At 45.6% G+C, this 72,089-nt stretch overlaps 1 protein-coding gene across 1 annotated transcript; it reads right to left on the bottom strand.

The window, feature by feature from the left end:
* Positions 1-28,752: 28,752 nt before the first annotated feature.
* On the bottom strand, positions 28,753-47,248 carry TLX1 (T cell leukemia homeobox 1). Its single transcript, XM_066622255.1, has 3 exons — positions 46,744-47,248; positions 40,531-40,732; positions 28,753-28,975 (listed from the first exon to the last, which is right to left on the bottom strand). Exons 1-3 carry the CDS (start codon positions 47,246-47,248, stop codon positions 28,753-28,755), a joined length of 930 nt encoding a protein of 309 aa, XP_066478352.1.
* Between the last annotated feature and the right edge of the window lie 24,841 nt (positions 47,249-72,089).

The raw sequence follows: 72,089 nt of genomic DNA, 5'->3' as shown, positions 1-72,089 counted from the left end.
TTAGGTTTTGCTGGTATTAAAATTTGCTATTTTAATAATTTTTGTAGATCACTCTGGTGACCCAGTTAGGGTTGAAGGGTAGAGTTGAATTCTTCAAAATAAATAAAAAACTGATGCCCATTGACTATCCCCTGATAAATACCATTCAATTATCTTGGTTTTAAATGGTATTTTTATGTGTTTTAAACCTGCTTCCTGCCTTCCAAACTGAAGTCAGAAACAAGCTATAATATTTACTCAAAGAAATATCAGTTTGTGATTAAACAGAATATTAAGAAAATATTTATTTACTTGAACCTCGTTTGTCACCTCTTACAGAAAACAGGATGGCAAAGTGGAATTGCCACGTCAGGCTCCCGTAAGGCAGTTCTATAAAGACAGGAAATGTCATAAATGTTGTAAACAGCTGACAGTCCCATTTTTCCTTACATCTTTCAGTGGGTTTTATGTTCCAATAACCTCTTACCTTGATAGCGCTCTTCTTTCCCCATGTCATTGCGCACCTGTTCTTAATTTAACGGTAATTGTTTCTATTCTATTTCCTTATCTTCTCAACTCCATTATTGTAGGAAGAACAGAAATCACAGCAACTGAGACTGTGAAACGCTTTTTGTAGTTGATCAATTCCATAAGGCTCTTTGTACCTCTTTGTACCTTCAATTCCATAAGGCTACCTAGAAGGAACGTCAAGGCTGCATCAACATTCCAGTTTCTTGATTTTCAATGTTTGATTTGAAGCGAGTAGCACCTGTTGAGAGTGTCTGTTGAGAGTGTCCTAACACCAATAGACCAGAAATAGAAAAAGTGAATTATTCTGATATTTATCATCCTAGTACAGAATGAAAATTATCACATTTCCCATAAATTTCTGACTTATTTTCTATCCCATACTGTTATGAAATACATAATGTTGATTTTGCATTCGTGCAACTTTCAGCCCAATTCTATCATTAGGCAGCACTGGTTTCCCCCAAACATAAAGCACATTGTGGCAGCCGAGAGAGGAATGGTGCCAGTGGTGAGGTCAGTGTCAGTTGGCAGTTCAGTCCCAGGTGGGGACAGGGGTAGCAACAGAGGCTGCTGCCAAATCCTATCCCCCCTCCGGGGCCTCAGAATCCTACACGGGTCTCCTTGGTTCTGCACCAGCTAAATAGCTGGCACACATCTGAGTAGACCCACAGGGTCTGCTGGAGCCTGACATGGGGCAAGGGAACCAATGTTCCCTTACCCCAAGGAGACTGCATGTTGGCTCTTTGGCCCCTGGGATACAGCAGCAGCCATTTTGACACTGTTGTGCCACAGGCCAGCAGCAACCATAGGATTGGGCTGTAAAGGTCTAACTTTTCCCTATTGGCCACAATAAACTATTTAGCTTAGTATTAATTCAAAGTATGGTTTCTGAGTTTTTTAATCATAATCTTATATGGTTCTAACTGAAGTCCTTCTGTGTTCAATTCACCTTACTCCCAGGAAAGGCTTGTGCCTAAGTAACTAGGCCTGTAGGCTTATAGCGATAAGCAAAAAGATTTTTGCTCTATAAGACTTTAAAACAGGTGAATGAGTGAGGGGTGCCATATATGCCGCGGGGGATGGGAGGGTGGGTCCATGGAATGGATATCCTGCAGATACAGGGGCATGCCTATATGTAAATATATGTGTAATGTGTAATGTGTAATGTATAATAATAATAATAATAATAATAATAATAATAATAATAATAATAATAATATTTTGGGGGGGTAAAAAATTTTTTGATCCATGAAGGTGAACCAGGCCTGGAGAACAGGATTTGGCATGCACTGCCCCAACCGGATCTGCCCACTCCTGGGCCTGACCCACCCTTCTTCCTGTCCTCATCACTACCCTGTTCCACCCCTGACCTGTTCAATCCCCTGTCCCCACTTACTTGCACTGATGAGTATCCTCCACTTGCGATTGCAGCCAGGCCCTTTGCATTAACCCAGTCACATTTGTGATGGTTGTAAAGTCATTTACGCCGGCAGAACACACATTTTGCCAAAGTAAACAGCTGGTAGGATTTGGCCAACAATGTAAAAAAAGACATAGAAGAGACCCCAATAAATAGACAGTGGAAAAGATGCTCTGTTGTGCTGAACAGGAATAGTTGCTCTTTCCCTTCTGAATATAAAAGAACCACCACCTAAACCAGGGCTGTCAAACATAAGGCCCACGGAAGCTTTTTATCCGGCCCTCAGGCTCTCATCTGCTGAGCAGTGCTGTGGTGTTACTGCTGTAAGGTAGCCCACTTGAAAATTGAGATCTTTCATATCTTGAAATATGATCACGATTTGTGTATTTTCTCTTCTGTTGTTTGCAGTTAATCAGTTCCTAAGAAAGAAAAAAGTGCTTATTTTTTTATTATGACCTGTTTAATGACATCAGTTCCTGCCTAATGACATCACTTCTGGCCCTCAGCAGGCATCATGAATGCTATTTGGCCCTTGGTATGAAACAAGTTTGACACCCTTGACCTAAACTGTTCCTTGTAGTCCAGTTAGCATGAAGCCACTCACAGGGGAAAAGATTTCAAAACTCAGATTTGCCAACACTATAATACAGTGTCAGTACTTGGTTTCAGACATCAAGGAAGACTGGGAATAGCTGTAGTACCCATCAAACAAGAGGACAATTGTAAGGTATTAGGAGCCAAAAACTGGGAAGGAACTATGGCATGCATGAGGGCTGGAGGTTCAGAAGGATAGTCTGATCACTTGGAGATTTATATTAGGCAGTGGCATGAAATGGTCTCTCTACTATCGCCTGTTCCCACGTCCAGGAGAACCCTGTGCTTCTGAGATGTCTCTGTTTGGACTGCCTGTAGTTTCCTTCCCTACTCTGTTGGTGCTGGAAAGTCCCAGTGCTTCACTTGTGTGGTTCCTTGTTTGCATGGCTCCACACTGACTGGGGTCAGCACCAGAAGTACAAAGGAAGTTACCCCTAGGTGTGTGAACTGTGGGCAATAGCAGCAGGGTTATAAGGCAGCCAATAGTACCTACTTCCAGGTTGTGGCTGCTGTTGTTCCAGCATCTACCCTTGGCATCAATGATGAATGTCCCCTGACTTGCCTGAGTTTGAACCTGTCTGCTGAGTAATTTCATGATGTATGACACTCTTACAAACAAACTTCACCTTATTCATTCTTTTTTTAAAGCATACTTGTTCTTCTTTGGCTGCCTCTGGAAGCCTTCACTTCTGCAAACATATTTCTTCCAAATGAAGTTTGTCTAAGTGCACAGTTCTACCTTCAAATCAAATATGGACAAGTCTAGCCTTAAGTTCTTTTATTATTATGGATTCACTTTCCAAAATAGGTACAATCTATCAAAACCTTGAATAGGCACCAGACCTAGTTGACTGTCTTGCTGGGAGTGGACAAACCCTTGCAGTTCTCCCCAGGAGGTTCTACTTGGCTTCCATCTGGCTGTAGGGTCACACAGTGGCATAGCTAGAGGGGGTGCAAAGCACTAAGCCTTGCAGGGAGCCCCACCGCTGGCGGTGGGAGCAATGTGAAGGCGTATAGATGTATAACCTAAACTAAGCTGAGAGTTTTCAGGGTTTTGCTGACACTCTCGCTCCATTTTCACATTAGCTACATTGTTCCAGAACTTTGCTAGTTCAACTAGTTAGCTGCTGCAATTTCCCCTCCCTTTCCTGGGAGTACTGATAGTCTAATTTTGCCGAACCCATTATTAGGGAATTAAGTGAAATGAATTAAGCCTAATTCAATTGTTATTTTAAGGCTTCTCCTTATCACAGTTTTCTGAAGAGTTTCATTCCCAAACTTGCTACAGACTGGCAATAACAAGCACACCCCTGCTGAGCTGCTATCGCAAATCCCTACCCTACCCTGGTGGAAGTTTTACTTAATGCTAAAGGGTGTATTTGGTTGGTGCAGCTTAGGATGAATATTCTTTCTTTCAAGCAGAAGGGATGATGAGCTGACACGGCACTGATGATGGGGGTTCTTTAGAATTACAAGAGACAGGGACCCACCTGTTATCTAAAGTTTAAATGGATATTTAGGGCACCTGGCCAAAACATTCCCTAGTGTAGCTGGCAGCTTCTGCTCCAGAAATCTAAAAGGTGGGATCAGCTGACAGTGCTTTGGGCCTGAGGGTCATAAACAGACCTGGGTGGGTGTCCCAGACTGGAAAAGCATGAAAGACAGGTGGTTGGAAATGGGATACCAGGAGCCTGATAAGGGAATCAGTATGGGAAAGAGGGTTGGAATTGTGGCATCCACAGAGCACAGCAAAAGGGCTTGGGTCAGAAGTGACTGAATGAATGTCTGATTGTGTGTGTGAGAGAGTGAGCATTCAGAACTGCAAATAAAGGGGACCAGATGGTACAGTACTTAGTTTCTGAATGGAGGAACTGTGCCTTTCTGGAAGTTCCCTACTCCCAGATGTATGGCTAAAAGCAAAAACGAATGGCAGAGTGCAGGGAGTTTCTATGGAAAGAGTACGGGGCTTTTTTATTGCTCATCACCTGGCTTCTTTCCACAGCATGCAAGCTCTATTATTCCCATCCGCCCACCTCCCCCCCCCCCCACACATATCACATTCTTTCCTGTTTTAGACCAAGAACTGCAGCAGGCTAGGGAGAGTCCCATCAGGCCCTAGCAATTGGTGGTGGGCTATGCAGAGATAGGCAGGCAGGGTAACAGAAATGTGGATAGGTAAGCAGGTGGCCTTGAACACTGAACTGCTCTTGATGGGTCACAACTCACAAAATGGGTTGTATTTGAACCTAAAATGAGTTACACACTAGTGGCATCACCACTGTTTCCTTTTTGTCTAGGTTTCGTGTGTGTGTGTGTGTGTGTGTGTGTGTGTGTGTGTGTGTGAGAGAGAGAGAGAGAGAGAGAGAGAGAGAGAGAGAGAGAGAGCGCAGCTGCAAAGAAGGACAAAGTTGCTTTGTCTTTAATAGTGGTGCAAAAGGAAATTAAGTCAAAAGGAGCAGCTTTTACAGTCCTGCAAAATTCCCTCTTCTTTATTCTAAAGAAGTGGTTCCCAACCTTTAGAAGTCCACTGACCACTGAGGCAAAAATTATGGGCCACGTGCAACCCCTCACCCACCTGCACACAAATTTGGTAGTCCATGGGAGAGTGCTCAGTGACACACTAGAAGTGGCGGCGGTTTGCTGGGGGCAGTTTGTTCTCCACCCTCTGGTGGTCCATGCAGAAGCATCTCCCAAGAAAGCATTCCTCAAAGACTACCAGAGAGGGCAGAGAACAGACTGCCCACAGCAGCAGCTGACACTTTAGTGGTCCATGGGGGAGTGCTCACTTGGTGAGATGCTGAAAGTGATAGAAGCCAATCATCTACTTCTCAGGGTCTCACAGACCACAGGTTGGGAACCACTGTCCTAAAGAAAGGCAGGAGATAGAAGTCCATGATTTTTTTTTTAAAGTAGAAGTGGGTCCTCTGTTACAGTTTGGGATTAAATGAGAGTTCTGCATCTGAAAAGGTTAAGGAACATCTTGGTCCAGTACTGCTCAGAAGCCCACATGCTGTTGTTGCAAATACTGCTGCAGGAAGATATATAGTCCAGGCCTTACCACCCTAGAGAAGAGCAGTCCTGTCTAAAGGAATGGTGCAACTGAAGAATATTCTTCCATGACCTTCTGTGCGAGAAAGACTATGGGCGCAATCCTAACTCCTAATGTCAGTGCTTTCCAGCACTGACATAAGAGCAGTGCAGCTCTGAGGTATGGGAACAAACATTCCTTTACTTTGAGGAGGCCTCTATGAGTGACACCCAACTGCAGGATGCAGCACATGTTCCATTGCCAATGCTGGAAAGCACTGACATAAGGGGTTAGGATTGCACACTAATATGGATCAAGGTTGCTGTTGTTTAATGGATTAATTCCAACTCTACCTTGTCCAACGCAATTGCCACTACCAGCTCTAAGTGACAATAATACTTATGTGACAATACTTTTGAAAACTCTACACTAAGGCTGGAAGTCTTATGGAAGAGATTAGACTCTGATCAGGGCTGTTGAGAACAGCCAGCCTAACTCTATGGAGTGAATCTTCTGGCTGTCTCCTCTTTTCTGCCCCTTAGCCTTAACCTGCAGCAATGGTTAATGGTTCAGTTATGGCTCCCCTGCAGGCTTCCTTCCTTATTGTATTAGCAAAGGTGTGTAATGGAGCAACTGAGCACTTCAATTTTAAAGCTCTCTGAAAAGCAAATAAAGACATAAGGACCCCTTGGAAAGAAAAAGTACAATATGGTAATGCCATCTAGTGGGTTTAACATAGAACAACAGCTATGAAAACCTTGTGCCTGTGCTCCTAACTGCAAAGAAAGAAAGAAGGAAAAGAAACCTGACTCCTAGTCAGTAATGAGACACAGAATGAAAGCCCCATTGCGTGAATATGGACAGTGGCATAGTCAGAGGGGGTCAAAATAATAAGTTTTGCAGAGAGCCTCACTGCAGTGTACAAGGGCCCCACCCCTTCCCCTTTAGAGCCTTCAGAGGCATATGTCTTCGTTTTGCTCCCAGCATCTGGAATCGCTGCGAAGGGAGGCTCCCTGCAAAACTTGGTGCTTTGCATCCCCTCTAGCTATGCCACTGAATGTGAATATTATTGACCTTAAATCCTAAATCAAGAATGACACTTTAGTCAAATTAAAAACCTTTGGATATAGTGGAAAGCAACCCTGAAGTGAAATCTATCCTTGTGCATTTGGGTGGTAATGAACTAAATTACCATCCTCCTTATTCAGCAAAACAGGTTCATGATCAGTGACAGGCACACTGGGATCCAGGACATGCTTTCTGGGGCGGGATCAAATGCTGCACAAGTTCATCCTGATTATTTCAGCTGGTTTTTAAAATATGCTTGTGTGAGATACTGTCCTGTAGCATTGTGGCCATGGCATATACCTAGTAATACATTTTAAACCAGCTCTGATTTAAAGGCCGTTGGCATGGATGACTCGACCTCCTGAGCTGGAACCACTGGAGTCAGGACTGTGGCCTTGGCTGGATCTGCAGCTTTGGCATCATTTAACTGTATTGCTCCCTGCTGCCTCAGGCTATTCATGAAGTAAGAGCCACTCTCTGTTAGAGGGAATTCCTGAGTTAATGAACTCACCCCATAATAGCCTAATTGTCACCCTCAGCAGGGATCCCAATGAGATTATTGTCATCACCATAGTGGTGCTGGTGTGTGTATTTGTATGTAGTGCGGGGAGTCACTATAGCTTGGCAGGGTCTGGCACTTCACATTGGCACTGCTTCCCTGCTCTGGTGATATCACTTCCCCCCATTCCATCTGAATTTTTTGTTGCTGTTCAAAAGATGTGTTGTGCCCTTTGGAGGCCACATGTGTACAGTATTGCCTCAAAGGAGGAATTTGAACCCACATCTCCTGTTTCTCACTGCATTGATTTTTCTCATTGAACTAAACCTGCTCCTTGGCTGGGGATGGCTGTTCTAACTTCTGTTCTTCCTTATGAGTGTAGCCCCCACCCTTCTCCTGTGTCAAATTGTACAGAGACAGCAGTGCAAATATTTAATAGAACTGGTCCTCATAACAGGGCTCAGAACCGTTCTCATGCGATGAGTCTGTGTTGTAGATTCCAACTTTAAACCACAGGTGTTGTCACTTCTTTCTGGCACCTGCTAGTACATTGTTATAGGGTCATTCATGCAATTGATTGGTGCCTTCCACGCATGGCTAATGTGGGGCTATTGTTGGTTCACAGCACTGCGATCACTAAATGGAGGTGGAGGTGAAATTGCCAGGGAATGCTGTTGGAGTGTCTGATGAGTGCTCTTCTCATGATTTCTTCCATAACCGACCCACTTCCTCTCCTTGAACTTAAGTCAGCAGAATAGCTGGCATTGGTCTGAGGAGACCCATTGTTTACTAATTGGCCTACCCAGAGATAAATTAAAAATATTTTTACTTCCTTCTTTACTTATTTATTTGAAGAATTTATATCTCACTTTTCTCCCACATTCACGGGCACTCAAGGTGGCTACCTCTTGCTGGTCATCTGGTCATGTACCCCCACCATTGCGTGCAGCATGCACTCCGTCAGCATGGCTGCATGGTGGGGAAAAGGATTGGGCCATAGATAATATTCATCTCTCTCATGTATTTTACATTAAATTTGCATGCCACCTTACACTATTGGTGTCAGTTATGTCCATTTAGGGCCCAATCCTGAACAGTGCATGCCAGCTCACCGCTGCCACACACTGTCACAAACATGCCATAAGGCATGCATGTGGGAGCTCGCGCTGGTCCAGTGCCAGAGCAGGTTTGCTGTGAGCCTGTGCTGGGCCAGTGCCTGTCGGTGGCTGGTGGAGCACCGGGTGGCGGAGAGGTAAATTGGTGGGGGGGGGGAGGCAGGAGGGAGGTGTTCCGGGGTGGGTGTGGGTGGGGGAAGGTGCAGTGGGGAGAGGAAGCAGGGCAGGAGGGGATGGGACCAGTAGAGCTAAGCTCTGCCAGATCCAAGCCCTGCGTTGGGCCTCCTGACCCTACACGGAATTCCTTTTCTCTGTGCTGGCTAAATAGCCAGCACAGAGTCAAGTAGCCCTATTGTGGGGATACTTTCCTTAGTGGGGGGAAGGGGATGAATGCCCCTCTCCCTCAAGGAGCCACTTTGGGACCAAAGCAGCCCTGCACTGGGCTGTTAATCATTTACCTTTATCTTGTAATGCAATTAAGCAACTGCTTTTTTTAATTATTATTTTACCCCCTGGGCAATGAGGACGAAGACAGCATTGCAAAAGTGGGAAGGCATAAGGAACCAAGAGCCAAGGTATAATTTCCAATGTGAATGTTTGCCAGTCTATGGCAGGAGCTGGGTGGCTTTTCAAAAAGAATACACTGGTCTTGTGAGTGCTGTCAGTTGGCTGTATATTTCTTCACTTGCAGATGTGAAACATAATGCACCATTCAAAGGCAATGTTGAATATATATCAGTGGTGGTCTGTTGGCCCTGCTAGATAGTGTGTTCATTAGGGAAATTTAGTGGTGATCCTTGGGTTCTCTTTGGAAATCACAGTTTTGTCCCTTTTCTTTGATGCACAGGTCTTAAGGTTCGACATTCTGGGGCAAATCCTAGGATACTACAGGATTTTACATGCTGTAAAATGTAAAATTTTACCCCAGTGCACCGGTTTCTGAGAACACTTCCATGTGCATATGGGATCTGCTCAAGCTATTACAGCTGATGGGTGCTGTTGAATTTATTTGATCCTTTTGCACCCATTTAAATCAAATGGTGGAGCTTGCGGAAAATGAATAATAAGATGTTTTCTAGCATGGGCAAGTCAATCACATCCAAGCTCTCTAGCTCCGAATAGGTCTCAATAGCCTTGAATCACCGTTCAGGAGTAATGAAATAGGAGTTCACTACTAACATTTGAACCACTCCAGCACCATGTCCAGATGCTGATAGCATTACACTGTAATTTATTGCCAGAGAAGCGGCTGGGCAGCCCTGGCTAAAAGATTGCTTGCAATAGTTCTAGAGTTTATACCTACTTCTCTGCTTCAGGAAGGATTTGCAGCTATGATTTGTTCTCTGTGTAGCTCTATAAATACTGATCCCAGCCTGTTATATACGATGACAGCTCTACACCTCTCTTGGTGATATATCCCCCGCCTGTGCACTTGTCTGCAAATACTTTTGCTTTGAGCTGCACTGTGCTGTTGAGGACAAGGAAGAGATAAAACAGAAGAGTGAACCAAAAGCCAGACAGCAGCAAAGGCCATAGCTAAGGCTCGTGGCAAACCTCATTTGTTGTGGGACAAGCAGTACAATCTCAAGGCAAAATGTGCTGTCATGTGCTTCCCTAGATGACCACATAAGAAACTCTCTCAGACTTCCATTAGGTAAGCCTCATGAACCCACTCAGGGCACAGTCCTATGCATGTCTACTCAGAGGTAAATCCCACTCACAGGAGCTTTCTCCTTGTAAAATGTGAATAGAACTGCAACCTTAAACATATATCCCACAAACATCCCATGCTAATTTTTTAGAACCAAAATGAATGTGATATTAAATACAGGCATTGTCTAATTGGGAAAGTATTTTCACTTTCAAAGAGCTGTTGCACAGGGGCCCAGTCTGGATTGGGAGTTGGGACCACAGTCAGAGGTTAAACCCTGTAATTCTGCACCATTTCCCAACTTAAAATTGTCCCCTGATGCTGCAATGGACCCGCAAAGTCTCAATTTGCTGCAATAGCACTTTCAGGGAACTGTAACAGTTTCAGGGGCTTCTGACAGGAAAACAGCATGGGATGAACTCTGAACACCCTGTACCTCCACGTAAGTGGTCACATCAGTGGTCAGCAGGGACAAGCACAGTCTAAAGCCCCATTTCCATCAGTCTGCCTGGCCACATTATGACCAATACATTTTGAAACTATTTTTCTTAATCACCTATATACCACATGACCGATAATGTGGACATGACCCTAAGATCCAGTTCAAGCTAGAAGTTCCATCTTGAGCTCAGCCTTGAAACAGGGCCAATGGAAGCAGTCTTCTGGAATACATAACTCCAAATGCTGGTTTTGTCCTACAAAGTCCAAATGCTTTGGCTTCTCATATCTTTGAGTCTACCTGTTCCCTTGTCACCTTTGAGAGCAGCCAAGAGTGCCATCTCAGCTGGGCCATCTGTGTGCCATGTTTTAACCATAAATATACAAAGAGAAGCATTTCTTGTAGTTGCTGAACTGCTATAGGATTCTATAGGACTGCTATAGAACTAATATAGGATCTCTTTTCCTAGAGATACTCCAGTGGCTCCGCCTCACCATTTTTGCAAAATGTTGCAAGATATGCAAGTGCCCAGGTCTGGGATGGTTGTAAAACATCTTGTGTATTTTAGAGTGAATGGTTATCTTAATGTTACCTACGTGCAGTGGCGTAGCTATGAACATGTAGCCCAGTGCAGAGCTCAAAATGATGCCCCAGAAGTGATGTCACTACTGGAAGTGATGTCACACTCGGGCTTTTTAAAAAGTGCAAATTGGGGGAAACCTGCCTCCTCCCCCCAGCAGTTCACCACACACTTGATCTGCCACCTCTCCCCAACCAGTGGCATAGCTAAAACATCTATATGCTACCTGTAATCAAAGATCTTGTAGCCCACTCCATGACAAAATCAAATTTAATTAAGTAAATAAATAAAAAGTGTGCCCCTTATTGGTTAGAGACACTGTGTTGGGGTGAAGAAGGATGGTTATTCTCCCCCTGCAAAATATAAGAGGAGCACCACTTGAAAAAGTGCCTCTTTACCAATTAGCAGGAGTAGCTGTGTTATGATACATGGAAATGAGAGCTGACTCATTAACACCTTAGTGGCTCCATGCTGTATCATAACAACATTTCATTGGCACTCAAAACAGTCAGTCTCATGGGTCAGTTTTGAGTCAAGAAAATCCACTTTTTGTTCCATAAGGCAGTTGCATTTTTGTTTTCTGGTTAATTGGCCATAGCTTTTGATGGAATACAGATATTCAAATGGGGTTTGTTTCATTGCATTCTGCTTTAAATTACCTTTCCAAAGATATATAACATGATGCTATTATTCGTACATGCCAAATTTTTTCACAATTTTGGCCACTGGTGTCAAGCTCAGCTTGTTGCCCCCCTAAAGCTTGTTGCCCGGTGGTAGGTGGTGGGCGGCACCAGGGGCAGGTGGGCAGGGAGCAGGAGGCAGAATTGGGATCTAGCAGTTATACTGGATCCCAACCCCCATTCCCAGGGAGAACAGAGTGGCTCCAATCCACTCCGCTTTCCTCAGACTTGCACCCCCTCAAGAGACCCATAGGGGCCAGTGGCCCTTACCCAGGGGTAAGGGGAAAAGTTTCTCCTTGCCTCTGGCTGAGCTGCTTATGGCCATTATCCTGCACTGGACACAGCACAAGCCTCCTGGCTTGCCCGTTCCAGCACAGGATAGGATTGCACCCTATGTGAAGTACGGCTGCAAGTACCAGTACTACTGATTGAAAACACTGTCGTAAACCCTCATGTATGTTCCTGGAGCCCGAATAGCTCATCACTTACTCCCTCCAGTGACCTCCTCCAATGAATTCACCATCAACCTCTTAATATAACCTGCTTCCTTTACTGCACCATCTCCATTAAACTGGTTAAACCAGGGAAACACAAATGACAGTAAAACTCTCTCTAGACGCCTGGTAAGTGTCAATCTTGCACTGGGAAGATGCATGAACACAGGGACTCATGTCCACACTAATCAAACACTCTGCACATGAGCGCTGCTGGCCAACCAACCGTGCCCTTTCCCTTCTTTGCAGCCCAGGAAAACAGCAAGCAGGAAATCAAATAATGACTGGCTACAGGTGCTGAGGCCAGGAGGTGCTGGAGCTCTGTTTGAAAGGTAAATGAATGATGTCCAGGAATAGAATTAGGAAGTGTCTGTTCACTGCAAGGTGGAACTCAGTAACTAACTCACTAACTCAGAACTGTAACATTCTCTTTTAAAATCAGTTCCCTTCCACTTTTTGTCCAATATAAACAATACAAATTGTTTTGCCAAGCTCCTGTTCTAAACTTGGCCTAGAGAATTTATGCTCACTTTAAGCTAATTGGTCCCCCTGGCTCAAGCACAGCTAACTCTAGTGGTATATAAACCTACTGCTGAACCTCAGCACCAATGAGAAGATAACTAGTGGGTAGCTTACCAGTGGGGCCATAAGGTCTCTCCTCCCAGTTCTCAAAGCAGAGCTCTTCCCAGTGCAGCCGTGCCCCCTCATCTCTCCACCACTCAGCAATCTCTTGTTCAGCTAGTTTGCCAGGCAGGCAGTTAATCCATTAGCCAGTTCATTAGGCCATTAGCTAGTCCATGAGTCAGTCCACCAGTTCGCTGTTCATCCATCAGTTTGTCCATCTGCCAGTTCATTGGTTCATCAATCAGTTGGTTTAGTTTGGTCCTCTCTCCTTCCTTCCTCCAAGCTTTCCTCCTTCTACTACCCACAAACCCTCCCTGCTCCAGGTGCTGCTTATATCCTGTAATCAGCTGGCTGCCTCTAGTGGCTATAGCTGTTCACATCCACTGCTAAAAGCCTAGATTTTAACCCTATATTCCCTGGCAAGGGGCAAGTAACTGTTTGTGTTGTATCCTTGTTTGACAAGGGGACCCTAGAACCTGAGGGGCCACATAACCCAGAAAAGGTTGGGAATGGCTGGATGTCTGAGAAGCAGAGGCTGGCACGTCACCAGGTGGGGAGAGAAGCATTTCTCATCAAATGCTGTGTCGGGCATCAGGAGGTCTTGGCTCTTTCAGCCCTGACTGAAAGGTATTCTCAGCCCTGCTTTTCACTGGAGTGGTAAACATTTGTCTGGAGTCATACCACTTCAGGTTCATGTGATGAAATACAAAACAAATCCCTTTACATAGAAAACTAGGGTGTCAGGGGAAATCATTCTAGCCCAGCTTTCTCTCTGACTTGCTAGTTTTATATGTGTAGAATTTTTTTTCTTAGTCGAATATTCATCATAATACACATACAAAGCTGCAGTCTGCAGGACTGTGGGTTATAAACTAGTGCAGTGTTCCTCAACTGTAGGTCAGGACCCACTTGGTGGGCTGTGACCCAATTTCTGGTGGGTCCCACAGAGCCTCCAATGAAAACACAGGCATCCCCCAGTCTCTAAAGAGGAAGTGTTGGCCCTTATTGGCCAACTAAAGAGTGGCAAAGCTGCTGGGCCTGATTATAATCCATCGAATATGATCAAGGCAGCGCCTCAGTGGTGGGCTTGCCATTTAGTCAAATTATTCCATTGGATTGATAAAATGGGCCTTATGCCATCCAAATGGACACAGTCACTGATTGTGCCAATTTTCAAAAAAGGGAATAGGAATTCACCCTCAGATTATTGCCCTATAAGCCTCCTTTCCCTACCTGGGAAACTATATGGTTCTCTTTTATTGAATAGATTGACCTCTTGGATGACAGATAATGACATCCTTGGGGATGAGCAAGCAGGCTTTCGAGTCGGTAAATCTGGGTTTGACCATTGTTTAGTCCTAGCCCACTTAGCTGAAAAATATCTGGACAAAGCACATTCCAAATTGTACATAGCCTTCTTAGATCTAAAGGCGGCTTTTGAGTCTATTAAAAGAGACCTGTTGTGGTCCAAACTTGATAAATTAAACATTGACCCCTGGTTACTCTTCTTAAGTAGGAAGCTTTATTCAAACACCTCATGCCAGATCAGGGTGAACTCTGAGGGTGATCTAACAGATCCTTTTCCAGCTAATAAGGGGGTTAAGCAAGGCTGCGTCCTTGCCCCCTCTTTATTTAATCTATTTATCAATGACCTTGCCCCTTTCTTGTCAAAGACAGACTTCCACTGTCCAAGACTCAATCAACGCCCCATTTTCCTTTTACTTTATGCTGATGATATGGTGTTACTCTTGCGTACTCAAGTTGGGCTAAGGCGTTTGATCTCTAGGTGTATCCAATATCTCTCAGACAATGCTCTACAGCTAAGCTACTCAAAATCTAAAATTGTAGTCTTTGAAAAGCGATGGAAACAGCGCTCTTGGGTCTTCAATGGCAAGGCTATTCAACAGGTCTAAACCTTTAAATATTTGGGCTTGACCTTCCATCATAGTTTATCCTGGGTTCCGCAGCGCATAGTCACTCTCAAATCTGCTAGGTTATCCCTACAGGGTATCTTAAGTTTTTTCTATGCAAGGGGAAATTCCTATATTCCTGCAGCTCTGTGTATCTTCAAAGCCAAAGTCGTGGCCCAATTATTTTATGGGATACCAATCTGGATTGCCGCTTTTAATAAGGAAATGGGAAGAGTACTCTCAATTTTTCTTTATAAGATTTTTGGTTTACCCCTTTGTGTCCCTTACACCACACTTAGTAGCTGCTTAGAAGCAGGACTACAAAGACTTGAATGTATAGCCTGGTGCAGATTCATTAGTTTTTGGTTAAGTATCTGTTTTAACAGGGGGAATAACTCTCTGATTCAGGACTTGCTATCTGATTCTTGGACTTACTTGGGCTATATTCACCTTTTTAGTAAGCTACGATCAATTGGTATACCGGTGGACCTGGTGGGTAATGATTCCTTGATGTGGGCTAGAAAGACCATTATTTCTAGATTGAGAGATATTGAATACCAGGGACTCCTTGCTGAGGCAAACAAAACCCACTCACCTTTGTTTTTTTTTTCCAGATTTTTCCCCCTCCTGGCCAGTGTTCTAGATTTTTATATATTTTAGATAATCCTTTACTTTGTCTTGTTTTCATGCTCTCCAGATGTAATGTGTTCCTTTCTTGGGAACTGGATCTGAAATTTAATAAAACCACGCAACAGCAATTGACATGTCCCTGTGAGCTGGGATACAGGGAATCTCTGACCCACACAGTGCTCCATTGCCCACTTTACAAGAAGTCTAGATCTATGCATTTGGACCTGTTTTTTGCCAATCACTCTGACTGTCATGATGAATTGAAACTACAGATACTACTTACAGATGGAAAAATGGTCAAACCAATGGCGGATTTTTTATATGAGATTTTAACCAAACGTAAAATGGAGGGAAATCCTATATAACCTACATTTATTTCTGTTATGATGACCTGCTTAAATGCAACTTCTTGTGTAAGCTGCTCAGGCAACTGTTAAGTTTTATGCCTAATAAAGGTCGATTGTGATTGAAAACACAGGCAATGGAAAGATCAGATCACTAAGAGCACAATCCTAAGTTTCTGCTGGGCCAGAGTAAGTCCTTTGCACCAACCTTGGGAGTATTGCAAGTGTGCAGTAAGGCATGTCTGTGCTGACTCAGGAGTTTGCTGCACCAGCAGAAGGATGCAGACTGGCCTGCTCCCTCAAGATCCAGTGATGAAGGGGTAAGGAAGCACCTGCCTGGAGGGCATTTCAAGGCAGGGGGAGTGTGGGCAGGAAGCAGGCCAGGGGGTGGGACTGGCCTTTGGCACTGAGGCCAGATCCTAACTCCCCCTCCCAGGCAGTTACACCTGGCTGCTTGGATTTGTACCAGCAATTTTGCTGGCGCAGATTTGAGTAGCTCCACTGAGGTGGCTACGTACAACATGGGGTAAGGAGAAATAAATTCCTTTACTCCAAGTTGCTTGGGATCCACTTCAAATCTTGTGCTGGAAACAGCACAGGCCAGCCTGCCTGCTCCAGCACAGGTTAGGATTGGGCTGTAATTACCTCAAGTTCTGAGGCTATTAAAAATCAGATGACAGCTAACTGCCCTGCAAACAGCTGAGCTCATGCAGTTTGCAAGCTTAAAGGGAGATAAGTGTTTGAGTGTCTTTTCTCTGATGTGTTTTTTTCCCTGTCAATGACAGGTAGTAGTTGGCAACCTTCAGTCTCGAGAGACTATGGTATCGCGCTCTGAAAGGTGGTTCTGGAACAGCGTCTAGTGTGCCTGAAAAGGCCAATTCGGGAGTGACAATCCCTTCCACACTGGGAGCAAGTGCAGTCTGTCCCTGGTCTGTCTCCCTGGCTATGGGCCTTCCTTCTTTGCCTCTTAGCCTCAGACTGTTGGCAAAGTGTCTCTTCAAACTGGGAAAGGCCATGCTGCACAGCCTGCCTCCAAGCGGGCCGCTCAGAGGCCAGGGTTTCCCACTTGTTGAGGTCCACTCCTAAGGCCTTCAGATCCCTCTTGCAGATGTCCTTGTATCGCAGCTGTGGTCTACCTGTAGGGCGCTTTCCTTGCACGAGTTCTCCATAGAGGAGATCCTTTGGGATCCGGCCATCATCCATTCTCACGACATGACCGAGCCAACGCAGACGTCTCTGTTTCAGTAGTGCATACATGCTAGGGATTCCAGCACGTTCCAGGACTGTGTTGTTTGGAACTTTGTCCTGCCAGGTGATGCCGAGAATACGTCGGAGGCAGCGCATGTGGAAAGCATTCAGTTTCCTCTCCTGTTGTGAGTGAAGAGTCCATGACTCGCTGCAGTACAGAAGTGTACTCAGGGCGCAAGCTCTGTAGACCTGGATCTTGGTATGTTCCGTCAGCTTCTTGTTGGACCAGACTCTCTTTGTGAGTCTGGAAAACGTGGTAACTGCTTTACCGATGCGTTTGTTTAGCTCGGTATCGAGAGAAAGAGTGTCGGAGATCATTGAGCCAAGGTACACAAAGTCATGGACAACCTCCAGTTCATGTGCAGAGATTGTAATGCAGGGAGGTGAGTGGGGGTAATGACAGGTAATGACAGGTAATGACAGGTAGTGGGGGTAGGTGAAGGTTGGGTCACATAACTGTGACCTAGCCTTCACCTGGAAGTGAAAAGGTGGAATGGAACCTTTTGAACCTCCACTTCACCTGGAAATGGAAAAGGTGCAAAAGAGAGCAACTAAGATGATTACTGGGCTGGGGCACCTTCCTTATGAGGAAAGGCTACGGCGTTTGGGCCTCTTCAGCCTAGAAAAGAGACGCCTGAGGGGGAACATGATTGAGACATACAAAATTATGCAGGGGATGGACAGAGTGGATAGGGAGATGCTCTTTACACTCTCACATAACACCAGAACCAGGGGACAGACACTAAAATTGAGTGTTGGGAGAGTTAGAACAGACAAAAGAAAATATTTCTTTACTCAGCATGTGGTTGGTCTGTGGAACTCTTTGCCACAGGATGTGGTGCTGGCGTCTAGCCTAGATGCCTTTAAAAAGGGACTGGACAAGTTTCTGGAGGAAAAATCCATTACGGGGTACAAGCCATGATGTGCATATACAACCTCCTGATTTTAGAAATGGGTTATGTCAGAATGCCAGATGCAAGGGAAGGCACCAGGATGCAGGTCTCTTGTTATCTGGTGTGCTCCTTGGGGCATTTGGTGGGCCGCTGTGAGATACAGGAAGCTGGACTAGATGGGCCTATGGCCTGATCCAGTGGGGCTGTTCTTATGTTCTTATGTTAACTGAGGGCCCAACCCTATCCAACATTCCAGCCCCAGTGCAACTGTAATACAGCCCTGAGGTAGGGGAACAAGTGTTTTCATACCTTGAAGAGGCCTCTGTGGCTGCATACCCAACACAGGAAGCAGTGCATACCCCATAGACACAGCAGTACCGGCACTGGAAAATTGCATAGGATTGGGCCCTAAGCCCCTCAAGCCTTGAGGCTATTAATTAGTGCTGCCTCATTATGAGAAATGGATTGAGTTTTTTTGCAAAGAAATAAATAAAATATTACTTGTAAATAAACAAACAAATAAAATATTTCTTTCTAGATCATCTTTTTTTTTATGTCTCAATAAGTGGATCCCAATACAGTGATTTTAAGAAGTGGGTCCCAGGGCTAAAAAGTTTGAGAACCATTGAGCAAGTGCAATTCTTGTTGGTAAAAGCAATGGATTTGATTTATTTTTGCTATATCTAGCAGGCTCTGTTTCACTGAAATTGGTTGTAATTGCATAGCGATTAATATGATGGTGAGACTAAGAATTACATATAGCCACCAGAGGGAGCCATAAGCCTATGTGTTATTGAAAGTTTTGCTCTGCACACCAACTTCATAAAAGTAAGTCTCTATAAAAAGAAAGAGATTCCCTCCACCCTTGTGTAAATAAACCATAAATGCAGATTCAGGGTCATTAAAAAGACATCTGCTTTTGTTGACTGAATAATTTCATCTACGCCAACATCTTCACTTGAAACACTCAATTAGATATACCTTTAATGACTCAGAACATGTCTTGTTGAACTTTGTTCTAGCTTGTCTCCTAGTGAAGAACTATTTGTGCTTCTCTAAAAGCAATTAAAAAATTACATAAAGTTTACACTTGCCTCAGGTCTGAAAAAGAGTGCCTGCATTTTCCGCTGCTAGATCTTCCACTACTAATTGGGCAAAAAGTCACCTTTTAAGTGGTGGTTCTTTTATATTTAGCAGCATGAGAACAAATGCCTCTGTTCACCCAGCATAGCATCTTTTCCAGGGGCTGTTTACTGGTGTCTCCCTTGTGCCTTTTTAAAAAGATGATTTTTAGATTGTGAGCCCCTTTTGGAGAAGGAACCATCTTTTCATTTATTCTGCTATGCAAACCACTTCTGAGAACGTTTTCTTTATTGAAAAGCAATCTATAAAATATTTTTAAAGCAACAAATGATGCTGCAATTTATTGTAATTCTAAAGGCTTTCAAGAGTCCCATGGGAAACATCAGAACATTCTGGCACTTATACATAAATAAAAAACAAAACATCCACTGCCTTTAGCAAATTATGAAGTATCACCCTCATTTTCATCATTTGACAATATCTGCCATGGCCTGGATGTCAATGTCATTTATTAGATGTGGACAGGAACCACCAAACTATTGACTGACTGCGAAATTGAGATTCTGATTCCTGAGGAGATGCACTTCCGGGTAGATGTGCTTAAAGGGATGATCCCAAGAAGTTGCTTGGGGTGATTATTTTTCCACTCCTTTTTAGCCTTTATATACATCTATTGGAAGATAGCCACTGTTTCTTGGCTGTTTCAGCTAATCAAACCAAAATGTTGCTTTTGGTTTTCATCATTCAGCAATTTCCACCTTTGTAGGCTTGAGGCAGATTGGGATTCCTCTTATTAAAATTAGTAATAAGCATTATTATTTCTACTCGTTTTTAATCACCACTTTCTTGAACCAAGTGAATGGAAGTAAACTGAAGCCAAAGTATTGGTAAGTGGAAGTACCCAGAATCCAACAAAGAGAAGCTCTTTAGTAATTAACAGAATAGCTTCTTAGTAAACCAGATATGTTATTTAGCCTGAATATTATTTTGTTCCAGCATTGACTTAGATGCATCTCCTGAACAATAACTAAGAATGTACTTTTATAACAGCATTTCGTGCAAAGGCTCTATCCATTGTGGGAGGTTAAGGACCTAGCAATGATCATTCATATTCATACATTTTAGAACTGATTACACTGAGATGTTCAGCAGTGGCTGGCTCTTGAAAAAATCTATGGAACCTTGTACCTCAAGTTTCTTCATTAGGGTAGAATACCATTTGTTGAAAAATCTGCATTCGTTTCCTTTTAATTTCTGACCTATTACAAGTGGTTGATTTTCATTTACAAAGGCCTCAGTTGTCTGGACCTTAGGAAATGTCACTCCCCATATGTTCCCTCCTGCCCACAGAGAACTGATCAGGACGCATTGTTCCACCTGTCACTGAACAATTAGAACCTGAGTTGGGTCCTCTAACATGATCCCATTCTAGTGGAATGTCCTTCCAAGGAAAGCCCCACAAAGTCCATTACTTTTCTTCTTCAGAAGTTGAAAGACTTTTCACCTAGTAAGCCTCTAAAGGTACCTAAAGACACCTAGAAAAGGACTATGGAAATATTATGAACAGTTTTAATTAATTTGTTCCAGCTGTTTTAATTTGTTTCTCTGTGTTGTTGTTGTTAATTTGTATGCTGTCTTTTTACCATGAAAGAAAGGGCCTTCCGAACTTACGCCTGGCTCAGATACCTTCCACCTTCACTCCCACTTCCCTAACTTGCTCTTTCAGCTTCCACCTCTGGACTGACCCTCCACATATTGCCACAGGCCAATTTCTCAATCTTACCCCAATATTGCTTGACCTTTGACTTCTTCACATAACCCCCCCACCACCACCACCACAGGTTGCCTCTTGCTCCTTCTCTGGCTTGTAGTCTATCAGTGCTGAGGCTTTCTGGGAAGCATTGGCCGCTCTCGTTTCCTGCCACACTGCAGATTCCTCAGATTCCAGCATTTCCACTTTTATCTAGCCCTGATCCTCGTCTTTTAGAATAAAAGTCTACCTTTGCTTGTAGTTGCTGAAGTGAATGGCAGTTTCTCTCATTTCCAGAACTTTGTTTTTGCCTAGAGCTTTAAACCTAGACATTACAGAGAGGTTGCCAAAGCTCCTTACTCCCCAAAAGCCAAAAATATATGTTTCAGACTTGAGAGAGAGAGAGAGAGAGAGAGATATGCTGCTGTCCACAGAACTTTAGGGCAGTGTTTCTCAAACTGAGGGTCAGGATCCACTAGGTGGCTCACAACCCAATTTCAGGTGGGTCCCTATTCATTTCAATGTGTGGTTTATTTTTAATCTATTAGACTTGATGCTCCCATGGTATGTGACTGCATTTGGGGAAATGTTACTGATCTCTACTTTTAACAGGCTACTATGTATATACTTTTAACAATGACAGTCAATGGGGCTTACTGGTGTAGATAGGATTTCAGTCTTTGAGATGTTTGGGCAATTTTTTTTAAACAGATCAGCAACTGCTTGGAAGGATTAGGAGGGTTCCTTATTTTAAATAAATGTTTAAACTTATATTTATTGTAAACATTTAATTTACTTACTTAATTGATTTGATTTTGTCATATTTTGTTAAAAATTTTCCTGCTTCATAGTGTCACTTCTTGGCACAGGGGAAACATCTGAGAGAAGCCATCACTTGCTATGTGGTTGCATGTCAGGCTGCTGTTAAGATACAGGAGCAGGTCTAGTGCCACAGAACCAAGTGACACAGATCCCCTGTACAACTGCCAGCCATGGGCAGGAGGTATAGTCTGGCACTGGCATTCCTGGAGGGGAGGGAAACACTTAAGTTTCTTCAGCACTTGGCTGCTGGTGTAAAGTGTCCCCTCCTCCTTGCCTTCAGAGCCAGTTGTGACTGCAAAAGCTTTTGCCCCATTCTCCAGGAACGCCAGTGCAGACTGGAGATGGAGCTGCCGCCTTGCCTGGAGAAGTTAAGCAGGATCAGCTGCTTGGAAGAGAGATCAAGAGATGATGAAAGAGACTGTGAGAGGCCACTGGTGTATCTCTGTGGAGGGGTGTGGAGGAGTCAGCTGGCAAAAAATGGATAACATCTTGAGAAAGCTTGGGTGCAGCTGCCTGCAAAGGGCACAAGAGCTGGAAGCCAGGATAATGACTGCACTATGAAGGGAAAGATCTAGAGTAGGGGTCTCTAAACTTTCGGCTGAAGGGCCGCATCAAATATCTGGCACAGTGTCGAGGGCTGGGGAAAAAATTAAATATAAAATTTAAATAAATACATTAGAGATGGAACTTAGAGGAGTGAATAAATGAATGGACTCAAATGTCAAGGATTTCTCCAAGTGCCAACATAGCCCAAGAAATAAAGCACACACTTAAATGAAGTCCCCTTCCCCCACCCCACAAGCACAACTCTGGTTGTGTTTGGTCAACTGGGCCAGAGGCTCTCAGGAGATCAGAGGCTGGCCATGGGCTGGATAGAGGATCAACATGGGCCACATCTAGCCCCCAGGCCGGGGTTGGAGACCCCTGATCTAGAGAAACGGAGGTTCTAATGGAGATTTTCTCATTGTATTATTCAACCTCAATGAAAAAATGTTCAGCCTGCCTATGTAAACTGCCTTGAGTCTACAAAAAAGGTGGAATATAAATACTGTAACAAAATGAATGAATGAATGTCCATTCAACCTGAAGCATGAGAACAGCCCCAATGAGCTGAATGGAACTGTCTGTGTGCATAAGCACTTTGCTGAATCAGAACGGAGCACTCAACATTTTAAAGGGTTAGATTCTTTGGCATCATTAAATCCTGTCAGTTTCGGTGACAAGCATGATCTGCTTCCTGAAAGCCTTTGTAAAAAGTTCGATATTTCTACTATGTAAAAAACGAGGCAAAGCTAAAGGTGGATATTAAAAAGCTACCAATAAGTATGATACTTATAAAGGCTCTACTTTTTAAAACAAAAACCTCTCAGAATTGTTTTTCCTGAGGATATTGCCACCTTCTCCATATTTTGACGAATGTCTCACTTTGACATTCTCTTATCAGCCTGTGTTTTTACATCTCTATTCTCTCCCCGGCTCAGCCTTTGAAATCTCTTGGTTTTTATTATTTTCCATCTGGATCAGCCTCCGAGAGACAGATGGAGATAGCAGAAACCCCGCTCAAGTGACAAGGGATTGGCACATTCTTGAGAAGGCCAGTTAGAGCAAGCTGACTCCAGCCGGAGCTGTCACCGGTGCAAACCTGAAGCAGTGTGAAGGCCTGGAGACAGAGCCACTCCATGTTGTCGTCGCTTCCTGATCGTCTGAGCATTTCTCAAGAAGGCGTGAAGCTGCTCACACTCAGTCACATCCTCCGAATTGGGGAGAAGGATAACTGTTGCAGAAAGTAAGTGGAAGGACTATGACAAAGAATGGTGTAGAAAGCAAAGAGGAAACTGACACAGTGGCGTCACTAGGATTCGCGTCACCTGGTGCGGGAGGCCTGCAGGTCACCCCATGCAGTGGGCGGGGCAACACCCCAGATGGTGGGCGTGGTGACGTACCATTGCCCTGCCCCCCACTGGTTTTCTGGCAGTACCTTTTGATAGAACACAGATACGCGTATTTCAATGTGGTTTGTTTCGTTGCATTCTGCATGAAATTACGCATTGATTGATATATAACATGATGGTATTATTCCTCCAAATTCTGATTTTAGTGATTTTGAAAACTTGTGGAGTCACACACAGACACACACACACACACACACACACACACACACACACACACACCAAGTCAACTTACTAACACCTTACTGCAGCAGTTCTCATACTTTTAGCACTGGAACCCACTTTTTAGAATGAGAATCTGTCCAGGACCCACTGGAAGTGATGTCATGGCCAGAAGTGACATCATCAAGCAAATTAAAATAAATAATTATAAATAGTTAAATTAAAATAAAAGAAATAATTAAATAAGGGGGAGCCAGTCCTGTTCCACCAAGTGAGTTTTCTCTGTAGTCTGCCTGCAATAACAGCCCCCAAAAAGAATCAGTGAGATTTTCAGCCCTCCCTAGTGCCCAGTTTAAAGTCCTTCTATTTCAAGCCCATCAATACAAAGACCCACCTGGTTTTACAAGTCTGAGAGCCCAATCCCATGCCTGTCTACTCATAGCTTATAAAGCTCATAAAGGCGCGATTTTAGCGCGTCCCCCCTGGGCATGTCACCCGGTGCGACACACACCCCCCGCACCCCCTAGCGACGCCACTGGGTAAAGTACCCTGGTTAGGCACCCTGGCCCCAATGTATCTCCTCGGACCTGCGCCATCTCCTGAAACAAACCACATTGAAATAGCTCTATTCTATCAAAAGTTATAGCTAAAAAACCAGTGGAGGCAGGATGATGATCAGTTGCTACGATCACCCATTGCCACACCCATTGCATGGGAGGTGGTCCATGATGGGGGTGACACAAACCCTAGTGACAACACTGAAAACATTGCATACAAAATTGTTGTACACCAGCAGCCCCGTGTCTTCGGAATCAAACACAATTTTCTCGAATGAAATGCTATTATTTCTAAATATTTTTCCATTCTGGAAACTTCTGTCCTCCAGACAGTTTTCATTGTACTATGTCTTGCATTTCAAATTTCCCATTTCAGTGTCTTTCAACGCCAAAAACATGAACTCTACAACTTTGTTTATACGCAAGTGTACTGATATCCATAGACTTGTTGGAAGTACAGTACAAATCCCAGCATTCTCATAGTTTGTTGCTGCTCATAGCTATATACTATTAGAACAATATAACCTGTACAATGTTTCTAATTAAATAAGGATGGAAAAAACTAAAATAGAATGCTATTGTGAGTGTTTACAACCTTTAGGGCACAATCCAGAAGCATCCATGGGCTGCTGGCCCAGGAGGTTAACAAAAGTCCCATAGGGTGTACTGACATGGAGGTGCACTGGCACATGGAGGCTGAATCCATAGAGGCTTCAAGTCACCCCGCTTCAGGAAGTGGCGCAAGTCCAAGGAGACCCATAGAGGTCAGTATGCTTTACTGGGAGGTAAGGGGAAAAGTTTCCCCTTGCCTCTGGCTGAGCCACTTTGGGCCCCTATCCTGTGCTGGATACAGTGCAGTGCAAGCCTCTTGGCTTGCCTGTTCCAGCGCATGGTGGGTTTGTGCCCTTAATTAATTAAAAACATTGTCCATTATTGCCTTGCCAGGCCTTCGCTAATTCTCTGTTAAAACTGCTTACACTCGGGAGACCTCATTTACTGGTTACAAAAAGTATCATTGCCTGCAACACTTTGCACAAAATCAATTTTGAATCAAGTCAGCAAAAGAAAAAAAAAAATCAAGATGACAGCTGTAAAAAGAAATGTTTTGAACAAACCAATATGCTTTGGGCTTATGGGCAATGAAGGTATACACACATTAGGAATTTGCCATGCTAAGTTCAATGATAAACATTTCTTTTCTAACAAAGGGCGCAATCCTAACCCCTTATGTCAGTGCTTTCCAGCAGGGGCATAGCTGTACCAATGGGACATGTGCTGCATCCTGCAGTTGGGTGCCACTCACAGAGGCCTCCTCAAAATAAGAAAAGTTTGTTCCCTTACCTCGGAGCTTCATTGCCCTTATGTCAGTGCTGGAAAGCACTGACATAAGGGGTTAGGATTGCACCCAAAATCAAGTAAGGTTGTGGTTCAAAACCTCTTGAGATCAGTGATGTTTTTCAAGAATTTCATGTTGCCACAGTTGAAACCCTACTGCAGCACAGGGAGGCCCCAAAAGTAATGAAAGCATTCAGATCAAAGTTTGGCCTTTCACTACCTGGTATTGGGTAAATATGACACCTGAATGTAAAGGCATTATTGATTTGGGTGCGTGAACAATTATTTTGCAACTTCTATAGTAGAAAAACCATTTGTGTATTGCTTTGAACAGTATTCAACACTGTGTTCCCATTTTCCTCTCTAGGGCCTGAAATATTCAAGAATCTTGAATGATAGTTCAAAGGCTAACAGAACATGACTGTGCTCATCATACTCCTTTATGCTGACTCACTCAAATATCCTACCACCCTGAAAGAATGAAATGAGTAATTAGTGTACCAAATAAGATTACAAACTCAGCTTCCCTATGTCACTCTTGCAGTACAGTCTGTACATTTTAAAATATCATAAAAATTAGTTATCCATTTTGTTAGGGGCACCAAGAAGTGGGGGTCTTGGACCCCACCAGGATCTCACCAGGGTCCTCACCCATATTGGACCACACCTGATATGGACCTCCAGGTCCACATCCACCTGAACTGTCCCCTTGGGACTGTCTTCCTTTTCCTGGGCCTCAGGGCAGAGATGGGGCTTACAGCGCCCTACTCAACCATAGGGCTCTCACAGGATTCTGGAGTTCCCATCCAGCTAGTCTCCAGCCCTTAGTCAGCCCTTTCTAATCCCTGGCCCTCTTCTTATATTCCCTGGCCCTGCCACCCCCCGCCTACCCAGACTACCCCACTTTTGGGGTCCTAAGGCTCCTCTCCTGGGGGGAAGTCTCCTGTGGACACTTGCCATGCTTTGCTGCTCCTCAGTCATTCCAGCATGTGCAGCCATACTCCGCTCAATGGTTCGATGACTTGCATCCTACCCTTCGAAGGCCTTTCTGGCCTCTCTTCATCTGTACTAGGCCCTGTGCCAGTCTGGTAGGCCTCTCCCTGGGTTGGGTAAGTCCATCCCTGGACAATCTAAACAAAACACCACCACAAACTGTTTTCTAATGGGGCGCCATGTAAGGAAAACAAATTGAAATGCAACTGTGATGAATGCTCAAAATCCAGAAGGTAATCAGAAGATTCTTCCTAGGCCAACAAGCATTCTCTGGACCTGCAGGGTCCAACGTATGCAGTGACAGTATTTTCATACACTGCGCTTAAATTCTGTCCCCAAAGATTCTTGAGTTAGTTTATGTCTGATGGGGGGGGGGGAGCATTGAGGAGAGGCGATTGCAAGGGGAATGAGCGTTCTGGCAAGTGGCAGTTTTCACCACAAACCTGATGGATTCCAGAGCCATTTAAAACTGCATGTGAAAAGAACACCATAACATATTGCTCTAGCTCAGGGATGTCATACGTATGGCCTGTGGGCCAAATGCAGCCCCGAGAAGCCATTTATTTGGACTCCGTTATAATTGGGCTCTCCCAGCTTGATAATTGGGTTCTCTCATATCTTGAAAATATGATTTGCACATGTTCTCTTCTGTCACTTGCAGCTAATGAGTTTCTATGTGAAAACAAAGTGCTTATTTCCAGCCATCATCTGCTTTACTGATGTCACTTCTGGCCCTCAGCAGGCTCCAAGGCTGCTGACTTTGGCCCTCTATATAAAATGAGTTTGACATCCCTGCTCTAGCTGCTGCCTATTAATTGCAATTCTCCCATTTAAATACATAATCTACACATGTGCTTAAATTCACAGTTTACATGCTTGAAATTAAATGTATTCTTAAGTGCCTGGCTGTCAAGGAGTGTAACTGCATGGAAGCTGCAAAATCAGAGTTAAAAATTACAGGTACTGCATATTCCTAGATGCTACTGAGCTTGCAATATATTTGTCTCCATTTATACTTCATAGTAAATCTTGTGAACAATTGCTGTATGATTTCCAAGGTCATGTCCTCTAGAGAAACCAGCACAAAAACCACAGAGCAGTTTTTTATACCTATCCAGTAGCCTGAACTGAATTTTTTTCTCCCTTTTATTTATTGTTTCCACATAAATTACACAAACACTTTATAAAATGAGTACACAAAAAAGAAACCATTTTATAAGTGCATAACTTAAAAAACAAACTGATGAATGCATTACCTAAACTCACTGAAAATATTCTTTTTCTGATAAATTGTCTGACTGAATATTTGTACCATTGAATTAAAAATGGCAGTGATGTGTAAGTTAAAAGTAACTGAAAAGTATATATGGTAGATATCTTTGTATATTCTTGGCGTTTGCTATGAGAAGTGCTGAAATTAATCGCAAGCTTTTCCCCCACAAAATGAAAAGAAAATTGTGAAACTGCTGGTTGAGAAATGGAGAGGGTTTTTCTTTTCCCCCCATCACAAAGCTGACTTCTCGAGCAAACAAGTAAATAAAATATTGAACAATATCATAAATGATACCAAAATAATCCATCAAGTGAAACTGCATTACCCCTGCAAAAATGCCACAGATGCCTCAGAGTTATTAAAATATAAGTTGATCAATGCAGGGTCTGTGGTAGCCTGGGAAACCATCCACTACTACCTTCGCAGAATGGTTTGCAATGGGAGACACTTACATTCAACAAGAATCCCTGTTTCATTCCTTCAGCAGGGAGAAGAACTTGAGAAAAAGAAAAGAAATCCAAATAATTCATATTTTAATTTTTTTTTTTTTTAAAGAGAGAGAGAGAGCAGTGGTCAGTTCCTGTTTGTTTGTAGAGTCTTAATACCTCTTGAAACCAAGGGCACTGGCTGGAGATGCACAGGTTGTTAAAGAAATTTCCAACACTCCAATCAGCTTGGAAGCAGTTCTTGTTCTCTTAAAAATGATAGGTCTGAAAACGTATTTGTGATAGAATCCAAACTGTTGCTACCAAACTGAATGATATGAAAGGCTTCTAAAAATTGCTGAAAAGAACATCAGGTTGTTTTCTCTGTGGAAGAGTCTTAAGAGGGCCATGCACGATTGTTCATTATCTGGCCTTAGATGCTTTAGAAAGAAAAAAAATAAAACCCAGAATGAAATTGATGCCCCTTTATGAAAATATTCCCATGGGTCAGCATGTGGGTACTTTGCCCAGGAAGGGAATATTTGCTCACTTAGGACACTGGGTCTAGTCTGCTTGCTGATTCGCTCCCTTTATGGGACATAGATCTTCTGCCAATGGTGTTAAGTAAGGCCAGCCTTTGTAACACAATAGTCCATGCATGAGCCATGGCGGGGCTTCACTCACAAGCAGAGGCGACAGAAGTAACGCTGGTTATTTTAGTACTGTCATCTGACCATGGCTGGAGGTTCTGGAGGGCGAAAAGGGAGGAGTTGTGAACACAGATGGGGTCTGCTTGGATGGGCTGGTTGATGGTTTTCTGGAAGGCCTCTTGCTGGAGTTGCATGAGGATGCGATTTGCTTGCTGCCTCTCTGCCTCCCGCTCCTCTGCAGTTTGCCGCCTGCAAAAGATATACTGCATTACGTTACATTTGCTCAACAAACAAAAGAATCCAGAATCCAAGCTAGCCCTTGTTCCTGATTCCAGTACATCCTAGGGCTTGCATGTGATGTTAATCACATCCTATGGCTCTGTTTTCGTTGTTCCAACCAGGATAGTTCTGAACTCAGCCATCATCACAGTAGCTGATGTTTAGCAACCACCAAACAGGCAGGGCAAAATGTCGTGCTTAATGTCTCATCTAGTTTTGATCCTCAGGCACATCTGATCTTGTATGATAATATTCCAGATGTCTGCACCATATTCATTAGACACTGATACAAGTTGAACCTACTCTGTTGTGCAGTGCAATTCTATCTTGTGCTGGAACAGGCAGGCCAGGAGGCCTGAGCTGTATCCAGAGCAAGATAGGGACCCAAAGTGCTTCAGCCAGAGGTAAGGGGAAACCCTTACCGCCGGGTAAGTCACCACTGTCCCAATGGGTCTCCTTGGACTTGCGCCACCTCAGGAGGTGGCATATGTCCAAGAAGAGTGAAGCAGCTTGCAGCCACTCCATGCTGCTTGGGGAACGGGGTTGGATCCAGCATAACTGCCAGGTCCCAGCCCTGCCCGCCCACCCCCAAGACTGCTCTTCGCCCACTCTGCCCCCGTCCTGGAACACCCCCCTCCTGCCTCCTCCCCACCCTCCCTTGTGTAGGCTGAGCTTAGCCAATGCGACCCTACCTGCCAGAGTCAATGCGGAGTCTGGATTCAGCCTCTGTGGGCTGGTGCACATCCCTGCGCTGGCCCAACCAATTCTTAAGGAAGCACAAACATGCTTTACAGCACATTTGCAACCCGCCTGGGCTGGTCCAATTGACTTGCGCCGGCCCAAGATGCACTCTGGATTGTACTCTTAGTGATATAATCCCTCATTTGTGGTTCTTTTCATCCACTCTGTTAATCTAGTTACCTCACCATCCTTTAACAACATGGATAATTCCATCACATTGGGATTCAAGAATATTATCCTATTATTAATAGAAGCACAGAATGCAAGTGGTTAAATTTTTTGACTGACGTATTCACTACAACAAATGCACAAAAAATAAAAAATGGAAAGATGGATTTTATCCTAACAATACTTTTCTCACTCAAGTGTTCAATTACTCCAACATGGAAAAAATAAAGTATATCAACATTTTTGTACGTAAACTAGCAGCAGAAAATTCTGTAAAGATGTCACAGTAAATACTAACACCAGACAGTACAGGTGATGTCTAAGGTGGGGAAAGATGATTTTGCAACTATGGCCCTTGCAGTTTTGGTAGGTGAATTTGAAGACAGATTTGTTCTAATTGAAGCAGATTCCTGATGCTCCAGACCTAGCTTCTGTCTCAGGCAGGCTCCTGCTCACAAGCTGATTGTCAGCAGCACTGTCACCAACTTGCTGGTGAACTGCCACCCAGTAAGAGTACAAAAGTTTCCCACCTTCCCCGGGAGCTTCTGCATGACGGGACCAGAAGGGGTGGGGTGGAAGGAGCAGGGTCATGGCTTGGCATAACTGGCATTGGTGGTACTTCAAATGAGATAGACCATGAGAAGTGGTACAGCAGGGGACAAAGGTGGAGAAATACTGGGCAAGAAGAAAGACATTTTAAGAGAAAAGAGATTGAAAGAGGTTAAGAGGAAAACGGATGCCAGAATGAGGAGCTTATCAGGTGTGTTGAAAATTCTCACCCCCTCTCCCATCACCTGCACTCCCTGCTCCCACAGGACAAGAACAGCAAGATCCAGTCCTAGCTGAGTCTTCCATGTTCTGGACAAAGGTGCTTTGGAAAAGAATGAGGTGGATCCTCCTCCTTGCAGTTACTTCCAAATTACCTGCATGTGTTCTAATTATTTTTTACAATTGCAGATCTTTCACTTAAGTATCATTTGTAAGAAGCAAGTTCTTAAAGCCCCACCCCTTTCGGTTGCAGCATTAGATGAAGAAGATAGTTTAAAACAGAATGGAAAGCATTTCTGGAAAGCATTTAGCCTATGATTTTTTTTGACAGACTCAGCCCTTTTCTGTCCCAAGGACCCCCGAACTTTCAGTTGAAAGGGATATAGTCAGCCTTGCTCTTATGGTGAACCGGAGTGGGTCAGTTATAGAAAGGAATATATAAGTGGCAATTCTGGCCCTGGTGCTACTGGGGAACATAACCACAAATTGCCCCCTGCCCCCACCCCGCTGAACTGCCACCTTCCACCATTGCACCTCCTGCCTCCTGGTTTCCCTGAGGAAACCAGAAGTGTTGTTTTGATTGGTTGGCAGATTGATAGAGGAACAATAGATTCAATAAACAATAGAACAACTCCATAGGCCTTACAAGGCTTGTGAGACAGGCCTCCAAAGGCCTCAGGACAGGAAGGCAGTGGGTGTGACTGGTGGGGGGGGGGGGCAGCCTGACTGGCAGGCACACCTCCAGATGCTACCTGGGGTCACTTGACTCCATGGACCCCTCCTAGGTATGCCACTGATATATGTTGAGTATATGACTTGAATTATTCTCACAACAGGAGAAAAATATTTGCAAAATATTTGCAGCTGCAGGGCTTGCTACTTGGTCTCTCTCTCTCTCTCAGCTGGACTTTCATTGAGTTTCAGGGGCAGCAGGCAGCAGTAGGGGGAAAAGAGGAGGGAATTGGCAAACCATATGTAACTATCATGCCACTGGGCTCAACAAAGAGTCTAAGGGCAAGGTTTGGCCTATGGGCCTTAATAATGAGCTTGCTAAGTTCTTTTTCCAACAGTCCAGTAATTACAAATATTTACACATTGCCACCAGTGTACACTATTCTCCACAACCAACAATTGTCATAAAAAAATCCTAACTATTAAACCAGACTTGCAAAAGGGGAAACTGAGGCACAAAGAGGTAAGTGGTCTTGCCTGCCCTCTCAAACATGATATGGAGCAAAGACTCAACTCTCTAGGACCTGTTAACCAACAATTTGAGGTCAGTCAGATGGGGAAATACCAGGGCCATGCTTGGCGCTCATTTATTCCCTGCTGAGATCCCCCCCCCCAGTCTCAGATACTTCCTGTCTTTTTATCAAACCACTCTGATGGGGATTAGGAGGTTGAATGATTTGTTCCTCTATCAATCTATCAACTCCCTCTATTTCTCTCCCACTTGGTAATAAAATGCTTTGGAAATCAGTTTGTAATGAAACTATAGAAGACGATTCGTTTTTATTATCTTTATTGGTATTGATCACCTTACGCTGCTTCAACTCATAAACCATTAGAGTTTGGGTAACAACATAAAACTGAGTTACTGTGTGGTGTGTTCATACATCTTGAGCAATCACACCAGCCTTAACAACAGTGAAGGTGGGGGGGGGGGACTATATAGGGAAGGGGCAAAGTGCATTTTATGGCAAACTTTGTCCCCTGTGTTATACACCTGAAATAAAAATTACAGGGATATTTTGCATGTGTATGAGGACTGTTTGAGGATCCAAAGCAATTCACATGAAAATGATCTTGCTCTAACACCAGCCATTTTCAACTGCTGTGGTGTGGGACATTGGTGTGCCACAAGCGGTCCACAGGTGTGCCACAGAGATTTGGGGGAAGGTCAAATGACCCTTATTAGTAGGGCCAATGGGGGACATGAGCCCCCCCCCCCCACACTGGTGTGCCTTGTCAATTGTCAAAAACCTGATGGTGTGCCTTGACAATTTTGGTACCTTGACAGTGTCAAGCACTTAGCATGTTGAAGAGCTAGTGGCTGATGTAATTTGATTAGTTTTCACATTTTTATACCACCCTTCCTCCAAGGAGCTCAATGTGGTGTACATAGTTCCTTCCCTCTTTGTGTTCTCACAACAACCCTGTGAGGTAGCTTAGGCTGAGAGATCATGACTGACCTGACCCAAGGTCACCCAGGAAGCTTTGTGTCTAAGTGGGAATTTGTACCTGGATCTTCCAACACCCAAACCACTGCACCATCCTCCTGTCTCCCTTCACTATATGAAATTCAGGATGTCCTGCCTGTTCAATGACGTTCCCATCTTCAAACACAGTCTCAGCAGGCCAACACCGTTGGAGGGCACTTCCTGCGAAAGACTGAAATCCTCGCGCGTAGTAGCGAGGGCGAAGAGAGCACGATCAAGTCCCATCGATTTCGGGGAAAGGTTTGCAGCCTGACCCTGCGCCGGTTTCGAAGTCCTGAGTCTGGCTGAGCTCAGGGGCGCTTCCTCTCCAGCAGGCAGGCCCAGGGTGGCATCCTTACAGCCCAGTCCTATGCACGTCTGCTCACAAATAAGTCCCATTATAGTCAATGGGGCTTACTCCCAGGAAAGTGTGGATAGGGTTTCAGTCTCAGAGCCCAGTCCTATGCATGTTTGCTCACAAGTAAATCCCATTATAGTCAATGGGGCTTACTCCCAGGAAAGTGTGGATAGGGTTTCAGTCTCAGAGCCCAGTCCTATGCATGTCTGCTCACAAGTAAATCCCATTATAGTCAATGGGGCTTACTCCCAGGAAAGTGTGGATAGGATTGCAACCTTACGCATGCGCACAACTCTCTCCGCCCGGTTGGTGGGAGGTCAGAAGTGCTTCGCAAGGCCTGGATCGTGCCCCCCAGGAAACATAGATCTCCGTCTACACTGACTGCCATCGGGATGTGGCGCGCTCCTCATAGCTTCAAGCGCTGGGCAGCCCCGCCAGCCAACAGTTCCCCGAGACTCGAGGGCGCCACGTCCCCACTCCGAGCTGGCCTGCCTGGCTGTCTGCGTTCGGCTGCCGGCTCGTCCTCTCTCCCTGGCGCTCTTTTCAGGAACGTGCTGCAGATTCCGTCTGGAGAGGGGTCGGGCTGAGCTGAAAGCGCGGGCGAGGAAGGAAGGCAGGGTGCGGGTGCGTCGGGTCAGGAAGAGGAAGGACGGCCGGGCCGGCAGGAGGGACCTTCTCCACCACTTCTCGGGCCCATCGCGTGGCAGTGCCAGTGGTGCCACAGGAGAAAGGGAATGAAGGGCGTTCTCCCCCCGAGCGCAGGATTAGATCAGACCTCTCGCTCAACTCAGGATACCGCCGGCTGCGATCCGAGCCACATTTTCCTGCGTGTAGGCACCACTGAACACAATGGGATTTACTTCTGGGTAGACATGCAAAGAATTGAGCTCTCTCTCTCTGTGCCTGTGGGTGTGTTCCCTCTATGCGTGTGTTCTCTGTGTGTGTGTGTGTGTGTGTGTGTGTGTGTGTGTGTGTGTGTGTGTGCGCTCGTGCTCTCTTTCTCTGAGTTTTCTGTGTGTGTGTGTGAGAGAAGGGAGAAAGTGTGACATGAATAATGCACTTGCCTTCCTTCTCCCACAGATTTCCTGCCATGCATTATATTTAATCTTGATTGGACTTGGTGGAGAAACGCGTCCCAGCCAGCCTTGTTTTTAGTTATAATTAGTGATATAACCGATTATTAATTTTGGGCTGGGACATTTTTTTTTCTCAGCGAGCAGCCCCACTTGGTGAGCGAAAGGACCCATTTGTCAATGGGGGGGGGGGGGAGAGAGAGGAACGGAGTCAGGCCAGCGCCATTTGTTTCACCATCTCCACAGAAGGAGAACAGCTTAGTTACAGCTGGGCTAGACGGTCTTAATTGCTAATATGCTAATTCCACTACAACCGCCCCCCCTCCCAGCACCAGTATTAGGTGCCTCGCAGGAGAGGTTCCACCCAGGCCTGTGTTTCCCCGGATTACACGACCTCGCAAAACTTAACAATGTTTTCCAACACAGGTGGCCTGTTAGAACTTCAGAATTAAGTCATGAAGAATGGGGGGGGGGGGAATTCTCTTCTTCCCCCCCAACTCATTTACACCATTTCTGCCCAGCGTTGCATATGCGCAACAGAGATTCAAAGTGTACACCTGTGGGCTGGGGAGAAATGTGAAAATCCTACCTGTGGTCCCTGAAATCAAGAGAACCCAATTTCTGCTGTCCCCTCTCAAGCCTGACCCCAAATCTGTTTTGAAGTGTTTATTTTTAATCTACAGTGAAGGTATCAGTTGAGGAATGCCTCCCACTTTGAAAGATGCAGTGATGCCTGTGATGTGGTTATCTCTGCTTTTGTTTCCTTGCTGGCTTGTTTGAAGGCCCAACCCTACCCAGCTTTCCAGCGCTGATACAGCCACAGTGCAGCCCACAGGTAGAGGAACAAACATTCCCTGGTCTTGAGGACTACTTCCTCCACAGGCCCCATTGGCGTGGCTGCATCAGCGCTGCAAAGTTGGATAGGGTTGGGCCCTTAGGCATTCTACTGTATCTTGTCTACACTCAAAGGAGGGCACTTCAGGGTATCCATCCCAGCCCCTAAGCCCTGCAAGAAGTCCTCCTACTCCTGGATCTCATTCAGACTCAGGAAAGAAGCCGAAGGAGATTCTGAGAAACAGATTCCGAGCCTGGAATGTTAATTCCAAAAATGACCATACTTCCTTGGGGCACCTTTGAGTTGAATGGAGAACTACACCCGGATCACATGTAAGTTTAGGGCACAATCCTAACCAGGTCAACTCAGAAGTAAGTCCTATTTTGTTCAATGGGGCTTACTCTCCGGAAAGTGTGGTTAGGATTGCAGCCTTAAATAACCTTCCCTAAGTTGCATCAGTGCTGCAGCTCAACCCAGGACTGCATATTTTAACTGTAACCAAAAATAAATGCTTTTGTTAGCCACTTTGGGCTCCTCTATGGGGGGGAGGGGGAGCAGGATACTGTATAAATGTATTTCAAACCAGGCCAAATGAATGAAATCGCCACACAGAGAAAACCAATCCCATTGTAAAGAAACATTAGGGCTCAAAGTCTGCTCTGTCCTGTATAACTAATTTGATTGATTGATTGATTGATTCTTTCTTTCTTTCAGGTTCCTATAGGACCTATAACAATCCTTAAGGCTGCAATCCTACTCACACTTTTCTGCAGGATACAAGGGTTTGGATACAATGAGACATACTTCTGAGCAAACATGCATAGGATTGAGCTATGAAGCAGTTTACAATGTTTAAAATAGAATCAGTCAAGATTAAAAACAAAAAACAAAAAACCTCTATAACAACCACACCAACTGAAGAAAATCTCTTCCTATAAATGCTAAGGAACAATTCAGGATGCATCAAAAGTCTAGAAGGCCTCTGAAAGTCACTCTCCCTAGAAAAGGAGGGGAGTATTATTAAAGTACTTTCAGAACACCCAGAAAGTTGAAATTTGGTGCACCCAAAAGCATACGAGAAAAGCCCTGCTGACCGAGACCAATGGCAAACCCACAAGCAGGAGAGAAAGGCAGGCTTCTCTCCAGCCATTGCTCTTCTGCAACGGGTGTTCAGTTCATATAAACGGGTCTACTAGCAAAACCAGCCTACACAAATGGGCTTTGGATCAGGGCTTAGGAGAGGGAGGGAAAGGGGGTAATTTGTACCCAGGCCCAGGATCAGAAAAGGGGCTCAGGAGTCAAAGGAGGGGGCCCAGAAAGTTCCTGGGATCTTACATTTTCCTATCTCACCCAAACTCACTGCCTGCCATGATGCTGGGGACACAACCACGGGCATGCAGTGGCAACTGCTGCTGCAAGCCATACACATCAGGCTCAGGAATGCATCCCTGACCCTCCTTAACACAGTGTCAAATCTGGAAGGAAACTGGCCTGCTACAGTCGCTCTTTGGCTTGAGGATTCAATAGCTATGAAGGAGTGTATAGGATCTCAGAGATGCAGCTGCGGGGCTACAGCTGCTGCAGCTGCTGCAGAAGTATGTTTTGGTACACACAGGACACTGTCCATTCTAGTGTGAGTCTAAGTACAATGATGCTATTTTTTTCTATATTTCAAAGATTTCAGAGAGAGGAGTTTGTTTGGTTTTTCATATTTATCTAGCTGCCAATGCTGCATGGTCAGGTAGACCTGGGCTCCGCATCAAGAAGCCTGGTAGAGCTGGGCTCCAAAGACTATTCTGGTTGTCACTACCATCCCCCTGCTCTATTTTGCCCCTGTTCTGCCTGCCCCCATTGCCCCTTCCCCTTTAGGAAGGGGCCCAAAAGAAACTTTGTACTCCCTGATAAAATTCCTCTCAGAGGCCCTGCTTTGGATGCATCTAATGGTCAAGATGTAGGACACAAAGCTATGCCACTGAGCCAAGCGAAGCGCAGGTGGACTGTCAGAGTTAGGTAGTTTTATTTCAGCCAGATTAAAACTGACTTTTGATCGATCAGATGGGCGTCTGCTTGCACCCAGTAGCTGGAATATTTGAAAGAATATTGACTGTGCAAGAGTATTTACACGCAAAACCAATCCCTCCTCCCTCTCCCAACCTGGCACTGGTTCGACCTTCCATTAAAATAGTTTTCAGTGGTAGGCAAAATAGTCCAAAGAATGCGGGTGTGTCTGCATATTTTAAGCTTATTTGTTTCTTTTAAAATAACAGGTTTCCATTTAAGTGTCAGGGTGAACATAAACCCAGCTCTTCTTTGAAGTTCTTCTTTCAACGCGCTGATCTCAATCCGGATTTCACTTCACTGGTGGAACTGACGAATTCCAGAAGGGTCCTTTTCTCTCTTTCCAGAGCACCTCTCATTCCAGCACAGGCTTCCATGAAGTCAGATCTTCCTGGTTCCATGTCATCACCAAAAGCTCCTGCTTTTGTTTGGCTGGGAAAGCCACGCCTTTCAGTCCTAACCCGCCCCCAGCGACGGTATTTGGATCCAGAAGATCTTCAGCACCGAATGGAAACCTCCCAGATCGTTTCCCACAACGAAACCTCCTCTTGGGTCCTGTCAAAACTCAGCACCGCAACCGACTCCCAGGAAATATCCAGAATCTGGTTCTGGCATCAGCAGCTGGGGGGGGATGATCAGCCTTCTCCATTGACTCAGGCGGTGGAGAGAAAGTTGGCTGCCTCTTCTACTCATAAGAACAGCTCCAGTGGATCAGGCCATAGGCCCATCTAGTCCAGCTTCCTGTATCCCACAGCGGCCCACCAATTTATTCGAAGATAAAGACCACCAGATAACAAGAGACCTGTATTCTGGTGCCCTCCCTTGCATCTGGCATTCTGACATAGCCCATTTCTAAAATCAGGAGGTTGCACATACACATCACGGCTTGTAACCTGTAATGGACTTTTCCTCCAGAAACTTGTCCAATCCCCTTTTAAAGGCATCCAGGCCAGATAGAATCTCATAGAATCCGCCAAGTGCAAGGGGTGGTGGCCATAGGACACCGCGAAGATCTGGGGGGAGGGAGGTGGTTTCACTTCAAACACATAACTAGTGAACCAGCCTGTGCTCTATGAACACACGTGTTGAGAGACGTGCTTTCCTAAAAGCCTGAGTTAGTTTCAAAAAAGCCAGAAAGGATGGGGGGGGGCGCTTCTCCTAAATAAAGACCCCTTCTTAGTGCCAAACTGGAGCTCCAGATTTTGCCTCGGAATCTGCAGTCCTTGAGCACGAGAGTACAGTGTGATTCTTAGGCTTTCCAGGAGGAAGGGGCTTGGACATACGTTAGCTACCCCCCTTCACCCTGGCGCCTTGGGAGTCCAGTGGCGTAGCCAGAGGGGGTGCAAAGCATTCAGTCAACGTGGCCTGGCCAAAGCACTAAGGCTGCAATCCTATCCGCACTGAAAGTAAGTTCCAATTGACTATAATGGGACTTACTTCTGAGTAGACATGCATAGGATTGGGTTGTCAGTTAACATGGCCAACGAGGGAGCCTCATCGCAGCGCGCAAGGGGCCCCTTCCCTCTCCTTCGGAGCCATTCCGGGTAGGGGGAGGAAAACCGGAGTCGTATGCTGGGATGGCTCCGAAGGGGAGGGGAGGGGCGGAACCCCTTGCACGCTGCGGTGAGGTTCCCTGTAAGACTTAGTGCTTTGAGACCCCCTCTAGCTACGCCACTGAGGAGGACCTTCTCAACCCAAAGACTCCCCGTTACTTTCCGCCACTAAAGCCACAAACCTGATTGTCCCGCAACAGACGTGCTCTGGTTCTTTATAGAGGCCACCCTGAAGACAACCAACCGGTAACGCGATTAATGGGGGGGGGATACATACACCCGTTCACCCTCTCACCAACAGATCCGGCTGCTGCAAGCTGAAAACGTGCTCCAGGATGTCTGGACTGGAAACCAGGATAACTGTGTGACACATGACAGCCCACCGTGCAGACAAGACCCCCCCCCCCCCGCGCAGCGGCAAAGGGAAAACAGGGATCACGCCAGAGGCCAGGCACGTGTGGATGACCAATACACGCGCGCTTCGGGGAGGAACAGTGAGCTCCTATGCATGTCTACTCAGAAGTATGCCCCATTCAGTTCAATAGGGCTTCCCCCATATTCAGTGTGTGTAGGATTGCAGCAGCCTAATTTTGTCTACAATGCTTAGGACATAAAGGTCTTAAAGAGGGAGGTGGGGACGGAAACGATCCTCAAGCCACCAAGCAAGCTCTGGGCACTGGAGTGGATGCCCACGCACTAAACGAGCAAAGCTTCACACTGGAGGAGGCGCGCTGGGTGGAGGAGAGGAGGAAGGTGGCCGGGAGGGGAGCCTCCTCCAGGCAGGTCGAGAGAACAGAAATACAATGAATGAGGAAGAAGTGAGTAGGCGACGGGCACGGGCGAGTCTGAGACGAGGTGCGGATGGAGGGATGCAGGGAACGGATCGTCTAGGAAGGGAGAAAATACTCAGGGAGAGATGGATGAAGATACTCAAGCCCACTGGGGTAGCTGGGGGGGGGCCGGGACACTAAGTTTTGTAGGGAGCTTCCCCGCAGCGTGCAAGCGGCCCCTCCCCACCCCCTTGGGAGCCATTCGCCTTCATTTTGCCCCCCCCGGCCCAAATTCCTCCAAAGGGGAGAGGAGGAGCCGCTTGCACGCTGCGTGAAGGCTCCCTGCAAAACTTAGTGCTCCGCCCCCCCCCAGCTATGCCAGTGCCTCAAGGATGAACAGATCGTCAACCTCCCCGTCGTTACGTAATGGATAGGCGATGTCTACCCACGTCATAGGCAGGCAGCATCACCTGAGGATGTGACATCTTGAGAGCGGCCCATGCAGCCATTTGTAGGCATGATCAACAAACCCTCCCCCTTCATCGCTCGGGGAACGGTTCTCCAAGACAATGGGCCTCTCTCTCTCTCTCTCTCTCTCTCTCTCTCTCTCTCTCTCTCTCTCACACACACACACACACACACACACAGTTTCTCTCTCTCACACATACACACTTTTTGTTTCTCTCTCTCTCTCTCTCTCTCTCTCTCTCTCTCTCTCTCACACACACACACACACACACACTTTCTCTCTCTCACAGAGAGAGTACCCTCCAAGTGTAACTGACACAATTCCAGACCCTCTGGGCGCACAAAGCGGCACGCACATCCCCAGGTTCAGACAACCGTGGAAGGACACGTGTCCGCGGAAAGGCGCAGTGGGCATGGCCCGCGAGAGTGGCAGAGCTCCGCTGGCCCTCCCGGGAAGGAATCGGCCTTGGAGGGGAGTGGGTGCCAGAGGACGGAGCACAGTCAGCCTATCCCCCCAGCGCCGCCGCTCACCTACCTCCACTTGGTCCTCCTGTTCTGGAACCAGGTCTTGACCTGGGCGTCGGTCATCTTCAGGGCCTTGGCCAGCGCCGCCCTCTCGGCCGAGGCCAGGTACTTCTGCCGGTGGAAGCGCTTCTCCAGCTCGCAGATCTGCAGGCGGGTGAAAGACGTGCGGGGCTTTTTCTTCTTGGGGGGCGTCCGGTTCTGGTAGGGGTGACCTATACGGCGTGTTACATTGAACGGTGAGAGGGCCACTGGAGGGGGAGACAGGGCGGGCGGGGGGCAAAGAAGCAAGCGGCGACATGATCAGGAGGTTCCACGAGCGTCAGCAGCAGCAGAGAGCAGAGACAGAAAGACGCACAGACAGTCAGAGAGCTGGGGGGCACACTGGGGGTCTCACCCGACACTCCAGGTGGGTCTTGTCCCCCGCCGTCCCATTCAATGGGGAGAGAAAAGCGGGCACGGCTCTCCCTTCCTTTAACGATTCCGTGGGGACCCCTCTCCCTCCTTCTTGAGCGGCACACTTCTTTAGTGACTCGCCCCCTACAGCTTCTCGGGGTGGGAAAGAGCACAATGAAATCAGGTTCTTATCCTGTGATTACTCTACAGCCCCCAGGGCTACTTCAGTGGTTCCAGGGCCTCAGTCTCTTGGGGGCGTGAGAGGAGGTGGGAAAGAGCTGGGATATTTCTTCAGGGGAGTGGGAGACCCTAGGCGAGCTGTCTCTTGGTGGGTGAAAGGGGATTCCCCCCCCCGATATTAGACACACGACAATGTCTGAATCGGTCCCACGGCTCTGCAATGGAGACCTTTGCCAGCGCTACAGAAAGGATGGGGGGATCCGGGCCCCTTCGATTTGATAATACCCCCCTCCCTTAGTTAATTTGTTTTTAGAAGGGGGCATGATTGGCCTAAAACTGGGGAGTCTCTAGTGATGGGGCTTATAGATTTCCTGAAGGATCGTCCTACCTCTTCCCCCATAATTTCAATACTTTCAACACATAATTTGGGAGACCCACGCAACCTCGAGGTCTCTTTCACCAGACCGGGGATAGATCCTGAGAAGGACTCACCCACCAAGAGTGTCTGGCTGTGAAGGGCGGGGGGCGAAGCTTTGTGCCTTCAGTAACCCTGCTTCAGGTAAAAAAGGACGAAAGAAACCATTTCACCAGGATCAGCTTCTCCTTCCCCTCAAAAAACGAACAAAAAGTGTGGGGGGAGGGGACAGAAAATAGCGGGGAAAGCTGCCCAGGGCTCTTGGTATTCTGGGCCACGGGATCAAAGATCAGAGAAGGTGGCCTTGCTAAGGCTCTCGAAGATACAGTATTGTTGACTAAACCCACCACCCTTATTAATAAACACCCACGAAAGGTGGTTTCTCCCTGGCGGAGGCAGGGGAAGCATCAAACGGGGCATTAAATCAATCCATTGCAGCAATTTGACTTTTTGGAGGTCCATCTCACCGCCCTGCTGTGTCCAGGAGACTTGATTCTGCTAAAACTTCTATAACACTTGTCTTTCACATAAATTCATTTTGAGGGAATATATATATATATATATATATATATATATATATATATATATATATATATAAGAGAAATTATATATGAAATATATGTATATGTAAATATATGTATATAAATATATAAAAGTTCCCCTGAACTTATATAAGAGTTATTTTTATATACATATAAAAATACACATATATTATATACATATAAATATATACACACACACATTTTTATATACATATAAAACTTATCTCTCTGAAAATATATATTTTTTCAGGGGAACTTCATAAAAGAGAAGTTCCCTTGAAAATATACATATAAGTTCCACACTGAAATCAAAGGGACTCACTTCGAAGTAACCAGGGCTAGGAGGTTTGGGCAGCAGATTCACTCCAGAGAAAAAGGGGGATAAATAGACGTGCGTTATCAACTTTGGAAACCTTAATAGGGCGTTGCTAAACTCGTGTATTCAGAATAAAGTCACTCTGAGGCACTCTTGGGCTGCAATCCTGTCCACACTTAGCTGGGAGTAAGCCCCATTTCTGCTAACGGGACTTCCTCCTGAGTAGACATGCATAGGATTGGGTTCTGGGGGCTTCTCAAGGTATGAGAACGTGTGTTCCCTTACCACAGGGCTGCACTGTGGCTACACCGGACCTGGAAAGTTCGATGGGATTGGGCCCTAAATTGGTAGTAAACTCCATCGAACTCAGTGTGTCTCACTTTCGATTTAACTCATAGCCAATCAATAAAAAGTTTTAACACAAATTAAGTCAATCACCTAACGCTGGACAGGCATGCTTTGGGCGGGGGTTGGGTCCCCATGCTTTTTTTTTTTTCCCCCTCTATAAGCATCCAGGTTCCACTTGATTTTATGCATTAGGTATTTTTAACGTGGGTGAAATTTACAGCGATTGATACGTTGCTTTCTTACCTTCTACTTAAAATTAAAATCCCTTCCCTCCACCAGAAAGTTCTTGTGGCCTTAATCCGAGTAGTACACATGAAAAATGCCAGTAGAGAATCGCCAGGTAAAAGAGCAGGAGTTGTTCAGAGGAGCCAGATCATGGGAACTGGACCAGGTTATTGATCGAGTTGATTTTTAAATCGAGGGAATTTTTTTTTCTCCCAACCTTCTCTTCTGATAGGGTTCTTGGAGAGAAATAATCATTCCCTCTTTTTTAAATTAAAAAAATAGAGTAAATGAAAGAAAAATATAGTAACTGAATGACAGCCCAATCCTATCCACATTTTCCTGGGAGTAAGCCCCATTGACTCTAATGAAACTTACTCCTGAGTAGAAATGCATAGGACTGGGCTGTGAAACAACAGAACTCCTAACACGGAAAACTTCCTAGTAGGGAAACTCTGAGGGATTATTTGCATCATTTTTTCCAAACGCTTTCTGAGAATGCCTTTTGCCTCGCTGCTAAACACCATGAAAGTCCTTCTCCACAATCCCTGTAGCCCAGTTAGATTTAATATTAAAAATACCAAAATTTTGGCAAAAAAATTGGCAAAAAAATGTGATTTAACAGCCCAATCCTATGCATGTCTACTCAGAAGTAACTCCTGCTATAGTTAATGGGGCTTACTCCCAAGTACGTGTGGATAGGATTGAAACCTAAGAAACTCCTGCAGACCCTCACCCTTGATTTTTGCCTAAGGTTGGACGCTTGAATTCTGCCCATGCACCTTCCACCCCTTCTATTTATCCAGAGAACTTGAGGGGCGATATGACTTTCAACTGTGATCAATACAAAATATTTATTTATTTATTAGGATTGTAATTGGGGAAAGGCCAGGAATGCGTAAAGATCTGTTGGCATTTAATTTGCGAACGTTTGTAAGAACAATTCTTAATTTATGATTTAGTGGCAGATCCAATCTAAGAGCACAAGAGATCAAAATATTCTTACTTTGGGAGGGCCTTCGAATAAAAAAAAAAAAATCGCACCAGGAAAGCCAAGAAAATAATACTGCTCCTATTTAGCAGTGTCCAAACACACACACAACAGAGATTTTATCAACACCACCGCGGCCATCACTGCTTACTTTTTTGGTCCCAAGTCTCATCACACCAAGAACTTCCCCCATCTTTCCAGGAAGGCCTTTGGTAGGCCTCCAGGTAGGAACATCTCTAAAGATCCAAATCTAAAGGTCTGCGGGGAAAAAATCAGAAGAGGGTAGATGGTGGGGTGGGGTAGAAAGATCTACCCTCTTTCCAAAATCAGAAGAGGGTAGATGGTGGGGTGGAGGGACGGAGCTGCTTTTGCAGCACGTTCAAAGCAGCACGGCCGTTTTACGTACCAGTCGCTTCCACCGGAGCGAAGAGACTCAAGAGCCCAATCCTGTGCACGTCTACTCAGAAGTAGGTCCCATTATAGTCAGTGGGGCTTACTCCCAGGTAAGTGTGGATAGGATTGCAACCTGAGAGAGAGAGAGAGAGAGAGAGGCCTGCCTGCCTGCCTCGAAGGAAGTAAATCGAGCCCTACCTGCATCCCGAAGAGAAGGACATGGACTGCAGAAGCTAGGCATGGAGGCAGGTCAGTGGATAGAGAAGGGTTGGGGGAGCCATCAGAAATAAATACTAGTTATGGGGAATACTTCTGAGCTCCGAGATCCGTTCCTGCTTGTTCCCCCCCCCCACCTCCCCGTAGGTGAACAATCACATCGAAGTCCCAAAGAAATCTGGGCGAGGAGGAGGAGAAGGAGGAGGGGTTTGGTGTGTTCAGTCCATTCCCAAACTGGGCTTCAGGCCTTCTCGCGCAGAAGGACCCCGGCTGGGCCCTTTCCACGAGGAACCTTTCGGAGGTTTCTCTGCCCATCTGCCTGGCCTGGGGCTCTGCAGGCAGTCCACTTGACGACCCCCTGGGAAAAGGGGAGAGACGCCAACCCTGGGGATAGTCGACCCTTCCCGGGCGCAAGGCAATGGGAGCCTGATTGATGAAGCTCGCTCAGGGCTCATTCTTTGCATTAAAACTGAGATGCTGCTGAAGACGCATGAACGGAAGGGAAGTCCCGAAGCTCTTCTGAAAGGCGCCGGATTGTGACCGGTTTCCTTCCCATGGATCTGTCACTAAACTGCTCAGCGAGATGCACGTGGAGTAACACTTTTCTATTTGTTAGGACGCGTGTCACAGCGCAGATCCCCCCCCCCCATCGCATTCATTTTGGCGACCCCACGAAAGGCTGGCTCCCAAAAGAGGCACAAGAGGGACATTTAGTTCCCAGGGCGGAGCTGCTACTATCGATCGTCCTCTCTCACCCCTCCAGGCCACAGCTGGATTCTGCCTTTTCATTATTTATATTCGAGATCACTATCACTGTATACCGTCTGTCCTAGGAAAAGTTCTGTACTGTTTATATAAATCTCTCGCTCTCGCTCGCTCTCCCCGCCCCCCCCCCACGCAACTTATAATAATGATAAAAACAGCAGTGGGATTTAAAAAAAATACACATCAAAAACTAGAATACAGCACGATCTTTTTGGGATAGCTGATTTTTTAATGCAGTTGATCAACCTACTTGGAATTCAGTTGGTTTAGTTGGGATATTAAATTCTTATTAATTTGTTTATCAAATTAAAATAATTTGGCTATATTATTATGATGATGAGATTTTCACACAGTCAGGTAGATGTAAATGACTGGTTATTGAGACTTTACCAAGGACCTGGGAGGCCTAGTTTTTATTCTATAAATACTACTACTACTACTACTACTACTACTACTACTACTACTACTATTGATCAGGTAGATGTTATTAACTGGTTTGTTTTATCCAGGCATCGAGTCCCTACTAGGGACCTGGGATGCCTGGTTTTATCCTATAAATACCAATACCATTATTATTGTTATTGTTATTGTTATTGTCACAGTTACATTTCTCCCTGGGAGAAAAATAATCCAGCTGCCTGACTGAATCATTAATACTTTCTTAAAACACATACTTATCTTAGAATTGTGAAGAATTGAACAATCTGGGGGGGTGGACGGTGGTGGAGTAGATAATCCCATTGATAAAAAAAATTAAGATATTGCTGTTTAACTAAGGTCTGTGGGTCTGGTCTCTACAAAGCGTTGAAATAAAGAATTGACAGACAATAGATTATCTGTGTGCCAACTGGGTTTTGGAGAGAAATTTTTAATATCTAAGAGCCAAATCCTATTCAACTTTCGAGCCCTGGTGAGCCATGCCAATGGGGTGTGCACTGCATCCTGTGGTGGGAGGGTAGTTATGGAGACCTCCACAAGGTAAGGGAACATTGAGGCTGCACTGCAGCTGCACCAGTGCTGGAAAGTTGGCTAGGATTGGGCCCCAAGGCGTTGAGATGGGATCCTCTGTCTTTCGCGCAAGCAAGTTCCCTCAAAATGCTCACAACAACGTGAGATACCGTCAGTGATGATCCAATTCATTGGGTTTGCCTCGGATGGGAACTCGTCCTTCACCCCCAAGTCACAGGCAATAGAAGCTGCTCTCAGGGGCCCTAAATCTCAACTCCATCCATCAGCCGCGCTGAGAAGAGACCAAGCCGATGGATGCCCTGGAACCAGTACAAGTGGTGCTGGGAGCCAGCCCGGGGTCTGTGGCTGCAAGAGCAGGGGAGGCAGGGGCTGGTCTGGGGGGACGGAAGAAGAGAGAGCGAGAGAGCCGGAGGGGGTCGGGGTCTTGCGGGCGTGGGGCAGAGCCCCCCGCATTCACTCACTCACTCACTCACCTGTGAACCTGTCCTTGGTGTAGCGCCTGTTGCTCTCCATCCAGGGGAACGTCAGCCCCGTGAGGTTGTTCACCGAGGGGACGGTGGGCATGGCGGTGGAGAGCGGCTGGTGGACGCCCCCCGCCAGGGGTCGGTGCGCCGGCACGCGGATCACGCCCCCGGCCGAGCTGAGGTTATTCCCGTTCATGGCCCCGACCCCCAGGTTCACGTTGTAGGAGCCCGCCAGCGAAGCCATGCTGCAAGCCCCGCCGCTGCCGCCGTACGCCCCGGAGGAGGAAGACCCCCCGCCGCCGCCGCCGCCGCCCGAGCCGTAGTGGCCGGCCATGGGGTTGTAGGCACTGCTCACCACGCATCCCCCCAGGCCGTAGTCTGCCCCCGCGTCCTGCAGCCGCGCGCTGGAGATCATGCAGCTCCCTTGGTCCGGGTTGTTGAGGATCTGGTCGATCCCGAAGCTGATGGGCTCGGCGTGGCTGGGGTGGAGGTGGTGCGCCCCTAAGTGATCCATGACGGGCCGAGAGGGCGACTTCCCCCCCCTCCACCTCCGCCTCCTCCTCCCCAGTCCGAATCCGCGCAGCTTTCCTGGTCTCGCTTCACTTGCTCCCAAAGAGGTAAAAAGCAGGATGCAAGCGGAGGAAGGAGAAGCTGGGGGAGGGGTGGGGAGGGGGAGGAGGGGTGGGCTGGGGGGACGTGCGCGCCCGTGGGCTCCCTCTCTCGCCTTGCTGCAAGGGCATCAATCATGCTAGCCAAAAGCCTGGCGCTGCTAGGCCCTGCCTCTCCATTGGCTGGAGCCTGGAGAAGCAGGATGAATGACAGGCGAGGAGAAAGAGAGAGAGTGTGTGTTTCTCTCACAGCCAACCCCAGGCTGCAATCCTATACACACTTTCCCAGGAGTAGACCTCATTGACTACAATGGGACTTGCTTCTGACTAGACAGGCATAGGACTGGGCTCCCAAGTAAGGAGCTCCGGCAGGCACTCTTGGACCTGATAAGTTAAATCACCCAGGCTATGGAGGCAGAAGGCTTTCCCTGGGTTGTTCGTGAAACTGACTAGCAATCCCTAAAGCTCTGGTCTGTTTCACTCCCGGTGAGTCATGGTCAGTAGGAGCTGCGTGCGTTCTAGCCCCTTTGGGGTAATTAAAAGGAGCTTTCTGGGGGGGGGGGGTCATGAAATGCAGGGCCACAGTGAGCAGGTTGATGTCCAAGCATGCAAGTCCCAACAACCCCTGGTGGGGTGCACTCTTCATGGACGTGACTGGGGGCCCCAAGGACGCCTTTCGATGACAATAACTCTCTTTGAAATTGACTCGACGACACGATACTGTGGAAGGAGGGAGAACGCGTTTCTTTAAGTCGATGTAGAGTCTTGCCCGTGGGGTAGGTTTTGTGATTTGCCTAAGGGATATTTGACAGACAGGTAATGAGATTGTGGCAATTTAAGCTGTTTGAAAAGTCTTCGGAGGCAATCCTATACACACAACTTACTTGAGAGAAAGCCCCAGTGGGACTTACTTCCGAGTGAGCCTGTATAGGATGGCGCAATTAGGACGATTTAGCATCCTGAATTAACCCTCGCTCTTAAAAGCCCCTCCCCTTACAGTACTACATTAAAAAAACTTATTCATATGTCCTGTGTTTTGAAGTCCTTGCAAAACTACACAATTCACAGTCTAAACAAAAATGATTTTTTTTCCACTGTGCAAGTGAATCAGATGAAGGGAGGGAGAAGCACTTGGCAGGACGTGTGCAGATAGTGAAATTTTCACAGAGAGAGTAAAAGATAGGAACTGGCCTCCCTCCACGGAAATGAAATCGATGGTCACATCCTGAACGTTTTTGCTTGGACGTTCTATTAATTTCAGTGGCACTGATGTCCAGATGGTATGTTTTGGGGAGGGCTGTGTGACCTTCTCCAGTGGTTGTCTTCATTTCCCCTACAGGGTTACGTTTGTTTACGTTCTGTCCCCTGTCTCACGGTCTAGGGATTGAGGGCACAAGCCTATGCACGTCTACTCGGAAGTAAGTCCCATTTCATTCAGTATAACTTACTCCCAGGAAAGTATGCATAGGATTGCAGCCTGAGAGCTCAATCCTAGGCAGGTCTACTGAGAAGTAAGTCCAGTTATAGTCGATGGGACTTACTCGTAGGAAAGTGTGGATAGGATTTCACCCTGAGATCCTTGAGGTCCGGCACAACTTGTTTTCCAGCGAGCAAACACTGCCTTTACGACGGAAAGGAGACCTCGCCCCTGCTTGCCAGCCTTGTAGGGCTGTAAGTTAAGGGCTACCTTGCTTCCAATATTCTTTCGTTCTGACTCCTGTAAAGTACATCAGTGCTCTTTTGTCGTTCTCTGTACTGATCAAACAGAAAACTTTTGAGATAGACATTCCCAGGAGCTGGGTCACCTCCACCTTTAGCAACAGGGAGTCGAGAGGCAGCACCCAAAGTTCTGGGCGAGTTCAGGAGAAATTCAGAACAAGGCTGCTGCTAGATCTGGTAGCAGGGAGACGGTGGCCTTGGCGAAATCCCACGAAAACGAGGTTTTATTCAGCTGCCTACTTCTGCGACCAAAATGTACCACCAAGAAATCAAAACTGCGCATTGGACTGAGCCCCTTTCCAAACATGTTTTAGTGCGCGTTAAGGTGACAAGAACATTTTACAGAGTGGATTGATGGTTAAGGAACGTTGAAAATATCAGAACTAAGTAGACACTTTAACAGGGGCAGCTTCAAAATCCCCTTCACGCGCTGGCCCACTTACAGCCGTCGACTACGCTTGTCTACTCAGAAATAAGTTCCATGGAGTTCAACGGGGCTTAGTCCCAGGAAAAGTGAGTGTAGGATTTCAGCTCGAGTCTCATTGTGGCCCAGGATTGCAGCCAAAAGGCTGACCTTTCAAAACGTTCCACTTTTTGAGGAATTATGTCCATGACATTTTGTTTTAGAAAGGAGGGAGAGAAACCCAGAGTGGATATTTCCCAGATATTTGCAAAACCAGCTCGAACTTATTTCACTTTTAACTGGGCATTATCACCATTCCCCCCCTTTCTAATTCGAATTTCCTCTGCACTTGTTTCTGTCTCCACTCAATGTCGACTGGTACTAAAGAATCTCCTGTTCCAACCCTCCTTTGAGAGTCTTCCCCTCCGTTCAGCATTACTCCCGGAGGAAAAGGTTGGTATATTTTCGAAACGTACAAGGCCAGCAGTTTCCCCACATATTCATAGGGGGCTGGGGAGTTAGCAAGATGACGCTCCTACACCAGACCGTCCAAGAGTGTTTCCAAACCCGTTTGGCTAAACTTCACCACCTGGGCTTGTCACCGTGTGTTTTTCTCACACTGATCGAATCCAGCGATTTTCAACCAGTGTGCCAGGGCACATTGGTGTGCCATGAACGGTCCGCAGGGGTGCGCCGTGGGGGTATGAGCCCCCCCCCCCCGCCAGCAGCATGGTGTGCCTTGTCAGTTGCAAAAAAAAAACTGATGGTGTGCCTTGACAGTGTTAGTGCCTTGTCAGTGTACCATGGGATGAAAAGGGTTTAAAATCACTAATCTAATGTATTTCATTGCTATTTTACTAACACGTGTGAGCGGTAATGGTTCTGTGCCAAGCAAGAAGGAGGGCTCCTGGGTGACAACACAACCGTTCTGAAGTCAGTGGGAACCTTTCCATAGGCTGACATCTGTCCTGATGTTAACAACTCTGGCACAGCCAGAATCGAATTTGCCCCCAAACCCCTAGAGGAGCCATCTCTCTTGCTTAGCATTGATCCAACGAGAGCAGACGGAGAGAGCAGATTTTGATCTGAGCTCCAAGGAGCCCATTGCTACTCAACGGGATTTACAGCCCAATCTTATGCTTGTCTACTCAGAAATAAGTCCCATTAGAGTCAATGGGGCTTGCTTCTAGGAAAGCGTGGCTAGGATTGGGCTGATGGCCTATGCTTGTCGATTCAGAAGTCAGTCCCATTGTCTTCAGTGGGAAGACAGTGCCTCAGAAAGTGTGCATAGGATTGCAGTTTTACTTTAACTGAAATTAATTTGTGACCAAAAGGTATTCCTACAGTCTGATCCTGACCTTGTTTTACTTGGAAGTAAGCCCAAACCGCTCTCATCTGGGTTTACTCCTGGGTAAAGGCCGAAACTCTGTCTTGCAAATCTAACTATTTCCCAACCATTTCACCCAAATCTAAGGTGTCCAAAAGGCACCTCTCATTCAAATTATGTTCTGGACTTATGATGGTTTGAGTCTCTTAGAGATCAACGACACAACTGGCATAGATTTAAATCCAAGTACTGGCTCCTCATGTAACTCGAATGTAAGCAAAATGCAAGCTGTCCTTGAGAATATGATTTCAGAGCCTCGTGCAATAAATCAAGCGATAATTCATTTAAGTACAATTAAAACTTTGTTAGAACAGGCATCCTTTTTCCACGCAGAGCCTGGAGGAGCAGCCTCTGTGCAAACCATCATTCCAATGAATATCTAAACAGAAAGTCAAGGAAATCTCCCAGCCTGGGGGGAAAAAATGAATCAACTCCAGTCATGGTCCTTCTGCTGGATGACATGCGTTCAGCGTTACCCAGCAAGGAAAAGCACCAGCAGATCAACACGTGGCCATATCCTTTTTGCTCGCTTGCTTGTTACTGTATCCCAGAAAACCTCTGGCCAGAATTTGACCAGACCCAAGCGGTGGCAGAGTTTCAAGGAGCTCAAGTATTTCAGATAGAAATCATGAACTGAAAGGAAATGAAAGGGCCCTTTTCGCCTGCTGAATTAGCATGTCAACAAGCTGGGGAGAACAAGGCAGCGATTTAAACTCCAGCTTCCAAATATCTAACTGGCACCATTATCGGAGGGTGTCTGGTTATCGTTGGGGAGATAGAGATGGCCATATTTCTCCCCTCTCCCCAGTTAAATGGGAACTTGTGAAAAGCATATCCTGGGCTTTTAGAGTGAGAGAGTCAAGACAGGCAAGGCTCTCAGCAAGCAGAGCAGAATCGATCACCACTGGATGGGAACAGCCCTTGTCTACACCCACATCACGTGTTGCTCTGCAATCTGTTATATTTCTAGATAATTTTCAACTTTTGCAGCTTCCTTCCCTCACACCCCCCCCCCAGGAGTCTCTGAGCAAAGAGTATCTCCTTCCACACCCCCTCCCTTCTCCAGTTCTGAAAAGAGAGTTGGGAAAGTTCTACTGTGGGATGGACCCCTCCCCTTCAGTTTCCGTTCCAGTTTTGGAGAGGGCAGCTGGCGGTGACCATTGGAAAAAAAATCACCTTGCCTCTTGAAAGTGACTTGCTGATCTTTCGGCATGACTCAAAGTAGGTCTATAGGCGAAATCCCCCCGCTGCACGTTAAGGGGTCAATACCAATCAAATGTATATTTATCATCTGCCACAGCCAAGTTCTTCCCCGTTACTCTTCTCAGTTAGCCGCTTTACTACAACAGTCCTGGAGAGACAAGAGACCTCTCCGGGGCCTCGCAGTGAGCCTGTATGCCTGCGGTGAGGGAGACCAGCTTCCAGTCGCTCTTTCCCAATACACTTACTGGGAAGGCAGTCCCGCTACCATTACTTCCGAGTATACCTGCTTAGAATCAGGCCATCACTCGCAACTCATTGGTACCATTCTAGGCTCTCCCTGTACAACTTTCTCTGGTCTAATTCTGCAGGAGAATGAGGTGAGAATGTGGTACAGTCCCGACGTTCCCGGTCTGGACTGTATCACTTTAGAATGCAGAGGAAGGTAACCGCAGAATGATCCCTTTGGGAGAGCAGTTGTAGGATTCTCCTGGCCCTTCCCTCCCCCCGATCTGCTAATTTTTACTTTCCCTTGAGGAAGAGGTGCCTTTGAACACCCAAGAGCAGAGTATTTGAAAATGGCATCTAGACAGGAAGTGGTACAGTCCAAGATTCCACCTGTGGAAGCTACTACGTCATTCCACCACTTGATTCTGCTGCAGCTGAAGACAAAGATTTAAGATGTTTAGGATGATGACATGATATGGGAACAAAACGCAAGTTAGCCATAGGTCTGCACCTCCAAGGCTGTGCCTAGCGGGGGTCTTCCTTCCATGCAACCATACTGAGATGGTAATTGTTACCCCCCCCCCCGGCTGCCCCCAAGTTCCAGGCATCCCAGGCTTAGGTGTGGGCTTTCCAACGAACCGAGATGGTTTCTCTTCCCAGAGCCCTTCCCCCCCCCCCCCACCAGCACTAATTGGGCGAGAGCAATTGACAGAAGTTAATCACAGCGTAAGAAAATGTCTCCGAGCCGGTGGCCAAAGGAGGAGTGCAGGATGGCGATGGTTTGGGGGCGCTGGAGGGCCCGGCTGATTTCACAGCCCGCACGCAAGGAGGGATATTTCAGTCCCCATTTTTTATGGCGGGCGATTGATGGACATGAAACTTTAATGAAATGATCTGCTGGCCAGCCTGGCAAGGCAGCCCCGCGGCGCGGGGGAGGGAACCATTAGAGGGGGGTGGGAGTAGCAGTTTCACTAACAGGTAAATTATTCAACAGAGAGGCTCGCCCGCCGGGTCAGGGAGTAATTTAGAGCCGGGAGCCAGGATCACGCAGGCAGAAAAATCCAGCCCTGCTGGGGGGGGGGGAGAGACAGGGCGAGCACCCACGGGCTGAGAATCGCGGCTTTGGAGCCAGGTTTGGGAGGGCAAACTGCAGGCAGGCAGTCCACGCCAAGCGCGTCCAGAAAGAGCAGGCAGAGCTGTGGGGTCTTCTCCCCACCTTTATCATTAAAGCAGGTACCCCTCAACAGCAAGTTCCATGAGTCCAGGGCGCTCTTCTGCTCTGCCACGCTTTTTCGTCTGGCTCCAGTTGTGTTTGAAGACAGTGCGGGGACCCGGGCAGACAAATTGGTGGGGGAGAGAAGATTTTGCTATTGAAAAAAATGTGGGGCTGGATTCTATAGAATGGAATTTGTATGTATAGAGCCATTAAGTAGTGAAATTATGTGATAGAAAGAACTTATTTTAAAATACTCCTTCCTTCCTTCCTTACGTGTAATTGTGGCTCTGATCCTTATATAGGAACCTCTCAGAAGTTCACTCCCATTGAAATCAGTTGGACTTCTGAGAAATCAAACGTGTTCAGAAAGATCTGAGAGCTAGGCAGCGCCGAACTCTCCCCTGTGTTGGAAAAATTAGTTTTCTTATCACATTGATAAACACACCTACAGCTGGGTGATTTTATTTTATTTTTTAATTGTCACTCCAGAGTTATTAATTGGGCTAAGTCGATGAATTAGTAGGGTAACCGGTTCATTCGTTGACTGCATCCAATGTGATCATAAATCCAATTTTAAGCTATCTGAACCGTCCCCTGTAACACCTTATAGAGTACTGAGTTTGGTGAACTTCTCCGTAGATCTCTTCATTTTAGGCAATAAATTTCGAATGGTGTTTTAAATTTAAATTAAAAATTAAGTCCTCTAATTAAAAAAAAAATCTGTTATTTCTCCTTTTCCATTCTGTGATCTGCATTAAAATATTCTCTAAGCATCGATTGCACGAAATTTATTATTTAATTGCTTTTTTTTAAAGCCAGAGATTAATCGATTAATACATAATTTTACGTTAGCTGGCTGTTCACACTGAGGGTGAAGAAGATTCGGTGTTTATTAGGAGTGGGGTTTTTACTCGGACTGAAACCATTCGGACAAAAAGTTTGAATTTTTAAGCTGGAAAGCAGAATTCGAAAATGCGAAAAAGAGACCATTATATGGTCAATTATTTTAGGGATTGGCAAATATTGAGGTCAAGTTATTTGTCTTTGTAGGTCTGTCTGCACCACTGTTCTTGGGTGTTGTTTTTTTTAAAAACTATATCCCCGCAATCTTCTATTTGTAATGATTCTTCGATTCCCAGTTGCTCACAGCACCCCCAAATTTTGCGTGTCTCCCCCCCCCCCCGCTATAGAATAACAGGCCTTCACCAGATGGTCTCTTGCTTTGCCGATGCTAAGTGATGGAGAGAGGATATTATGGGGAAAAGAGCATCTGTTCAGGAACACCCCCTCCCCCAGCCCCTCACTTGGGAACCGTGGCGTCGCCTCCCCCCCCCCCCATCAAAAGCTCCCTTCTGAGCATTCTCAAGTGTCCAGAGGAACAACCCCAACTAGGGCTTCCTAAGTGCTAAATAAATATTTGCAAGGAGGTTTTGTTCCGTGTCAGTTCCAATTTAAAAGAAATGGCCCCGCAGCCGTTCAGGTCCAGCATCTCACAACAGCAGGGAGTAGAGACGTCTTGGGAAAGAGAAAGTGGGTACAAAAGTCTCAGGAGGGTCTCTCTTCCCACCCCCGTATGTTATATTAACTATCGGTTTTCCATGTTGGACGCTGAGTTTGCCAAACACACACACACACACACACACAGAGAGAACCGGGCTTTAGAGGGAACAAAAGTTAACACGGGTAGGCTCGTTCACACAACCTAAACTGAAGAGTTCATTTGTGGTCTTCTTAAGGCATTAAGAACATCCGTACAAACATACACAGCTGTGGGTCTATAGTAAAGCAGGGGTTTCTAAAGGCGCCTAGTAAGGCAACACAGTTTTGCTGAAAATTATGCTCACTTCCGAGTTCCACAGAGTTCTTCATCAAGTCCTGTTCCACGCATTCTCGGTGCAGGAGTGTGGATTGGGATGCACCTGCAGCCGGTGGCGTAGCTAGAGGGGGATGCAAAGCACTAAGTTTTGCAAGGAGCCTCACCTGGGCGTGCAAGCGGCTCCTCCCCCTCTAGATCATTCGCCTCCCTTTTGCTCTCCGCGCCCGGAATGGCTCGGAAGGGGAGGGGCCGCTGGCAGGGCGCGGTGAGGCTCCCTGCAAGACTGAATCCTTTGCTCCCCCCTCTAGCTACGCCACTGGTCATGCACTCTATGCTCGCTTCGTGTTCTGGGGCTCCGCGTTCCAAGGTCGCAGAGTGCTGGAGGCAGAGCCTGGTTCAGACTGGCGCTGCGGTCCTCTCTGAGTCCTGTAGAAGGAAGTTCTGCTTCCTCTTCTTCCTCCCCTCCAAAACGTCCTCTCACCATCACAGCCACAAGCTGTGGCAGGAGCTGATCACTCACAACACACACAGGACTGCACACTTGGTCTACCACTCCAGGCTGCCCAGTCCCCCAGTAAGATCGAACCGCTAGGAGCGACTGTTAACCGTCCCTCTATGAGCCAGGTTGCTGCCTTTCCCCCTCCTTTTCCCAGCTCCGTGTCAGACAGGAATTCAACAGGGTCAGTGGTACATTCACATTACAGGACTATGTTTCTATGCGCAGCAAAACCGAGCCTCTTGCATTTCTGCCTGGCATGCATCCAGGATGTTGGGAGTGGGGCAGGAGGTGAGCCTTCCTATGGAAAACCCTGAGACAACTTGGGCAGGGGTGGCTCAAATAAAAAACAAACTAGGATGTCAGGCTTACCACAGTAGTTGCCTGGCTGGGCTCTGGCAGTGGGGGTATGCTCTTGTTTATTCCCTCCGGAGAAAAAAGGTCCGGATTCCCTCTCTTCTCTACCAGGATCTTCCCTTTCTCTTCCTTCCTGTCTTTCCTTCTCTGGGGCTGATCGGGTTTCCCCCACCACCCCCTCCCTACCTGCCTGAAGTTCTTGACTTCTGAACTCTGTAGGGAACCTGCTGGCGCCAGTTCCATCAGCCACAAAGTCCTTGTGGTTGGGGAGCTCAGAAGCACTCGGATGGTGAGGAAGGAGCTGATGACTACTTCAAGAGAGTTCCCCTCCTGTCTTTCCCCCCAAGGGTTTAATTGCACTCCCAGGGGCTGCTGTTGGGAGGGGGATTTGACTGAGGGTGTTTGTGTAATGGGATGCCAGGCCCCAGAAAGAGGGATAAAGAGGCACTCCACCCCTCTCTGAAAAATGCAAGCACAGTCAGCAAAGCAGCCCATCACCAAGCAAAAAGAAGGCAGCAAATCGACAGCCCGTGTCAGACTTGTGTGCCTCTGAAGAGAGGTTGGCTCTTGACAGCTGTCTCATGTCCTCCAATTTAATGTGTAAAGTGGGGAAAGCGCCCATGGAAAGTTCTGAGTTTTTTTATGGTTTACTTTTGGAGAAGAAAGGTGTGCGTTTCAAGAATCCAAAAAGCCCGCTTGGAGGGGAATCTCACTAGGGTAGTGGTCTTCCATACTTTTTTCACCCTGTTCCCAACCATGATACGTTGGGCCAGTGAAGACTGCCAAAACCCTCACTCTGTACAGGAGGAACATTCTACTCAGGAATTGATAAGATTAATGCCCACCAAAACTTCAGAGCAAGACTTTGGCTCTCACATGACTAGTCAGGGCAAAATGTGGGTGAAGATGCACATAGAGGTGCTCAACCAAGAAGAATCCTATTGAAAGTGATGCAGTAAGGATTGCCTACATCCAGATACTCTTCTGGATTCTTTTCAATTGGGTATTCAAATGCCACTCCCTTCTGCAACAACTAGTGAACTATGCATGACTGAGGAAGAAAAGGGGGCATGGGACCCTTTTGCCACCCCAACAGGCATGCATTTCCTCTTCTTCAGGAATCTCATCTCTTTGGGGAACAATTTCTCACACTTCTGAAAAGTGAGATGAAAAATCAACCCAAAGAGGTGGGGGCTGCATTTCATGGGGACCAAAATTGTTCACAAAATGTACAATCTCTTAGATCTTCAAAGATTTACTTGAAAAACTTCAGTGAGATGAGGGCTCTCAATTTCTGTTGAGAAAAAATTCTATTCAAAAAAGTTTTCCCCGTTCAATTATTCTGGCAATATCAAGTCAAATGACTATACACATAAAGAAGCTCCAGCCTCAGCCCTGCTCTGTGCCTTGGGCTTTTGTCTTTACCTTGAGAATGAGTTTGATGTAGTGACTGAAGTGTGAACCAGAATGTCCTTGGTTCAGATCTTGCCTCTGCCATGAACTCACTAGCTATTCTTGGCCCAAGCAAGCCTCCCAACTCCCATGTCCAGTATGGAAAGAACAGTTGTGACATAACCTACAGGGCTTTTGCAAAGTTATTGATTTAGTTTGGCTTTCCAATAATCTTCTGTAAACAAGATTCAGGCAGACATTGGCATTAGTGTAACTAATTGTTTTTTAAAAATGAAGAATGTGAGGTCACATTTGCATAAAGCCTTTAAACAGAGATCCTCTACCTTTTTTGTACTGATGCTTTCCTTTAGTTCTCTAGGCCTGTGGTATGATGACAAGAGGCTCAACTGGTTCAACTATGGCACTACAAAACAAAACCCATTCAATGTGCTCTTGGAATAAGGATTTAGGATTCAGTCACTCCCACACAGAAGGAAAACTAACATGAATGTTGACAACTTTATGCCAATGTGATGGACCTGCCCTAATAATGCAATTGTCTCATTTTGACTCCATTGCTCTTTAGATTGGCTCAAAATCAAGCTTCATACTGATTGGTTATAATAGCTGTGCTTTCAGAAGAACATTTCCGTATCATTATACTGTATCTTTGTAATAGAATTCAAGGTTACAGAAAGGTTTTATAATGCTTCTTTTGGTCAAAATATACATTATATGTAGCTGTGTGGAAACAGGCCTCTCTCTCTCTCTCTCTCTCTCTCTCTCTCTCTCTCTCTCAAACAGCCTCTGGGGGCTGTGAGGAGGGGCTTCCTCCTCCATTGAGGAGGAAGGATGGGAACTGACTAGCCCTTCCAGATCTTTTACAAATTCTGAAGCACATCCTGTACTCCAGCAAAGGGGGAGGGGGGCTAAGTTAATAGGTTGTTTTCCCCCATGCTTTAAAAAACAGATTAGGGAAGATTTTCCCAAGTCCATCAGTGACAGGTAGTGGGTGCAGGTGAAGGTTGCATCACATAACTAAGCCCTTCAAGCCTTGAAGCTATTCATTAGGGCTGCCTCATTATGAGAAATGGATCAGGTTATATGCAAATAAATAGATAAAATATTACTTGTAAATAAATTTATTTCTAGATCACCTTTTTAAATAAGTGTTATAAAGTTAGGTGGGTCCCAATAGGGTGTCATGTCAAAAAGTGGGTCCTGGTTCTAAAAAGTGGGTCCTGGTTTGAGAACCATGAGCTAGTGCAATTCTCAGCCTACCTATTTTTCCTCCCCTAATTTCCTTACCCCTTGAAACAAAATGTTTAGATAAAACAGCACAGGCATATTTCCTCAGTCCTCCTTTATATATAAAAAGACCTTCTACAAAAAGCACAATCCTACCTTTGAACACTAGTTACTTTGGGAAAGTGGGGTGTAAATATTTAGATAAAGAATAAAATACACGTGCTTCATTGCCCAGATTAGTAATGGAGTGTTTGATGCCCAGATGGTCCCTGTTTCAGTGACTTCATAAATGAAGTTTCTAGCAACTGGTCAAGAAGCTTTCAATTAATTTATGTTTGGAATGAATCTTTTAGCAAAATAAGTATGGATCTGTTCTGTTCACCTTTATCCTAAGGTAAATGTTTAATAATCCAGAACCCATTCAAGATCAATGCTAAATTAAAAGTACCAGTGGTTTCCTAATCTATATGGGGGGTAGAATTGGGGGGGGGGGTACCCAGGTCTGCAACTTTGAAGTTAGAAACCGAACAACTGAGTTGCTGCTAACTCCAATTCTGCTGCTGTGACTCTGCAGTTTTATAGGGATAACAGATGGGTGGAAACTGTGTTTACAATGACACTTCTTAAAAAGTGATGACACTCCTTAACGCATGCTACTGCACTTTTTCTGTGTGTAAATATGCTGCTTATTGATACAGTGACTCTGATTCAAGGCTTTTGACAGGTTGTAGTTAAAATGTTCTCACCTGTGCAGGCTCATCCTCCAAATGACACCTCTCTCTCTCCTTCAAGTAGCAGTAGATTTAGAGATAAGAAATTGTGAATCCCCCACCCCACAAGTCTGTCATGTGAAGCTTTTCCAGGCATAACAATGACACGATGGGGAGCGTTTCATGGCTGGCACACAGCTGTTAAAGATAGAGGCGCACTAGTGGGAAAAATAATTGGCAAATTTAAAATGGAACTTCCTGTTGGTTTGACTCTGGAAGTATGGAATGTCTCAGCTCCTTTCTCTCTCTCTCTTAATCAGTTTGTTCTTTATGGCTTAATTTTCTGCTGCTGTTCTCTTTAAGGACAATGTTAGCAGAGGGGAGTGAGAACATGTTCAGAAGTCTGTGCATTAGCCTGCAATCCTAACCTCACTTTCCTGGGAGTAAATCCCATTGAACACAAAAGGACTTACTTCTGAGTAGACTTACAATAGTCTACTACTTACAGTAAGTCCCATTGAACACAATAGGACTTACTTCTGGTTAGGATTGTGCCCTTAGACACCGCTTTACAGATCTTTCAGGTACTGTGTGGGGATTTATTTATTGCATTGCACATGAGTAATCCATAGATCAAAACACAGAAAAAGGACTAACTATATAAAATAAGGCCAAGGAACTGATTTCCATGGGACTTGCTCCCAAGTTGTTGAATGTTTAGGATGGTGGACTAAGCATTCACACCAACTGTTCTGTGGGTGAATCATAGTAGAGTCCTTTATTTTTAGCAGGGGACATGGGAAGAGGGGATTTAAAAGACCATTACAAATTCAGCTGTGACTCAGTCTTAGCAATTAATGCATTCACTACACCTGCCAAAATCCAGCTCCAAGTCTTATCCATTCTCACCCTGCTAAGCCTGGCTACATCTGAGGTCTCTATAATAATGCTTTACACCTGTTGATAACAAGTACTGAGTGATTATCAAAACCTCTCCTCCCATAAAAATAGCTGCGATGGCAAACTGGATTTCTCTAGCATTAGAGTTAGGTTGGGAAACAGCATATAGCAGATCACTGCCACAAACCCAACCTAACATGCAACGCATTATGAGATGAGAAGTTGTGACTGAATTTTTTAAACCCTTTTCCAGTTCCTGAACACCTTTACATCTCAATTAAAGTTTTGATCCAGTGTGTGATGGTGGTGAAGAAGGCCAGTATCATGCTCAAGATAATTATAAAAGGGATTGAGAATAAAATAGTCATTTATAAAATGGCCAATATTATAATACCATTGTACAAATAAATGGATAGGAAGGTCCCATCTGGAGCATTATGCACAGTTCTGGTTACCACATCTCAAAAAGGACATAGCAGAACTGGAGATGGTGCAGAAGAGAGCGACCAAAATGATTACAGGGCTGGGGCACCTCCCTTTAGAAGAAAGGCTACAGTGTTTGGGGTTCTTCAGTCGAGAAAAAGCACATCTGAGGAGGGACATGATTGAGATGTACAAAATTATGCAAGGCATGGATAGAGGGATGTTCTTTTTCCTCTCACACAGCACCAGAACCAGGGGATATCCAATAAAATTGAATGTCAGGAGAGTTAGAATAGATAAAAGAAAGTATTTCTTTACCCAGCATGTAATTAATCTGTGGAACTCCTTGCCACAATGTGGTTATGGTCTCTAGCCTAGATACCTTTAAAAGGAGATTGGACAGATTTATGGAAGACAAGTCCATCACAGGGTTACAAGCCATGATGGGTACATGCAACCTCCTGCTTTTCAGAAGTAGGGCACCTCAGAATACAAGATGAACAGAATGCAACAGGATGTCAGTATCTGTTGCCTTGTCATGCTCCCTGAGCCATCTGGTGGGCCTCTGTGAGATACAGGAAGCTAGATGGGCCTTTGGCCTGATCCAGCAGGGCTCTTCTTATGTTCTTATATTCTTATCTGTAAAACATGGCCTTATGAGATACAGAATGCTGGACTAGATGGGCCTTTGGCCTGATCTAGTGGGGCTCTTCTTATATTCTTATCTGTAAAACATGGTGTTCTAAGCCATTGCAGATGAACCTTAACCCATTCCTGGCTATTATTATTATTATTATTATTATTATTATTATTATTATTATTATTATTATTATTATTAACAACAGTATTTATATACCGCTTTTCAATGGAAAGTTCACAAAGCGGTTTACAGGGAAAAATCAAGCAAACAACTAATGGCTTCCACATGATCTATGTCTCCTGTACCTATCAGGGACGGGCAGTGAGTGGGGAGGCAGGGCCTCCCCACTGGAGTCCTTCAAAAAGTACCTCCACTGTGTGAGGTGTGCAAGCAGGGACATTCGATGGGTGAGGAGACGGGTGAGGCAGAGCCCCTCCACTGGAGTCCTTCAAAAAGTGCAAGCAGGGACATGTGGTGGGTGGAGAAGCAGGTGAGGCAGAGCCCCACTGGAGTCCTTCAAAAAGTGCCACCGCCATGTACCACTGCCAAGTGTCATGTGAGGTGTGCAAGCATCCCCAACCCATGTGCTGTGCACATGGGTTGTGGGTACTTGGGTGCCTCACATGGTGGCAGTGCTTTTTGAAGGACTCCGGTGGGGAGGCTCTGCCTCACCTGCCTCCCCACCCACCACACAACCCTGGTACCTATACCTTGCTTTTCTCCAACTTTTCAATTCGTCTTGTTCTTTTAATGGTAGTTTGTAAGATTTTCTGTGCAATGACCATGAAACTTTTTTGTTCTGTATTGCATCAAGCATATTGCTGGCATCAAAAAGGTGTTAAGTACACACATATAGTGTAGGAAGCCTAAAAAAATTAGGGCAGAAAAGTCTGGCCTTCTTGGCTAGCTAACACTTGTTTTTAGAGATTTCAGCACCTGATGCAATGTCATGCATTTTTTCCATTACGTTCTGGTTTGGTATATCCTTTGATAGTGCCTGTTATATGGTCTAGGTAGTACTGGATTGATACTAGTACACAGGAAACTTACCTTATGCTAAAGCAGACCACTGATCTATGTAGCTTATTGACTTGTCTACAGTGACTCATAGCAGGTTTCCAGGGTTTTGATGAGCAGTCTTGCCCAGCCCTACCTGGAATCACCAGGGTTTGGCCCTAGGACTTTTTACATACAAGGTATATGATCTATCTTTGAGCTATAGCCCTTTCTGTATATGCATGTACCAATGAGAGGTATAGTCCTATCAACATTGGAATGAAACCATATCATCAAGACAGCTAGTAATTTGTGGACTCAGAAAGGGCACCAAAGTCAGCTGATGTAATCTTGAGACTATGAACAGGGGACAACTCACTGCAACCATTTGATCAGGTCTGGTAATTTAAAAATTTCCACTCAACCACAAAAAAAGTCAAAGTATCCCACTCTGCTTTACACTACCACTTTCCATAGGATGAAGCAGCTGTTTTCTATCCTCCCATTTCAGATTGGCTGAGGTGCTTTTACTGAGATTACTGAGCATCTCCAACTTTCCCAGTATCTGAGAAAATGCAACCAGTGTCTTATAGGAAGTATCTCTAGCAATCAGCTGATCAACACTAGTTGCACAACCAGAACCAGGACAAACACCTCATTCTTCCATAGGGCAGACCAGCTCTTCGCTGGAAGTAATTAGCTTTTTGCTTCCCTATATTAGGATGTGAATGTGTTTAGCAGACACAAGTTTGCTTTTAAAAATAATACTTTTAACTTATATTCAGTCATCATGTAGGCTCCCCTGGAGGCCTTTAGTGGGAATTATGCCTACATAAGGACAGCTCAGACCATCAAATGGATGGGCTACATTAGTGGAAACAAGCAATACACCATTGGGAAGTGTAATTTACATCCACCCCATTGGCAGGTAGGTGAGTTTCATCCAGCATTAGATGATAAACCACCAACCAATAATCCATTTCCATTAAACTTTGAGCAAGGAGAGATCTGCAAGCAATCTTATATAATTGGGGGTTTGAGTATAAGAGAGCCAGAGGGCAATAAGGCAATCTGAGTGTGGCAGGCATTTGAAACTCTAGTAATTACTGTGCCTTGTTGCTTTTATTAAATGAGGAGGCATCAGGTTGGGTTGGCGGAGCTCATGTCAGCATATTGCCTTTTTGGAGAGTGTGGCTGTTGCAAAGAGCTAGCAATCCATTTTCAATGCTTCTGTTTATTTATTAGCTCCTACAGAGCCTTGGAAGTCCATCAACAGATAAAATCCTAGTTCTCTTTTTCAACCCCCCACTCTCCAGCTCCTGAGGGAGTGTTTAGAATCCCTCCTTCAATCTGGATTAATAAAGTCACTGGAGAGGAATCTGTCAGTTTGATTAAGGCTGCCCTGAAAGGCTCTTCCATGCATTTTCCATTGCAGATGAAGAACATTGCAAAGTAGGGTCAATTTATTTCCAAAAGATGCTAATGAAGGCATGGACAAAGCACTTTCCTTGAACTACTGGTACAAACACAGGTGCAGGTCACTCACTATAAAAGGGATAGAGATATTTAACAAAGACAGTGGAGTCAAATTCAAAACCAGTCAGTGATTGTTTTATGATAACTGATTCGGGAGGACCATGGAGATACCACTCAAATTTTTCTTTTGGCTTGTCCCCATTTAGTTTTGTGAGGAAAATACCTGAATTTCCAACACTTACTGTAAATAATCACTTTTCCATTTCAGATGCAGAAGTATCTAAGTATTTTAATTGCAGAAAATGCAATCCCTGAGATGTGCAGGCCTTGCTGAGGGAGAGTCAGCATGGCTTCTGTAAGGGTAAGTCTTGCCTCACGAACCTTATAGAATTCTTTGAAAAGGTCAACAGGCATGTAGATGTGGGAGAACCCGTGGGCATTATATATCTGGACTTTCAGAAGGCGTTTGACACGGTCCCTCACCAAAGGCTACTGAAAAAACTCCACAGTCAGGGAATTAGAGGACAGGTCCTCTCATGGATCGAGAACTGGTTGGAGGCCAGGAAGCAGAGAGTGGGTGTCAATGGGCAATTTTCACAATGGAGAGAGGTGAAAAGCGGTGTGCCCCAAGGATCTGTCCTCGGACCAGTGCTTTTCAACCTCTTCATAAATGACCTGGAGACAGGGTTGAGCAGTGAAGTGGCTAAGTTTGCAGATGACACCAAACTTTTCCGAGTGGTGAAGACCAGAAGTGATTGTGAGGAGCTCCAGAAGGATCTCTCCAGATTGGCAGAATGGGCAGCAAAATGGCAGATGCGCTTCAATGTCAGTAAGTGTAAAGTCATGCACATTGGGGCAAAAAATCAAAACTTTAGATATAGGCTGATGGGTTCTGAGCTGTCTGTGACAGATCAGGAGAGAGATCTTGGGGTGGTGGTGGACAGGTTGATGAAAGTGTCGACCCAATGCGCGGCAGCAGTGAAGAAGGCCAATTCTATTCTTGGGAACATTAGGAAGGGTATTGAGAACAAAACGGCTAGTATTATAATGCCGTTGTACAAATCTATGATAAGGCCACACCTGGAGTATTGTGTCCAGTTCTGGTCGCCGCATCTCAAAAAAGACATAGTGGAAATGGAAAAGGTGCAAAAGAGAGCAACTAAGATGATTACTGGGCTGGGGCACCTTCCTTATGAGGAAAGGCTACGGCGTTTGGGCCTCTTCAGCCTAGAAAAGAGACGCCTGAGGGGGGACATGATTGAGACATACAAAATTAAGCAGGGGATGAACAGAGTGGATAGGGAGATGCTCTTTACACTCTCACATAATACCAGAACCAGGGGACATCCACTAAAATTGAGTGTTGTGTTTTGTACAAGCTGAAGTTCATGAACAGTCTTAAAAGGAAACCCAACGTATGGTGATGAATATTGAATTGAATTACTGCAATCTGGGTGTTACTAATGCAAGCCTTGCTATGGCCAGACTATTGCCATCGAGGAATGACTGCAGCTGGTGCACCAGCCTAAACTCTTGCTTCATGGATTTCTCAGCAGCTGGAAAGTTTCTGCTTCTTAATTCCTGTTTATAAGAAAAATAATCCTCAGATTTGGGCGCAGTGGAGTGTAGGGATTTCTACTAATACCAATACTGAATTGCTCCTAATCTAATAAAGAACTTTGGAGGAGAATTGTGTTTTGGGGTAGGTGTATGAATGGATTCAGTTTGGAGTTCTGAATATGCTACTGTTTGTTTCAATCATCCATACTGCATGTTCATATTTACAGGTGAAACAAAGGGTGACAAAGAGATTCTAAAGAACAGACTGTAATCTGTTCAGCATGGAAAAGAATTCCTTTTTTGCAACAGAACACAAGAGCAACAGATGAGGAAATATGCCCTAGACTGAATCAGGGTGAATTCACACATACATTTTATAACTGAACAGCATCAATGAATTTTATAACAGCATTCACAAACCAAATAAATTTCTATTTTAATATTAGTTTCATGACTTCTAAACTCTGCAGGTAGCTGTTATTGTATTCATCCTAAATCAGGGAGAAAAATTATCCCACCCATCTGCTTCTATTGGGAAGTAAGGACATTTGTGACAACTTACCTCCTGAATATTTTCTGAAAATACAAAATATTTACTCATTAAAAAATTTTGGCAGCTATGAAGGGGCTTTCTCTGATGTCCAGAGAGGGCAAGTAGAATTATACAGAAGATGGTCCATATAGGGCTTTAAAAGTCAAATCCAGCACTTTGAATTGGGCCTTCAAATGAGTTGACAGCCAATGCAGCCACTGGAGAAGCAGCCCAACAGAGTCAAACCACTGACCTCCAGCAATCACACAAGCCATCACATTCTGCACTACAGAGGGGTCCCCTGTATCCATGGATCCTGTATCTGCAGTTTTGCTTATCCAGGGATCTGCAGATGCAGTGCCCCCTGCATGCCCCCCTAGCGCACCCTCCAGAGTTGAGGAGAACTGTGCTCCTCTTGCCTCCAGAGGCTCTTCTGATCACTGCATGCTACCCTCAGTGGCTTCCCTGGCTCTCATAATGCTTTTTAAAGGCATAAAACATGGTTTTACAAAAAACCTAGAAGTGATGTTTTTCAGCCTAAATGACCATTCTGAGCACTGCAGAGGCCATGGGAGGATGCACACAGCCTCTGTGGAGCTCAAAAGAACCTCTTTACCGGGGGTGGGTGTTTATCTCCGGTATTTGTAGTTTCAGGTAACCATGGGGGGAGGGTTCTGTAACAGAACCCCTGCAGATCCCGGGGCAAGCCTGTAATTGCAGTTTCCAAACTATCTTCAAGGGCACCCCCACGTAGAGCATTTTACAGTAGTTTAATCTCTATGTTTCCATGGCATGGATCGCTGTGGCCAGGTCCAAAAAATCCAGGTGTGGTTGCATCTGGCTCACCTGCCAAAGCTGGACAAAAGTCCCCCTGGCCACAGCCAAAACCTGGGAAATTCAGGAGCAGTTGCAAATCCAGGCAAACCCCCAAACTATATTCTTCCCCTATGTGCCCTTATGATGTGGGAAATTTATGATTAAAGACCACAGAGTTGCCTTGGGGGGAGGCCGTATAAGGCTAAGAGGCGCCTCTTATACCAGCCAAAGGTGCGTTGAAGAGTTTGCCAGCCAGGCAGGAGATAATAGAGAGGTGTACACTATGGTAGTCCAGCATCAGGGTCTGGGACAGTGTGCTGTGGGAGCCTGAAGCAAGACTCAGGAGAAGTGTCAGACTCAGAGCCTAGGCCAAAGAGCAGGTAATTCTGAGAAATGCAGCTCACAGATGATGTGCCAGCATCTGCTCCTTCAAGTCTCCAGTGCTCTAGCTTAGCACTCTCCTCTCTTTCCAATTTCCTTTTCCTCTCTGTCTTTCTCTTCCTTTTCAAATCCAGGGAGTGGAAGTTCAAGAAGGAGCAGTGGAGGCAAGCAGAGGGACAGAAATGGCCCTCCCATACACCAATCTCCTGCCTGAGGCTACCACTTCAGTTGGCCTCACGCATGGGCCGGTCCTGCTTCAAAGAGGCTGTTAGCACAGCAAGGGTTGTTTGTTAAACTTATTTCTTGGCATCCATTGTGAAGTGCTTTTTTTCATTTACAGGAGCAGGTTCTGAAAAGACTGTTTTTGAAGTTGCCACTGTAGATATGTCTCAGCTACATTGGAAAACAAAAAGAGACTCCTGCGAAGAGTAAGAGGAACGTGATGGACAGATGTCTCCAAGGGGTTCTGTAATCAGAGAGTAACATTTGGAAGTAATATTCACCCAGAAATGAACAAAAGAATTAAAATCTTGTTGGTTTAACAATTACCTTTTTAAGTGTTTCAAAAGATGACAAACAAATACGCTTTTAGTCAGCAAGTTAAGCAACACTCTAACTGACCAACTTTCCTCAGCCAAATATACAAACACTCTTGTATTGGCTAATAATATGTGGATAAACAAAATTCTCTCTCTCTCTCTCTCTGTGTCACTGTCACACACACACACACACGCACACACACGGCACCAGGGGATCATGCATGATATGCATTCCATACAGGTGGTTCAGGATCCAAATTGCCAGCTCTGTCATAGTCATTTCAATAACAATGTTCAAAGCACTTCAGAGCAGAAATGTCTGAAGTTCAAAGACAATTAGTTTGTCACATTCCAGGTGTGCATGAAACTTCATTTCCTCCGTAGATTATGGCTGAGGGAGTGGTGCTAAATTGTAGTGGAAATGTGCAAAAAATGAGATAGGGTGTGGTGTCAACAGTGGCCCCTTGCTCTGACAGGTCTGGGAAGCGTGGGGCTGACACCAAGGCCTCAGAATGCAGTGAGTGTGCTGCACAGCTGCAGCCACTTGAAGGCCACATGGCCCTCAAGGATAAAAGCAGCACCTGGAGGAAAGAGAGGGTGTGGGTGTAGAAGGAAGGAGCTTGGAGGAAAGAGGATGGATGTACTAGCTGATAGATGGATGGACCAACCAAATGGAGGCTGCTGGAGCAGATGCTGGAGACTGGTGTGCCAGCTGCCATGCCCAAGTGCTGCTGAGAACCATTGCTGCATTGGCTGGAGAAGCTGCTGGCAGGAGAAGGGATGAAGGAGGACCTCTGCAAGTTGAACAGGTGAGCTACCCTGATGGTAGGGTTCAGCAGTGCAGAACTAGGACCATTGTTGGGGAAAGAAGGGGGTCTAATTAGCTTAAAGTGGGTGTAAGTTCTATAGGTAAAGCTTGGAATGGGAATTTGGCAAAAAATAAACTAATGGTGCAATCCTAACTGTGCCCAAGTGGGTTGCAAATGTGCCATAAAGCACATTTGCATCTTCTTGGGAGTTGATGGAACTGCATCCAGCCTCCATGCCAACTTGGGGAGGAAGGGTTGTGTTGGCTGAGCTTGGCCTACGTAGGGGTCTGAGGAGGGTGGGGAGGAGGCTGGAAGGAGGCATTCCAGGGCAGGGGATGGTGGGTGAAGGATGATCCCAGGGGAGGGCGGGCAGGCAGCGGGAGGAGGGGCTGGGACCCAGCTGTTATGCCGGATCCCAACCTCATTCTCCAAGCAACATAGATTGGCTTGAAGCCGCTTCATTCTTCTCGGACTTGTACCACCTCCTGAGGTGGTGCAAGTTTGAGAAGGCCCATTGGGGCCATGGTGGCTTACCAGGCGGTAAGGGGAAAGAATTTCCCCTTGCCTCCGGCTGAGCCACTTCTGGCCCCGATCTTGTGCTGGATACAGCGTAGGCCTCCTGGCTTGCCTGTTCCAGCGCAAGGTGGGATTGTGCTGTAAGAGTGGTTTTCCACAAATGGAAGATGGACTCAAGGATGACAGTATTTTAGAACATGACAGGGGCATCGTGGTTAATATACTTTTAAAAGTCTTGACTTACGGAACAGGGTGAGAAATTGTGGGAAGGAGGTATAAAGTAAATATTTTATTTACCAAAATAAAAAAAAGTTAGAAAAATCTTTGCAGAGCAACATTTCTGCTAAACACTCACTTGAAAGCCAGACAGCACTTCTTGCACATTAAAAGCTATTAACACCATTTGGGGAATTTTTAATTGCTCTATAAAGCATGCTGTAAATAATTATTCCCAGCCCTGTGGATCCCTCCAATGGTCTCCCTGACAGTTGTAATTTATGGGGCCTGAAGCATGGCTCTTTTTATTCAGCAGATATCCTTATTACAATAATGACTTAGCACTCTGGTGCCCTTAATGAGTATAAAGAGCCTTGTGCATGAGGGAGGGAGGGAGAGGAAACTGCAATATTTTAAGAACTTGACCAAACACCATTTTTCCCCCTTATTGTTACAAATTGTTAAGCAGTTATGCAGACTACTAAATGATCAAATGTTGGTGGAACAGAAGCCACCAAGAAAACATCAGTGGGTAGGGCTGCTGCATGCAATCTATAATTTGTCATTAGGTGTTCTAGTAGATTCAGAAGGTCAAGAAGCTCCAGGTCTCACTCCCATGGGACCAAGATTTAAGGTGGGGATAACGAAAAACATATGAAACTGCCTTGAACATAGGCAGACAATTGGTTCATCAAACTTCGTATTGTCTAGAGCAGCGTTTTTCAAATGGTGGGTCGGGACCCACACGTTGGGTTGCGAGTCAATTTCAGGTGGGTCCCCATTCATTTTAATGTGTAGTTTATTTTTAATATATTAGACTTGGTGCTACCATGACTGCATTTGGGGAAATGCAGGCTACTCTGAATATGCTTTCAACAGTGATAGTCAGTGAGCCTTACTGTTGGATAAGTGTGGATAGGATTGCAGTCTTTAGGAAGTTTGCAGATTATTTTTCAAACAGATCAGCAATTGCTTGGGATGGTTAGGAGCGTTCTCCTTTATTTTAAATAAATGTTTAAACTTATACTTATTATAAACTTGTAATTTACTTATTTATTTGATTTTGTCATATGGGGCGGTTAAACATTTTCCTGCTTGATGATGTCTCTTCCAGCCATGACATCACTTCCAGGTTAATGACATCACTTCCAATATGGGCCCCAACAGATTGCCATTCTAAAAAGTGAGTCCCAGTGCTAAAATGTTTGAGAACCACTGGTCTAGAGTGTACATGGACTGTGACCCTGATGTATTTGATGTTGGGGTCTTTTCTATCCCCACCCGGCAATGTGGGACTTGGGACTTTCAGTATGCAAACCATGTGCTCTAGTGCTGAGCCCCATCCTTGATGGGTAGGGCTCAGTTCTCCAGATGTATCTCCTTATTTTTATGGTGCTGCCTTGATAAGTACAAGATGTAGGAAAGGCTGTTCCATTTTTTTTTTTTTTACTTCTCATAGAAATGGGAAATGAGACCCCCAAAGCATATAATTAAATAAGGATGAAGTCTTATCTCTTTTGGGTTTGCTTCAAGAGATTCTTCAATTTCAGAGGTAAAATCTGACAAAGTTTCAACAAATATAAGGCTTCCCCAGTTGCCCTACTCAAAGAACTACTTTGCTTGCATCTGCTTGCATCTCTCATTTTATCATTGAGGTCTACTCTATACTGTGCTTCACCCAGTAGTTAATTGAGTCTTGTGAACTCACCTCACAAGGGCCTCCTTCACAAGGACATCATATGCATGTCTGCTCAGACATACTGTGTTCTGTATTACTATACTGGGGAGAGACCGACATCCCAGCAGCCTTAAATATTAAGTCAAAAGTCCCAACTACAAGCCCTGTACATTGAGCAAATGAAGAAACAGAATTCCAAAGAGGCAGGAAGAATTACGGTAGCTTGTGCTTGATCTTCAGACTATTCTACAAAGAACATTCATCAAAACCAGCATAACCAGTGCCAAGTTTGAGGATCCAATAAGCTACTTTATAGGCGAAAACTAATGCTAAGCCTCACTCTGGCCAGTGTTTGAATGGGAAAATACTGGGAAATCTTAGTTAAAGTGCTCTGGGGTTTCCAAAGCAACATATTCCAAAACATCTTCAGTGAAATCCTGCTGACATCAATTGGTTCAACCCCAGCATGGCTCCTTTGGGTAGTATAAAAACTGCAGGCTGATGGTTTTTATAAATAACTGACAAAATGCCCACCATCATGACAGATCCATTTGGTGTGCAGAGACCAGGTACTCTGTAACAGAGAAGACATTCCATCCACAGTGGAATCCTTGCCAGTGAAGGCTGGACCAGTTTGTGCCATGAGAATATAAAAACCACACTTCTGGATTTGATCACATGTCCATCTAGTCCTGCATTTGTTTCCCAAGCAACCAACCTGATGCTTCTGGGAAGCTCATAAGCAGACAAACAGCCCTCTCCAATCATTGTACCCCAGCTACTGGTATTGAGAGGCATAATGCCAGTCGAAAAGAAGCATAAAGTCATCATGACGAGTAGCTGTTGTGAAGGATAAAGGGCAAATTTTGTCCTCACTACAAAGTGTAGCTCTTTATGTAGTTGCATCACTAGGGAGTTGCAGGGCGTGCAGACCGCACTGGGTGATGTACCCAGTGGGTGACACCACTGGGGAAAGGAGTGATACCACTACTGGCAAAAATGGTAACATCTTGGTATTTTTGAAAAATACCATTATGTTTTATATCAGTGTTTCCCAAACTCCTACATGGGAGTTGGCAACCAGATTGAGTGG

Source organism: Tiliqua scincoides, chromosome 3, assembly GCF_035046505.1.
Source record: "Tiliqua scincoides isolate rTilSci1 chromosome 3, rTilSci1.hap2, whole genome shotgun sequence".
Lineage (NCBI taxonomy): Eukaryota > Metazoa > Chordata > Lepidosauria > Squamata > Scincidae > Tiliqua > Tiliqua scincoides.
The sequence above is the reverse complement of the archived record's forward strand: the minus strand, read 5'-3'. Positions and strand labels throughout refer to the sequence as shown.

Coding starts and splice junctions, on each gene's coding strand:
- TLX1 (XM_066622255.1), bottom strand. CDS start 47,248: ATGGATCACTTAGGGGCGCACCACCTCCACCCCAGCCACGCCGAGCCC. Junction 40,733..46,743: donor CACCAAGGACAGGTTCACAG/GTGAGTGAGTGA, acceptor CACGCCGTATAG/GTCACCCCTACCAGAACCGG. Junction 28,976..40,530: donor AACAGGAGGACCAAGTGGAG/GTAGGTGAGCGG, acceptor TATCTTTTGCAG/GCGGCAAACTGCAGAGGAGC.